Source organism: Hyla sarda, chromosome 10, assembly GCF_029499605.1.
Source record: "Hyla sarda isolate aHylSar1 chromosome 10, aHylSar1.hap1, whole genome shotgun sequence".
In the NCBI taxonomy this organism is placed as follows: Eukaryota; Metazoa; Chordata; class Amphibia; order Anura; family Hylidae; genus Hyla; species Hyla sarda.
In genome coordinates this window covers 31300608-31372696 of record NC_079198.1, presented here as the reverse complement: position 1 = coordinate 31372696, position 72089 = coordinate 31300608, and the positions used below count along the sequence as shown (strand labels likewise).

At 43.8% G+C, this 72089-nt stretch overlaps 1 protein-coding gene across 3 annotated transcripts; it reads right to left on the bottom strand.

The window, feature by feature from the left end:
* Positions 1–16635: 16635 nt before the first annotated feature.
* LOC130293442 (cdc42 effector protein 4-like) lies at positions 16636–53492 on the bottom strand. Of its 3 annotated transcripts, XM_056542108.1 has the most exons (3): positions 53340–53492; positions 52448–52799; positions 16636–18974 (listed from the first exon to the last, which is right to left on the bottom strand). In XM_056542108.1, exon 3 carries the CDS (start codon positions 18959–18961, stop codon positions 18032–18034), a length of 930 nt encoding a protein of 309 aa, XP_056398083.1. In that variant the 5' UTR covers positions 18962–18974; positions 52448–52799; positions 53340–53492; the 3' UTR covers positions 16636–18031. The 3 variants fall into 3 exon arrangements, with proteins under 3 accessions (XP_056398083.1, XP_056398085.1, XP_056398084.1); XM_056542110.1 differs by lacking the exons at positions 52448–52799; positions 53340–53492 and adding an exon at positions 20926–20978; XM_056542109.1 differs by lacking the exons at positions 52448–52799; positions 53340–53492 and adding an exon at positions 19955–20066.
* Positions 53493–72089: the final 18597 nt, after the last annotated feature.

The following is a 72089-nucleotide window of genomic DNA, read 5'->3' as shown; positions in this document are numbered from 1 at the left end:
GGCAGCAGAGACGTTCCGGAGCGATGGGGACACGGCGACAGCGATGGAGCGACATCCAGGGCAGCGGTGACGGGTCCGGAGCAGCGAGGACACATGAGTATTACCTCCTATGCAGTGGTCTTCAATCTGCGGACCTCCAGATGTTGCAAAACTACAACTCCCAGCATGCCCGGACAGCCAACGGCTGTCCGGGCATGCTGGGAGTTGTAGTTTTGGAAAATGTAGAGGTCCGCAGGTTGAAGACCACTATTGGGTTCAAAATCTAAATTTTTTTAGATTTTGCCCCTAAAAATTGGGTGCGTCTTAAACGCCAGTGCGTCCTATAGGGCGAAAAATACGGTAGTTGCCAGCTGTACAAACATTCGGCCAACAGCTATTGAATGTTTATGGGCACCTTTACAGCTGACCAGGACAGATCGAGCAAAAATTCCACAAACTGACCTGTGGTAAAGGGGGCTGGTTTCCTATGACGGACCAGGTCCCCAATCTCTAAATACTGATGTTCGCCTATGTGCTTGATTTTATGCACCTGTTTGCAATGGGCGAGGATGAAACACAAACTCAATATTAGGAGATGGTGCTCAGATATTTTTGAATTTATAAGTACTTTACTAAGACTGGTGTTCTATATGCTTATTCCAAATTAAACTGGAGTAAAATGGGGCAAAGTTTACACCAATCTCTAGCGCATGTTATGGGACAGCACAATTTCAGCAGTCCCACGGTGAGTGGAAAGGCAGTGTGCATGCTGGACCACTGCTCCATTCGCTTGGGGGACATAGGGACCCCTATTTTCTGATCACAGGGGATCCTGGTGATCAGATCCCTACAAATCAGAAACTTATCACCTATCCAGAGTGGTGACCCTCAGTGATTGGCTGAGTGGGCATTTCTTGTCTTCTCAATATCTTAAAGGGGTACTCCAGAGGAAAAATAAGTATTTAAATCAACTGGTGCAAGAAAGTTATACAGATCTGTAAATTGCTTATATTTAAAATCATTAATCCTTCCAGTCCTTATCAGCTGCTGTATACTCCAGAGTGCTCTCTGATGTCACCTCTGTCCGTGTCAGGGACTGTTCAGAGCAGGAGAGGTTTGCTATGGGGATTTGCTCAACTTTCTGGTACCAGTTGATTTTAATTTATTCTTTTTCCTTCGGGGTACCCTTTTAACTTCTGCTGTCCGCTAGTATGTCTAAGCCTCACACAGCTAATTTCATGAACACACTAAATCATGTAGATGAAGTGTATTCTGACTAATATTTTGTTTATTTGTGCAGCTCCTTGGCATTGAGGGCTGCTACCTTCTCTTAAAAGGGGTACTTCAGATCAATTCAAATCAACTGGTGCCATAAAATTTATACAGGATTGTAAATGAGGTCTATTTAAAAATCTTAAGCCTTCCAGTACTTTTCAGCTGCTGTATGGTCTACAGGAAGTTGTGTAGTTTTTTTCAGTCTGAACACAGTGCTCTCTGCTGACACCTCTGTCTATTTTAGAAACAGTCCAGAGCAGGAGAGATTTGCTATTGGAAGTTGCTTCTCCTTTAGACTGTTTCTGACACGGACAGAGGTGGCAGCAGAGAGCACTCAGAGTGATCAGACTGGAAAGAACGACACCACTTACTCTGTAGTATACAGCAGCTGATAAGTACTGGAAGGTTTAAGATTTTCAAATAGAAGTATTTACAAATCTGTATAATTTTATGACACCAGTTGATTTGAATTATATTTTTTTTAATCTCCAGAGTACCCTTTTAACCAGCATACCCAAGTCCTGTTTATTTCTAGTGATTTCTGACAGCTACCCTAACACAAGGCACTACCCATAAAAAAGGCATGGAAGATTTATAATAATATTTCATTTGCATTTTTACATCCTTTATTAAAGAGTCAGGTAAGAGTGACCTTAGGATATAAACATATAACCTGTTATACACCCTATCAAATACTATGAAACATAATACACTGCATTATCTATAGTACAACAAAGCCTCAGCTATGAGAACCACACTACAAAAGAACATCATAAACCCAGCAATGTTCACATCAAAGAGCAGTTTATACTAGGCTTTGTACTTTGCTTTATGAGTAAGTAATGATGAGGTGTGTGGCTTTGTATTACCGAAAACCTCGCAAGGAGGGATGTCAGTTCATTCTGTGTATAGAGGACTGTTATGTGATGTATTGAAAAGGGGTAATCCACCCCAAGACATCATATCCCCTATACAAAAGGATAGGGGATAAGATGTCTGACCGCGGGGGTCCCGGCGCTGGGGACCCCCGCAATCTCCCTGCTTCAACCGGCATTTGTTTAGAGTGTCAGGTGCAGCACCGGAGGCTCACGACATCACGGCCATGCCCCCTCAATGCAAGTCTATGGGAGGGGGCGTGACATCCGTCACGCCCCCTCCCATAGACTTGCATTGAGGGGGCATGGCCATGACATCATGAGTGGGGCGTGGCCGGTAGGCAAGCTCCCTGATAACCTTAGTCAATTGTTTAATACTTTGTAGGTCTGAATCCGTAGTGACTGACATGGTTGCTTGGACTGCGGTCGGGACATTTGAATGGGGCAGTATAGGCCTGACTGTCGCCCCTGAGGGCTCCTGAGCAGGTGCAAGGGGAGTACAAACATCTTTAGACTCAGTCCCAGACTCAATTACTTGAATAGCCAGTCTTTTAAAAGTGGGGAAGGACAGATTGGGGTTCTGAACTGCTAGCATTCTCAACTGGGCTTTGTCCCACTTATTATGAGCCCCATCAATAAACCTGTCCTTTAACACTTTGTTGCCCTGCTTGGGTGTGATACTATCTATTTTTTGAACAGTCTCTAGGGCATTCTCTAGGGCTACGGCATAAGCTCTTAGAGTCCCACCTCGTTTCTGTCACCTCTCATACAATTGGAGAGGTACCTCTGATGGAAAATGTGACTCAAAAACCTGGTACAGCCCTTCAAAGATCTGCTCTACAGTCGCCTTCCCTGGAGGTGGGCCAGGTGTGGACGTCCTCAAGTGCTGGTCCCTGTAGTTGTCCTGTGAGCAGTTGCACCTGTTGATTAGGAGGGAAAGACAAGCAAACTCTGGATCTTCTCCTTGAAATCCCTCAGAGTGAAGGGGTCTTTATTGTAGATAGGGAGGACAGGATTCCCCAAGAACACCGGCGCTGACATCTTGTAGACTTTTTGAGTAAGCCGTCACTTTAGGATGAATGGAGCATGCTGTCACTTTAAGATGATTTGAGTGTGCTGATCGCTTTAAGATGATTTGAGTGTGCCGTACCTTGAGTGCGCTGTCTATTTAAGAAGATTTGGGTGTGTCATCTATTTAAGAAGATCTGGGTGCGATGTCTCTTTAAGATGCTCGGCAATATGCAGCAGCGATTTAAACCTAGATTAAAAGGAACCTCCCTCTTATGCAGCGAGTACCCGTAGACTATGTTGGGCAATACGGGGTTAATGCGAGCTGCCACCGGTGCTGGAGACGGTTGGTTTATGCAGAGTCTGCACTGCAGCGGGTACTTGGTGGTATAAGCGCAGAGCCGGACGCAGCCACCGGAACCTTCAATATGGCTGCGAACGGGAACTTCGTTTGGTCCGGCTGGTAAAGTCTTCCCCCGTGCAACACAGGGCGGATGTTTAGTTCCGGCTCGCACACTCAAGAGGCGTCACTACTGGGGACTGGCGGGGCGAAGCTGCGACAGCTCCCACGCGCGGGAAACACCAGACTCTGTTTAACCCTTTGAGGTACAGACTTTACACACTTTATAACAGCAATTAACAGTCTCTCTTTCACCACCCCCACTACTTTATCAGCGCTCGTTAGTAACTCTTTGCAATAAGGACAGTCCTGTACAATCTTCTGGCATAAACTGCATGCAATTTACTTTGGACACAATTCGTGCTCAGACTAGGGGGGAGGACTTGCGGCTTTATGGCTAAGGCACACACCCGTATCCTGTTTGTGACACCAAAGTTGTGGTGACCAGAAAAATATGAGCAAAGGCCAAGCTCAGGATGTGCAATAAAACTTAACTTTTAATTAATTAATGTTAATAGAGTACTAGAAGACAAGTGATGTATAATGATACGGTCAAGATAAATACTGGTCAGTCCTCGGGCTCTGCAGGGCCCAGCCAGCCCAGTCTGACCTTTCACCTAGGGTGCGCATAAGAATGACACCACAGGGTGAGCAATTTCATATACCACAACGCGTTTCTACCTACTGGTTTATAGCAGGTGTCATCAGGAGGTATCAACAATAATAGCAAATATAAAGACCGACATACTAGGACTTATAGTGTATAGTCCTATGTGAAACTAATATTCTGTTAAGAACCAGACCTCTAATAAAGTAAGTGACACAGTTTTTAGTGATCAAGGAGCCTGCAAAAGAAGAAGCAAATGACTCTCCCTACTAGGTTGCTCTGTTTGAGCCAATTCACAATGTCACATAAAATCATATCCGTGAATCCTGTGGGGGAGAAAGGCTATCCCTGCTAGTCACTAATATGTCACACATGGTCTGTGGCAGATCTCAGCAGAGTTCCCGGTTTCCATGGTTAGCTGGTCTGTAGAGCGTGTAGACGCTTCCCTGTCTATAGCAGGGTATCGGAGGTGTCCGGATCCTCTCGCCTACTGCGTTCTCGCCGCAGTAGTGAATTTGATGCTGGATGCTCCTTATAACCTGGGGAATGCGTGGACCCCAATAATAATTTCTTGCGCTATATTTATATTTTAAAGTTGTGGTGACCCCAAGTTGTGGGGTGACCACAGGGCGTGAAGGGTGTAGGTGGATGGGGCAGATGGTATTAAAGGGGTACTCCAGTGGAAAATAATTTTTTTCGAATCAACTGGTGCCAGAAAGCACCAGGGAGAATGCACAATGGCCCAAGTGTGGGTTTGAGGGAGGTAATTGGTTACACATGATATGGAATTGCACGAAGTTGCTAAAATTTTGGAGTGTGGTGTTTGAAACTATTAAAGTTAGAATAGGGGTGGTATTGCTCTTTGAACCTAATATCACAATTTATGGAGTAGAGATAGTGGGAACTAAGCATACAGATCTTATACTTGGAGTATTAGGAGTGGCAAAGAATTTGATTCTCAGGAAATGGTTGGCCCCAGCGGTTCCATCAAGGAAAGAATGGTTAGGAGGTATAAATAAGGTTAGAACTTATGAGTTGTTGCTGTTTAAGGACAGTGAAAGAAATAAAAAAATTGAGAATAAATGGCTACCCTGGGAGAAAGGAGATAGCGAAAAGGAGAAAAGAGTAAGAGAGGAGTAGGGAAAGGAAGGAAGTTAATGGATTCCGGGCAGGCTGTCTTAAGGGGAGGGAGGTAAAAGGGGGGGGGGGGGGCTTTGGTTTTGATAATGCTGTAAGTAATAATGGATTTTGTATGAATTAAAATTTAAATAAAAAAAAAAATTAAATAAAAAAACTGGTGCCAGAAAGTTAAACAGATTTGTAAATTACTTCTATTTAAAAATCTCAATCCTTCCAGTACTTATCAGCTGCTGTATACTACATAGGAAGTTGGGTTGTTCTTTTCTGTCTGACCACAGTGTTCTCTGCTGCCACCTCTGTCCATGTTAGGAACTGTCCAGAGCAGGAGAGGTTTGCTATGGGGATTTGCTTCTTCTCTGGACAGTTCCTGACATGGACAGAGGTGTCAGCAGAGAGCGCTGTGGTCAGACAGAAAAGAAATTCAAATAGAAAAGAACTTCCTCTGTAGTATACAGCAGCTGATGAGTACTGGAAGGGTTAAGATTTTTAAATAGAAGTAATTTACAAATCTGTTTAATTTAAAAAAAAAAAAAAAAAATTCTACTGGAGTACCCCTTTAACCTCTAGTGTTTGTGACGCCAGAGTGGTTTTTGGGGATCGTAACCACCCAAACAATATCCCTGTTATCCCAAGGTTAGGCAGGGATATTTATAACATATTTGTAACCCCTTCCCACTGCAATCGACAGAGCCATACAAGGGCTTACTTTTGTGGGGGACAAGTTTCAGTTTTTTTGGCACACTTACTTTTACCATATAATGTTGAGTGCAAGAAAAAAAAATTGTGGTATAAAGCTGGAAAAAAATGCACTTGCATTCATACCACTTTGACATAGATGGGATGTTTTGAATTTTATTTGCATGGATTTAAAAGGGGAACTGCTTTGCTAGACATCTCATCCCGTCCAAAAAGATAGGCAATAAGACGTCCGATTGCAGGGGGTCCGACCGCTGGCACCTCCGCGATCTCTGGCCCGGCTCCCTGGCATTATGAACATTTATGTTCAGAACTCCAGCAGTGCTAGACTTCAGAGCGGGCGTGATTCTCATGCTTCTTCATTCAAGTCTATAGGAGAAATGGAGATACAGTGTTCGCGTATCTCTCATAGAGATAGATGGAGGGGGCTTGACAGCCACATATTTGGGCTGTTGTCGCTAGTAATCTGCAGTGCAGGAGATCACGGGAGATAGATGATAAGATGCCTAGGGGCTGAGTACCCCTTTAACCCCTTAAGGACTCAGGGTTTTTCCGTTTTTGCACTTTCGTTTTTCCCTCCTTACATTTTAAAAATCATAACCCTTTCAATTTTCCACCTAAAAATCCATATTATGGCTTATTTTTTGCATCACCAATTCTACTTTGCAGTGACATCAGTCATTTTACCCACAAATTCACGACGAAACGGAAAAAAAATCATCGTGCGACAAAATCGAAGAAAAAATTCCATTTTGTAACTTTTGGGGGCTTCCGTTTCTACACAGTGCATATTTCGGTAAAAATTACACCTTATCATTATTCTGTAGGCCCATACGGTTAAAATGATACCCAACTTATATAGGTTGGATTTTGTCGTAATTCTGGAAAAAATTATAACTACATGCAGGAAAATTTATACGTTTAAAAATGTCATCTTCTGACCCCTATAACTTTTTTATTTTTACACGTACAGGGCGGTATTCATTTTTTGCGCCATGATCTGAAGTTTTTATCGGTATGATTTTTGTTTTGATAGAACTTTTTGATCACTTTTTATTCATTTTGTAATGGTATAAAAAGTGACCAAAATACGCTTTTTTGGACTTTGGAATTTTTTTGCGCGTACGTCATTGACTGTGCGGTTTAATTAACAATATATTTTTATAGTTAGGACAGTTACGCACGCGGCGATACCACATATGTTTATTTTTTTTTATTTACACTGTTTTATTTTTTTTTTATGGGAAAAGGGGGGTGATTCAAACTTTTATTAGGGAAGGGGTTATATTACCTTTATTAACACTTTTTTAAACTTTTTTTTGCAGTGTTATAGGTCCCATTGGGACCTATAACACTGCACACACTGATCTCCTATGCTGATCACTGGCGTGTATTAACATGCCTGTGATCAGCGTTATCGGCGCTTGACTGCTCCTGCCTGGATCTCAGGCACGGAGCAGTCATTCGTCGATCAGACACCGAGGAGGCAGGTAGGCAGGTAAGGGCCCTCCCAGTGTCCTGCAAGCTGTTCGGGACGCCGCGATTTCACCGCGGTGGTCCCAAACAGCCCGACTGACTAGCAGGGATACTTTCGCTTTAGAAGCGGCGTTCAGCTTTGACCGCCGCTTCTAAAGGGTTAATACAGCACATCGCCGCGATCAGCTATGTGTGGTATTAGCCGCGGGTCCCGGCTGTTGATGAGCGCCGGGACCGACGCGATGTGATGCGGGGGCGCAGGATGTAAATATATGTCCTGCGTCGTTAAAGGGTTAAAAAGCTGCAGAACAGAGGTACCAAGTGCATTGACTTCCTGGAGGAATATGTAGAATAGTGTGGAAGATACAGCTTCCTAGCTGAGAGTATGTCTCCTTAGTAAGACCTTGTATCACTATGCAACTCAAGCTGTAATCTGTATTTTCAATAATATAATATAATATATATATATATATATATATATATATATATATATATATATATAATTTATTTATTTTCCAGCAAGCATTGCCCAAATGCTGTTGGATGCCCTTTAGTTGAACGCAGGAAATGGCTATAGTATAAATTTCTCATCAAACCAAGACCTTCTGGGTGGAGTCAATAGTAACTCATGTCATTGATAGCCCAGTGTTGGTGAAATTGACCCCAATTAATCTAGATGACTATTCCTTACATGGTCACAGAATGGACTCACATTACTGTCTGATGGAGCGATTCAACTTTAAGTCAGGAATGCATGACCCACATTCTAATCTGGTCAGGGAGGCCGGGTCAACGATATTTCCACTCACTATTGATTATGGAACCTGCCTCCTATTGAATAGCAATGGAAAGAATGTTATCTGGGGGTATAGAAAAGTCTCTATGCTACTGATCTGAACAATATATATGATATTTTATTAGATTGTATAGTAAATCTAAGCAAAATGTTCTATAGAATAAAAAAAAAAAAGCAAATCATTCCTACAACATGGCACAAAGAAATAGACAATGGCCCTGAGATACTATTGTCTGCGCCAGAATTTGCACCAGAATGTGCGCAAAATTTAAAAAAACCCGACTAACTTTCCATTTTACTTTGAAAACCCAAACGGGGCGTGGTCTCTGGAAAGGGGGCGTGTCCAACATTTTCACAAAAACCAAAACATATTTACTAAAGGTTTCTACAGAAAATGTGGAGGATTTGAGCTGAGGAAAACCCGAAAGATCAGAACATGTGTAAAAACAGCAAAATGTAGGGAAAAGTGCTAAAGGTAGGGAAACCTTAGTAAATACAGTGGAAAAAAAATAGCTGGGAATTAAAACCCACAAAGCAAAGAGCACTGCACTCTTAGTAAATCAGGGCCATTGTCTTTAATTTCTGTATCTGTATAAGCATATAGGATTTAGGTAACTGGTATAAAAAGTATCAGCCACACACAGTCGGATAGGCATTGCCAGGGGCGGTTTTAGACTAAGTGTGGCCCTGGGCAAAATCAAAAATGGGGCCCATGGGTCACATGACCAAAGATTACCATGCTGAATTGTGCGGCATCTCAGCTGAAGGCCATAACACAAATGCATGATAGGGTCCAAATCAAAGCTATGTAGAGGGAGATTTATGAAAACTTGTGTAGAGGATCAGTGGTAGAGTTGCCCATAGCAACCAATCAGAGGCCTTTTTAAAAATGAGAGCAGTGATCAGCTCGTCTCGTAGACTACAGTATACCAGTGATCAGCTGGTAGGCTGCAGTATACCAGTGATCAGCTCGTAGGCTGCAGTATACCAGTGATCAGCTCGTAGGCCGCAGTATACCCGTGATCAGCTCATAGGCTGCAGTATGCCAGTGATCAGCTCGTAGGCTGCAGTATACCAGTGATCAGCTCGTAGGCCGCAGTATACCAGTGATCAGCTCATAGGCTGCAGTATACTAGTGATCAGCTCGTAGGCTGCAGTATACCAGTGATCAGCTCGAAGGCTGCAATATACCAGTGATCAGCTCGTAGGCCACAGTATACCAGTGATCAGCTCGTAGGCCGCAGTATACTAGTAATCAGCTCGTCTCGTAGGCCGCAGTATACCAGTGATCAGCTCGTAGGCCGCAGAATACCAGTGATCAGCTCGTAGGCCGCAGTATACCAGTGATCAGCTCGTAGGCCGCAGTATACCAGTGATCAGCTCGTAGGCTGTGCTGATGGTTATTGACTTATTTTTATGCGACAGTTGCGCTTTAACCATTAAAATAAATCAGACCCTAAACACTCTTTTATTGTGGCCATGTTAGAACAGCTCTCACCTGATCAGAAGCAGTCCCAGCACATAGGACTATTAAATCCAGTGACCACAGGGGGAGTCTTCTCTGATTGTATATGTTCTCTTCTCCATCCAGCCAAGGCAATTATGATGATGTTTCCTGATGACTGAAGACTATGCCAAGACATCTGTGGCCCCTTCTGCAGTCTCCCCAAAACTCTATAGTAACACAACCCCCATCCTTTACACTGCCATCCTGCTTCGCTAATGCTGTGCTTGCTGCTGCCCCATTACCATGTCTACAGCATACCTAGGGGACAGTGTAAAAATCTAATCGGTAGGATCCAACCACTGGAACCCCTGGGTGATTGGAGCAACATCACATGATCCCATGTCACTCCATTCATTCTCTATGGGGTCCCAATTCATGTGAGTGCAGCGACCAGCAATGTTTATAAGTCCCATAGAGAACAAATGGAGCTGCAGGTGATCATGTGCTGCTGCTCCATTCATTTGGGGGACAAGGGACCTCTCTTCTCATGATCGGTGGTGGTCCCAGGGGTCAGGTCTCACTGATCAGATATTCTGTGTATTGGTGATGACCTTTGGTGTACAGACCCCAGACTGGACCAAGAGACTCTCCCCCCCTCCGCACATTGCTCCCCATGGCCCCCTGTCATATGTACTTTTCTGTATGACCCCATCTCTCACATATACTGCTCAGTATGACCCCTATCTCACATATACTGTTCTGTATGACCCCTATCTCACATATATACTGCTCCATAAGTCCCCCTATTTCACATATACTGTTCTGTATGACCCCGTATTTCACATAGATACTGCTCCCTATGACCTTCTATCACATAGATACTGCTCCCTATGACCTTCTATCACATAGATACTGCTCCCTATGACCTTCTATCACATAGATACTGCTCCCTATGACCCCCTATCACATATATACTGCTCCCTGTGACCCCCTATCACATAGATACTGCTCCCTATGACCTATCACATAGATACTGCTCCCTATGACCTTCTATCACATAGATACTGCTCCCTATGACCTTCTATCACATAGATACTGCTCCCTATGACCTTCTATCACATAGATACTGCTCCCTATGACCTTCTATCACATAGATACTGCTCCCTATGACCTTCTATCACATAGATACTGCTCCCTATGACCTATCACATAGATACTGCTCCCTATGACCTATCACATATATACTGCTCCCTATGACCCCCTATCACATATACTGCTCCCTTTGGCCCCCTTCTCCCATTATACACTGCTTCCTATGCTCCCCATACACTGCTAACTATACCCCATATATTTCTAACTTTACCCCTATATACAGTTTATATGCCCCTCATCACATGTACTGGTCTCCCCATCAGTGGCGTTGCTAGGGTTGGTGCCGCCCGGTGCGGTAGAAAATGGTGTCACCCCCATACCTCCCCCCTCCCCCCCACCCGCTCAGTAAGTTTTTAGCCGGTTGTGACAGACACCACTGTTGTAGCGCATTGTGAGAAATCCCAGTATAATAATCAGATATACCAGTTGCCACAGAATAGGAAAGTGTTAAAGAAGTTTTCACCATTTAAATATACAGCTCCCAGAATTACTTAAAGGGGTACTCCACTGGAAAACATTTACTTTTATATCAACTGGTGCCAGAAAGTTAAACAGATTTTTAGATTACTTCTATTTAAAATCTTAATCCTTACAGTACTTATAAGCTGTTGTATTCTCCACAGGAAGTTGTGTAGTTCTTTCCAGTCTGTCCACTGCTCTGTCTGTCCATGTTAGGAACTGTCCAGAGCAGGATAGGTTTGCAATGGGGATTTGCTCCTACTATGGACAGTTCTTGAAATGGACAGAGGTGTCAGCACAGAGCACTGTGGTCAGACAGAAAATAAATAAAAAAAAGAAAAGAACTTCATGTGAATCATTTATACAGCAGCTAATAAGTACTGGAAGGATTAAGATTTTTAAGTAGAAGTAATTTATAAATCTGTTTAACTTTGTAGCACCAGTTGATTAAAAAAAATGTTTTCCAGTAGAGTACCCCTTTGAGCAGTGGTGAGGTTATGCTGGGAGTTGTAGTTTCACTCATCATAACTGTAGAACTGACAAGCGACTACAGCTCTGATAGGACATAGAGAGGAGAATGTACAATGATATCAGTGATTACAGGCGACGTCTTCTCTATAGTGAGGAGAATGTACAATCATATCAGTGACTACAGGTGACGTCTTCTCTATAGTAAGGAGAATACACAATGATATCAGTGACTACAGGTGACGTCTTCTCTATAGTCTTCCTTTATCTAATTCAGATGGTACATACCGCCTGGTCCAGCTAAAACTTCTGTCTGTAGAATGTGACGCCCAGACGTCGCCTCACTATGTCAGCGCATTCTCATCCTCTATATGAAAACGAGTATTATAAACCTGGCAGACACTGTATCCTCTAAATATAATACTACTATACACTAGTAGTATTATATTTAGCCGTTGGCTGTCCGGGCATGCCAGGAGTTGTAGTTTTGCAACATCTGGAGGTCCGCAGGTTGAAGACCACTGGTAAAGGAGGTAATACTCATGTGTCCCCACCGCTCCGGACCCATTACCGCTGCCCTGGATGTCACCCTCCATCGCTGTCACCGCGTCCCTGGGGTGTCCCCGTCGGCCCGTTGGCTGTCCGGGCATGCCAGGAGTTGTAGTTTTGCAACATCTGAAGGTCCGCAGGTTGAAGACCACTGGTATAGGAGGTAGTACTCACGTGTCCCCACCGCACCGGACCCATCACCACTGCCCTGGATGTCGCCCTTCATCACTGTCGCCGTGTCCCCGTCGCTCCGGAACGTCTCTGCTGCCCGGTATCCTCGCTCTCCGTCGCCGCCATCACATTGCTACACACGCTGCTCCTATTGGATGACGGGGCGGCGTGCGCGATGAAATGATGACGACGAAGGAGAGCGCCGGCCATGCAGGGGATCCCGGCACGGAGCAGACACCGAGGAGGCAGGTAAGGTCCCTCCCGATGCAGCCGGGTTAGTGTCACTTACGCCCTGAAGGGTTAATACAGGGCATCACCACGGTCGGTGATTTTCTGTATAAGATGGGTCCCGGCTGTTGGTGGCCGCAGGGACCGCCGCGATAGGGGTGTATTCACCGTATAAGATGCACCAACTTTTCCCCCCCAGTTTTGGGGAACAAAAAGTGCGTCTTATACGGTGAAAAATACGGTATATACACATACACAGACAGACATATATGTATTTGTGGGGTTGACAGAGGAACATTGCGTTAACCCTCTACTCTTTCTGCTGCCACCACACTGAGGAGAAGCATTAAAGGGGTATTCCAGGCCAAAACTTTTTTTTTTATATATCAACTGGCTCCGGAAAGTTAAACAGATTTGTAAATTAACAGAAGCAAAGATATGATATTCGGCACTGCTATAATTGGCTCTGCCGGACAATCAGGACTGACGCTAGTTCGGAGAAATATTAATAGAGATGTGGTGGTGCACTGATACTTGGCAAAGGTTCATATCTTCAGATGCAATGAAGGAGTAGAAATGATTGGCAACTCACCATTCTTCTCTTTAAAATAGGTTTCTTTATTCACTCATACTCACAGCATGAAATGCAGTCGGGGGGAGGGATCGGTGCAGGGGGGGGGGGTAGGAGTAGTTGGGGACAGAATCTGTTTCACTCGTTACACGAGCTTCATCCGGCCATGACTACCTAGAACTCTGTGCTGCTTCTTCTACAGGTGAGCGGCCAATCACGACTGTTCTGGACCGCCCATCTGTTCTGACGTACCTGGCGATGCCTCATAGAGTATCGCCATTGGCTATATGTCGCCATTTTGTGAGTACGTCAGTAGAAGTTAGCATAAACAAAATAGATACTTGCTAACAAATGTGTATAAAGTGATACATTTAAAAACAAGGTGCATAATCTACCTTCTCGTTAAGGCCAAGTGGACCTGCTGCGGCAGTATGTATGATCCAGTATGTTTCTCTTTGTAACAAATACTGGTCGATGTTAATCCCTTGCCTGGGTTGAACTCTTTCAATCCCGGCAAATTTTAAAATTGTCAGTTTTTCCGCTGTGGGTTTCTATCATATGGGTAACAAGTCTAGGTGCTCCTTTAAGTGTGCGGAAGGAATATAGGTGTTCCCTAATCCTTGCGCACAATTGTCTTATAGTCTTCCCTATATAATAAAATCCACAGGGACAGAAAATGACGTAAACCACATACTTTGTTCTACATGTGATAAGTTCTGATACTGTATGAGTTATTGCCCCGATCCTCATAGTTTTAAATTCAGAGTTATATTTGCAGAAGTTACATGTCCTGCATGCGAAATTACCTTTCGGAGTCAATCTTTCAAGCCATGTACCTTCTGCATTTTTTGTTTTCTCCTGTTTCTTTAGGATGTTTCCTATTGTTTTATTTTTTCTGTAAGAAATTAGGGTTTTCTTCATTGCTATGTCCTTCAATTCTGCATCACTTTCTAGTATATGCCAATTACGCCCGATAGCCTGTTCTATGGTTCTGTTTAGGGGGGGTATTCTGGAACGTGAATGTAAAACGCCTCTGATCAGGTAAAATACATTCTTTTAAATTTTAGTTTTTTAGTAAACTGACTGTTTCGGTGGCTTTTTTTTCTACCTTCTTGTATTAATTTAAGTGGATATTGTTTTTCTCTTAGTCTCTGTTGTAGATCATCTGCCTGTTCGTTAAATGTACTCTCCAATGCATTATTCCTTTTTAGGTGAATAAATTGCTGGATGCAAATCGCTGGATGCAAACTGTAATAATGAAGAAGGGTGTTCCTCGCCATCTTTTTTCTATAGTTAATTTTACGTCAAGAAATTCAATTGTAAGACCGCCGAATTGGGAAGTGAAAGCTAAACTCATAGTATTCATATCGTTCAGATATTTCACAAAGTTTTCAAATTGTAATTCGGTTCCTGCCCAGGCTATTAGTATATCGTCGACATATCGGGCATAACATTTTAAATGCCGATATAAGGATTTGTCGACGAATACACGTATTGCCTCTCAAACTCTGCCAGAAAAAGATTGTCGTATGTACAGGACACCGGGGTACCCATCGGGGTCCCGGTGTCCTGTCTATACCACCGATCTCCAAATGTAAATGTACTATTCGTCAATACAAAAGATAACGCTTCGGTGATGAATCCTATGAATTCTTCAGATTTATTAGACCTTTTTAACCCTTCTTTGACAGCCTGTACACCCGTATCGTGCGGGATACGGGTGTATAGGCTGACCACATCAATTGAGCATAACCTCCAATTCTGTTCCCAATTTAAATCCTCCATCATCTGTAAAAGATGTAATGTATCTTTAATGTATGCCGGTATTACCTTGAGCATGGGATTAAGGAGCCATTCTAAATAGTGTGATAAATGCTCCGTGACAGATCCCACCCCTGACACGATGGGTCGTCCCGGGGGTGGGATCTGCCCCTTATGTACTTTAGGCAGGTGGTACCAAGTTGCTGGTCTGGGTGTTTCGGGTATAAGACGCTCAGCATTCTTTTTTGACAGGGTGCCCTTCTCTACAGCTGTATGGAGAAATGATGTTAGTTTAGACAGGATTTTATTGGTGGGATCGGTTTTCAATGGAGTGTAAGTGGCGGTGTCTTGAAGTTGCCTTTCGGCTTCGGCTAAATACATAGACTTATACATTACGACTACCGCCAGTATTAGAACTTATCACATGTAGAAAAAAGTATGTGGTTTACGTCATTTTCTGTCCCTGTGGGTTTTATTATATAGGGAAGACTATAAGACAATTGTGCGCAAGGATTAAGGAACACCTATATTCCTTCCGCACACTTAAAGGAGCACCTAGACTTGTAGCCAATATGATCGAAACCCACAGCGGAAAAACTGACAATTTAAAATTTGCCGGGATTGAAAGAGTTTAACCCAGGCCAGGGATTAACATCGACCAGCATTTGTTACAAAGAGAAACATACTGGATCATACATACTGCCGCAGCAGGTCCACTTGGCCTTAATGAGAAGGTAGATTATGCACCTTGTTTTTAAATGTATCACTTTATACACATTTTTTAGCAAGTATCTATTTTGTTTATGCTAACTTCTACTGACGTACTCACAAAATGGCGACATATAGCCAATGGCGATACTCTATGCGGCATCGCCAGGTACGTCAGAACAGATGGGCGGTCCAGAACAGTCGCGATTGGCCGCTCTTCTGTATAAGAAGCAGCACAGAGTTCCAGGTAGTCATGGCCGGATGAAGCTCGTGTAACGAGTGAAACAGATTCTGTCACCAACTACTCCTAACCCCCCCCCCCCCCTGCACCGATCCCTACCCCCGACTGCATTTCATGCTGTGAGTATGAGTGAATAAAGAAACCTATTTTAAAGAGAAGAATGGTGAGTTGCCAATCATTTCTACTTCTTCATTGCATCTGAAGATTTGTAAATTACTTCAATTAAAAAATCTTAATCCTTCCAACAGTTATTAGCTTCTGAAGTTTTCTGTCTAACTCCTCAATGATGATGTCACGTCCCGGGAGCTGTGCATGATGGGAGAATATCCCCATAGGAACTGCACAGCTCCTGGGACGTGAGTCATCAGAGAGCAGTTAGACAGAAAAAAACAACTTAACTTCAGAAGCTAATAACTATTGGAAGGATTAAGATTTTTTTAATAGAAGTAATTTACAAATCTGTTTAACTTTCCGGAGCCAGTTGATATATAAAAAAAAAGTTTTGGCCTGGAATATCCCTTTAAGTGAAAAACCTTTCCTTTACTTTGGCATCCGCCATTGAAGATGAATACTCAAAAAATAAATAAAAAATAAAAAAAATGACATTAAAATTGAAACTGCTGCAAACTATTTTATTGCAGAAAAAATATTTATAAAAAATTATATCATATGAAATACATTTTGTGAAGCTTTTTTTTTTGTACTATACACAGGCTGAAAAAAGATGCATAAAATAAAGAAACCAAAATTGCGGCTTATTTAGACATAGTGTTAAGGCGGGCTGTGGAAGGTAAATTTCACCAGATTTCTGTTGACATTAGAAAAAAAAATGACATTTATTTTAGAGTGAGAGAGTGCAAATTATGTGAAACACCTGTAGTGTGCAAAATAATCTTGACCATGGCACATTTATACCACTAAATTCCTAGAGACATCTGCAAGCTGTCAGTTCACTATTGTGTTAAGTTTCTCCCCTCCCCCCATTTAAAGTTAAGTCATATGCATTAACACAGGAGATAAAGCTCTATTGTACTGAAAGGAAAATACTTTGTAGTCAATTCCTGTGGAACAGAAAGAGAAAAATATAAATCAAAAAAAAAAATCTGTTTGTTTGACCCCAATGGGACACGCAGCCACCGAGAAAAACATAGCACAAATAGATGAAAAATTATCTGCGAGATATTAGTTTACAGCCCTTTCTCTTTATGTGAAAAAATATTTTGGCAGCATGTTTATAGAAAGCGGAGCAAATAAGAAACATGCGGAATAACAGGCAAAAGGCATTTTCTTCAGTCTTTTAGTGTTGCATGTACTTAAAAGATCAATATTTTTTTTTCCCATTCTTAAAAATAGTATTTCCATGGTCAAAAATGTATAGATAAGGGTATATGAACAAAAAAAAAAAAAAAATAGATAAGATACACAAGTACGTAAGCTACAAGAGTGCAAATACGTAACCCAGTTGCTTTTCTTTACATTTTGGGTATGTAGCACGACACCAGTAGAACCAGCTAATGTGTTGGACACCAGTGCAACATTAAGGTCTACCCTTTCTACCTCTGCGTACAGTTTTTTACCTGGTGCCAGGACCATTCTAAATATACCCATCTTCAACCGTATTAAGGCTATAAATTACCCTTTAATATAACAAGGACATAGACCAATGGATAATTCCACTTCCTTTGAGCAGTCATAGCTGAAAACATATACAAAGTCCTTTTTTAATAACTCCCCCCTCCAGAGTGTCCAACTAAAATTAAGTCACATGCTCTTGAAGTCCAAGGTACAATTCCTAGATTCTTAGAAGTATAGGAACAAGTCAAATGTATAACATTGCCACTGTAAAAAGTATATCCATTTTTGAATAGTTTAATAACCTAAAAAAGTATTTTCTTTCCTTTCATTCTTCTTCGAGAAAGCCCACCATATAATGTTTATACCATTTATTGACCCATTAACCGTTTGAAGGTCATGAAACATGTACGTGAGAATACCAGAAAGTTTATTTACTGTATTTTTTATTCCTATACTCCAATCTCATCATCAAGGTCATCATCAAATGTGTAGCCTTGACCTTCTTCATCATCATCATCATCATCATCATCATCATCATCATCGTCATCCTCCTCTTCCTCTATCTGTGCACGGTGACTGATGTGTAGACTATCATCTTGTTGTGCTGGACTATCTGCGATACCTTCATAGACAGAACGCTTTTCTTCTTCGCTGTCTTCTTCATACACTGATCTGTTTCCTTCTGGATGGTCTGGGGTGGTAACAGGGACATTTTCGAAATCAGCATTTGTCATTGGCAGTGTGCTGGATAGACTATAATGGTTTCCGATTGGCTCTGTAAGTGAGGAGGATTGTGTGTATTTATCACCGCCTGTGGCATGGACAGAAACAAATTTATAATCATAATCTGTCTGGTCATCTGGACTGTTCCATTCAGAGGTCGGAGGATCTTTATTCATTACACCTAATACATCATCCATAATAGATGGGCCCAAATCAAGATGGAAGGATAACATGGATTCTGCATGTTTCAAGCCACAGTCCCCAGATGAAATCCAGTCAAACTGATCCGAATTTCCACCTGTGTTGCGGGTATTCCACAAGCGATCTTCTTTAGTGGATACATTATTGACAGGGCTTGAAGAGACACTTCCTGCCCCAGAACCAATTCCCGAGGACTGCGAGAGCTGGCTTAATGAATCTGCCATTTTGTTTTCTTCATGGTCTCCTGCCATTTTCACAAGACCATTTTTCTTTGGCACTTCCACTGGTGGGGCTGGGGCAGGACCATGGTTACTGAGAAAAGAGGTATCCCCAAACACATCACCTCCTCTTCCAACATGCATGGTGTGTCTAAAATCCCCCAGTGGGGCACTGATCATCTCCCGATCAATGCGTGTTCGCTTTTTTGAGTTGCTGGACTGCTTGAGGATAGGCATCTTGAGATGAAATCTAAGAATAAAAAACAAAAACAAAAAAAAAGTCACATTGTTATTTTAGGTTAAGTAAAGTCACATTTTATAAGCACTATCAGGTAGTTTCCAAGAATTCTAAAACAGATAAAAGCAACACAAAATACCCCATCCCATACTGGAGAGAAGAACTTCCTGTTCTTACTTAGAAATGTTGGTCTGAATTGAATCCTTTCACTTCCATCCATTTTCCCTCATCTACAGTCAGTGTAATCTGAAAAGTTGTGTATAGGTGGGTGCCCTCTTTAGACACTTGTGTAATTCTAGAGAAGTTAATACCAATGCAACACAATCTGGTAACTTTTTTTTTTTTTTTAAACATGGGAGCCTATACATGATGAATGTGCCGACAGGTGGCTTCTGATCCATCAGACACATCCATCACATTTAGTTTGACATGGAGGACTATGGGAAATGAATAGTAAATGGAGGTCAGACTGATTGCATTTGTCAAAGCACCTGTCAAACCCATTATATATATATTTTTTTATTACATGTATGACCTTGTGCCATACATCTCGGATATGAAGAGTCCATCAATATAAAAGAACAAACAAGAACAAAAAAACACATATACATATGCTGTGAAAGTGTCCACATACGTGAATTCTGACCGTAGAAGAGGTTACAGATCATGTAGAAAGTACATAAAAGTCTTAAGACTTTTGTTAAGTTAAGAATATTTGGAAGACATTATTATGTAATTGACATTAAATCTGAGGATCCAAAGAACAATTTTGATTGAGTCTTTTACTGTTTTTGCTGTAGATTTGAGGTAAAGTTTTTTCTTTTGTTTCTTGAACAAAACATCTGACCTAAACATTTTGCACATCGTGAAGCCCCAACCTTATAAATTTAGATCACCATGTTTTCCGATCTAAAGACCCTGAGGAGCCCCCAGATCATGATTAATCAATTAATCATGAGCCATTCAGTTGCATTATTCTTGGCCTTACATACCTTATTTACACAGGGTGATGTGTGGCCAATAAAGATGATTTTATGGGCTGCAAATTCATAGGGCCTAAAGCTGCTCCATCACCAGAACAAGCTAAGAGAATGCCCAAGCGTCATCGGACAGACTGTTATGAAATACAGTTGTTGTGAAATCTGTGTTTAGATCATATAGGTCACAAGTACTTTCCTCACTACATTCCAGCTTTACCAAGAAAGGCAAGAACAGGTTTGTTACTCGCCATATCGGACTTGTTTCTGTTATATAACATGTGTACAGTTTCACGACAGCACACACCATCCAACTGCTAAGAACGCAACACGCACAGAAACTCCGATCCTGCCAGCTGTAAAGGCTTCAAAGCGCAGCCTCGGGCCGTACCCTTGTAATCAACTTATTTTACCCTGACAAATTACATGTCTGCTAATAGCACGATCCAGGCCAAGTGTGTCAACCAGCAAGGTAACAGAAGGGCAGGCAAATCATTAAAATAGTGCTTTAGTCCCCAGTGTTTAGGATGTGTTAGGTGTCACCATGACTAAGGTGTCTCAAAACTGATACCTGATCAAAGAAATTGGGTGTGCAAGGGTCTTCTGAGGGCAAGAACAGAGCTGCATGTTGCTCTATCAGTGTTGTCAAAACTTATGATACTGCCAGCAGATGTGAACATCGCCTTTCTCTGTAGTATCTTCTATGGTCTTCAAAAAAATGTTGTGTTGGGTTGTCAAAGGAACCAAACAGATAAAAAGGCATAAAGCCCTGAAGTCAGATACAACTAGAAATGTTATACCTGTCTACTATTTTTTAAAGATTTTTTTCTGTGTGTCTAGGCATGATATTGCATGGCAGGCCACTAAAAAGTCATACTAGAAGCTGTAGTGGTCTAAATGGCAACTAATATGTTCACTGTTTTGTTCACTTTGGATGCCACTACATCTGTTCTAATTTCACACTCTTGGATCCTTCATCTACCCACCATATAAAGTGACTGTAATGGAGCCATGACATCATAAACAGAGGAAGTCTATAGGAGGCTCAAATTGGAGGGTTATAAACAGAGGTCTAGGTAGAAGTGGGCTGTGTTTGTCTATCACCATAGTACACATACCTCATTTGTTAAAAAGGTTTTCGGCACTTTTTGGTTTTCAGCAGGAATGGTAAAGTTTTATTTTTATTTTTTTTAATGGGATTACTTATGGCGGTTTCTAACATGAAGGCTCTACTTCAGAACTTAAAGGGGTACTCCGCCCCTAGACATCTTATCCCCCATCCTTTGGGGACATCCGGATGACTAACGATGCGGGGCGGAGGCTCGTGACATCACAGTCACACCCTGCTCGTGACATCACGGCTATGCCCCCTCAATGCAAGTCTATGGGAGGGGGTGTCACGCCCCCTCCCATAGATGTGGCAATGACATCACAAGCGTGGCGCGGCCATGACGTCATGAACCTCTGGCGCTGCTCCTAACACCCTATATGAACGCCGGGTACAGCAGGGAGATTGCGGGGCCCCCAGCGGTGGGCTCCTGCGATCAGACCTCTTATCCCCTATCCTTTGGATAGGGGATAAGATGCCTAAGGGTGGAGTACCCCTTTAACAGGTCCCAAAAAATCCTGATTTTGACATTTTCTTGAAAATCTGGAAAATTGTTGTTAAACTTATGAACCTTCTAATGTCCTAAAAAAGTAGAAGAATGTTTAACAAGTGATGCCAACATAAAGTAGACCTATTGTAAATGTGATACCATAACTAATTTATGGGGCATGAATTCTAAGCAGAGAAATTTTAATCTAGGAAATGGCAATTAAGTATTACAAAAAAAAAAATAAAAAAAATAAACCAGCCCTGAAACCAGTTTTTCATTACTGTAATACAATGTGTTTCATGAAAAAAAAAAAAAAAAACTGTCTCAATCACTTAAGTCAATCTCATTCGTAAGTGCCTTACAAAGTTACGAACATCAGATGTGAAAAGGAGGGCTTTAGGGCAAGGGGTTAAAAAGGAATGGATAATTCCTTAATATATAAAAAGCTAAAATTGACAACAGAAAATAAGTAGAATTTTTTAGATTTCTAAAATTTTCTTTTGAAGCATATTGTAAATTCAGTGGTCACCTCCAAAAACTGTACAGCATGCCGCCATATGCAGGCAGCTTCCAATGTGCAGAACAGACATAGCACATAGCTCATTTATCACCGCCACCGCCACAGCTGTAACTTCCTAAAGTGAATCACCAGCATATTTACTGAATATCTGATGTGACATGCATGCTTAACTATGTGCAGCCTGTAAGGCACTCTATAGGAATGAAGGAGAGGTCTCAGAGGTGACAGCAGAAATACAAGAAAAGGACATGAAAGGAAGAGCTGTTACGTGTGAACCTCTGAATGAGAGCGCTCACAGGACTAAGAAAAAGATTTCTTATTTCCTCTCAACTATGAGCAAAGAAAAGAACATTAAAAATATTCATGTCAGATTTCATCTACCTATATACCTGGTACTACAGTTCAGTCTCACTGGCTTTAAGGTTGACAAACTGGTAAATCAAGCATTCCTGATTTTTTATAATTTTTTTTGTATGAAAAAGGTCTATAAATTGATTTTTTTTTCCAATTTACTTACATTATTGGAACCCCCCATTTTTTAACTACCGTATGTCTCAAGATAATGGCCCTGATTTACTATTGTAAAACCTGACCTGTTTTGTCGGGTTGTGCACTAGATCCTGGCGCATTGCACCGGAAATTTTGTCTGCGCCAGAAGTGAAATAAACTTGCCCAGCTCTCCATTTTACTGAGAAAACCGGAAAGAGGGGCGTGGCCATTGGGAAAAGCAGGCGTGGTCACCTAAAAGGGGGCATATCCCTGACATTTTAAAAATATTTACTAAAGGTTTCCACAGAAAATGTGGAGGATTTGAGCTGAGGAAAACCAGAGCATATGTAAAAAAGGCAAAAACGGAGGGAAAAGTGCAAAATGTAGGGAAACCTTAGTAAATAGAATGGAAAAATATTTGTTGGGAAAAAAAAAAACCACAAAGAAAACTACACTCCACTCTTTGTAAATGAGGGCCATTGTGTTAATTTCTTCTCCACTTGCGCTCGCCTGCAGCAAGATGTCTTCCAGACAAAATTCATCAAGTTTGCATGACAGTCAATACATTTTCTGACTTCAACCCCAACATCATATCCACCCCCCACCCTGTGTAATGACGTCCCACATGCTGCTCCCAGCACTCATTGCGGGCAGCGTAACAGTATGTTGGCAGAACAGAACCAGTCTTAGATAGTAACATACTGGGCATGCACTGCTAGTCTTACCAGATAAATGCCCAGTATGAATTGTTCACAGCACCTGTGCCAATAGATGTAAGAGTACTCAAACTTTGGATCTATACATTGAGAAATTGTCAAACAGGCCAATATTGCCCCCTTTTTGTGTCCACAAGGGGTGGTTAAATGGTATCACTACTTTCTTAAAATTGCTGTAAAAATGGCGCTTGTGCGATTATGCAAAAAGCAATAAAATTGTGCCATTTTTACAGCAATTTCAGAAAATAGTGGTAAAATTGCAGCGGTACTGCCAATTGAATGCCATGTTTGAACACATCCTTCGTTGGCTGTTTGCTTTGTTTTGACTTGTTCGCTTAAGAAAAAAAAACACACAAAAAAAAAAAAAATAATTAAAAAAAAAAAAACTTTCATTGGCCGCACATCTTCCTGTGAAATAGGGCATGTGGGGCAGAAGATTGATAGAAGTAGAGAAGCAGAGGGCAAAAGAGATGATCCAGCGGTCCTACCAACAGGATTGTCTAGCTTGGTAACAGGCTCATTATAGGAGTGACCAGCTACAAGATTGGCATCCACTGTGCACCAGCAGACATAATAGGGCCCTAATTCGGCTCTATAGTAAGTGACAAAAAGCTGTTTTACACGGAAGGGGAAACTGCAGACTAGACAGTCTTAAAACATGCCAGATCTATCAGTCTCAGCCACTCGACGATAAACCTGATGCAATTGAAATCTGTCCATCAGAGTTTGTGCTGTCCTAGAATTTGACAGTTTAGGGAAATTTGGGCCAATGTGTTACCCCACTATTTACACTAATTTACCATCCCAAGCGGAATGTCAGGTATTAGAATGTTTTCAATCATAATAATACAACGTATATCAGACAGCTCCTTGTCTGCGCCATTTACTCTGTAGGGTTACAATAAACCCCCCACCCCAAAACTAAATATTTAACAGATTCTGGCCGTCTGACACTTGAATAGGGAACAAAGCCCCTTCTGTCTGGCTTTGGCACATGAATTACAACTTCTGATGAGACCAGAATCCCCTTTTTCCTCTTCTCAGAAATGAGAAACTGCACTGTGCAGCCTCTGTGGCCAGAATGCTCTCTCCTTTGTAACACATTTATATCATGAGAAGCTGTTAACCCAACACTTTCCTTGAATATATATTATATTATATTATAAAATGTATTTACATATACATACAAAGCAGCACATCACACCACCTCCAGTTACGAAGTCTCAAAAACTGGTTGGGTTTTATGCCAAGCCAGAATTCTCCCAAGAAGGGAAGAAGACCAACCTGCAGACAGCCGTTTCGGGGTGTTTGCCCCTCGTCAGTACAGAGCAGGGTGATCTCCATTCTTTTACACACACGCACACAGGGATCAGGCAGGTGAATTTCAGAACCACCTTCAGCTGCATCCCTGCCTGGGCCATACACCATCCCTGCCTGGGCCATTTCAATGAGGTGAGGGAAAACAGCTATAGGCTCCAGGCGGCTCCTTTTCCCACTGTATCCAGTTGGACTAAAAAGTGCAGCAGACAATGGTTTACAGTACATTTCAAAAACCGGATACGGTGGAAAAAAATGGGCCAACCAGAGTCTATAGTCGACTCCAGTCACTTCACTCACCTCCCCAATCCAGTCCTCAATGCCCACCAACAGTCCAGGATTTGATTTTTTTCCTGTTCTATGTCAATGGAGAAACAAAAAATAAATAAATAAATGAATGTTTGTGGGCATTGAGGACTGGGTTAGTGACCATAATAACATTTCCTATGGCCATACTGTACACCTACAACCCTTAGAATTTAGTGTGCCCAAACACAGACGGAAGTTGATGAAATTTGCCGATTTCAAATCACTTTGTCTACTAACATGATTAAAAAAAAAATAAAAAATTAAATAAATTCAAAAGTTCTCAATAGCTAAACATATTCCTTACCCTCACAACAAGCTCAGCGAGGTTTGGAAGCCACATGAAGAATGACTGGCCGCAGATGTGCACTGTGGCTCAACTAAATCGGGGGACATTTGACCTCCGAATTTCATATAGTTAAATCGTGGTCCACCATGTTTCTGAATGCCATGACCAACATCTCCTCTAATAATAGTAGTTATTGAGTTCCTACCATTATAAAAGTAAATATCGCCTCCAGTTATGATCTAATACATTTCGATTTCCATCAATGTAAATTAAACCTAACCTGCCTTCTGGTAATACAATGCCTTACTATTCCCTTTAGGTGCTGCATTAATCACCCGAGCTGTGTCAACCAAGGCTGAAAAGACGTCGTGGAATCCTATTTCAAAGTCCTTATGGGAAAGGACTATTTATTTTAGAAGAATGTTTAAGCATTCTGCCAAGTAGTAACCCTCTAGAAGTCCGTAGCTTTGCAAGGGGCTTCAAATACCCTAAAGGGTCTTTTCATATGTACAGTATCCTGCACATATTTGATGCTGTGTTCAATCATTTAGTTTACATTGAAATCAGCATTAAATATGCACAGAATACTATGGGGGAGATTTATCAAAACATGTCCCGAGGAAAAGTTGCCGAGTTGCCCATAGCAACCAATCAGATCGCTTCTTTCATTTTGTAGAGGCCTTGTTAAAAGGAAAGAAGCGATCTGATTGGTTGCCATGGGCAACTGGGCAACTTTTCCTCTGCATAGATATGGATAAATCTCCCTCCAAATGTGTAAAAAGATCCTAAAGAAGCACTCCACTTAAAAGACAAAGCTTAGTAAAAATGATTCTAATGTTATCCACACGTTTTTGGAAGTTCTCAGAAACAGTCACGAGGGCAGACATTTTATGGACTTCCTGCCGGTGACATCATTGAGAATACTGTAAATAAACCACAGTCCAAACTGAGCTCACTTCATAGAGGGTACAATAGATTGTATTGTACTGTATTCCACAGAAGAACAGACATGCAAAACAGTACTTCTGGTGAATAGGAGGCTGACAGTAATAGCGACCATGGCCCCACGGGAGGGGTGAATACAATGAAAGATTATAAAATTGATTGCTGATGCCAGGATGATTTAGAGGCCGGCAATCCTTTGTAGACCATTCTCCTATCAATGGTTAGCACATCTCCCAATGTTTTCAATGGTCAAAGGACAGACGAGGAAGATCTGACCCAAGTTGACCTATGGTCCCAAGTAACGCACCCGAGTACCTGAAACCCATGAAGTTCAACAGGTGCCAGAAAATTATACAGATTTGTAAATTACTTCTGTAAATCTTAAACCTTCCAGTACTTATCAGCTGCTCTATGCTCCAGAGGACATTGTAAGTTTTTTTCCAGTCTGACCACAGTGCTCTCTGCTGCCACCACTGTGTGTCAGGAACTATCCAGAGCAGAAGAAAATCCCCATAGCAAACCTATTCTGCTCAGGACAGTTCCTGACACAGACAGAGGTGGCAGCTGAGAGCACTCTAGTCAGACTGGAAAAAACTACACAACTTCCTCTGGAGCATACAGCAGCTGATAAGTACTGGAAGGTTCAAGATTTCTTAAACAGAAGTAATTTACTCATCTGTATAAAAAATTTTCCTCTCCAGAGTACCTATTGAAGGCCCCTATGTACAGGCTGATTATTAGCTAAATGATCATATATTTTACCGCTCTCTAAATGGGGGATGTGCAGTAGAAAAATACGGAATTGATGGGCCTCAGGAGCGATCCAACAATCGTTTGTGTGGCTTGATCTGCATTGATGGATCTGAAGGTCTATCAAATGAGTGCTGAGTAGTCAGACTGCTGAGACACAATTAGCTCCTAGCAGGCTATAACTACCCCTCCCCCTTACTACAATAAATACTTAAATAATAACTGACACAACAACAATTTAACTTTTCCGTGGGTGGGGATCGGCCACAGCTTTATTTATAAAATTACTTATATAAATAACAATTTAACTGTAACAAAGACACCGATTGGCTTCTTACCAACCCGAGAGGTGCTGCCACACCGTCCTGTGTGGAGGTCTACCCCGGGTTGACCCCGCTTTCACCGTCTTCTTACCGCCAAGCTGTGACTTACAATAAACAAAGATACAAAAAGGGAGGGAGGGAGGGCAAAACTCCGGGTCCTGGGCAGATTGAGGGGGGAAGGGAGGCACCACAGCTATAAATACCCAGGGGAGGGCCTCTGAAAGCCCGGGAAACTATTGAACCCCTGATTGGTGCACTCCTTCCCCCCACCCATGGGACATACCACTATAGCCACTGGCAAGTTTTACAGGCGGGGGAGGGGGCTAAAAACCTTGCCTGTATATTTCTTAACCTCTTACTGCTCACCAGTCAGGGGGCAAGCTAGTTATGCACAGCTTGCCCCTCCATTGCCAGAGTAGTTCACTTGGAAAATTACTTTCAAAAAACATATGAAACAGCACCACTATTTTTGAAAAAATAAGGTTACTACACACTATATTATATTATATATATATAAGGCATACATTCCTTGATGTACGGTGTAGTGAAATGTAGTGCCCAAACTTAGAAAATACCCTTTGTCCGTTTGGTCTGATCTTCTCAGTATGAGGCTTATTCATGAACACTTTAAAGAGCCAGATGGAGTGAGAGAGGAAGGAAGCGAGGGTAGGAGTCAGTCAGGTCCTTATTACAGATTTCCTTCCAGCCCCAGGTGACCCAACAGCTGATTTTCAGAGCAGACAGGCTTCATATGCAGAACACTGCAGGAAATATCTTCACTCGTACAGTACACACTGGCCTATGAGCAAATTGTTGGCTAGCACCTTACTAGTTCTTGACAGCCACTTAGACCATTATGCGATATCAATTAGTCATCCTTTGTTTTAGACAGTCTAAGGCTTCTTTCACACTGCCGTTAGGACAGGACACTGCATGTGCTGCCTTTTTCTCCTGCTACAAAATAATGGCGCCCGACAGACCCCATTATAGAAAATGGGACCCATGGGGACCCGTTATTGCCTGTTGTGCCCCATTCCGATAATGGGCGTTAAAGGCTGGAAAAAAAAATGTTTATGGACAGGACACAACGGCAGTGTGAAAGTAGCCTTAAAATGCTGGATGGGACATAAAACTTTCTGTGGCATTGTTCCCAATTGCTATTCGGAGTTCCATTAGAACGACAGGAGTTTAGAACACGATGGAAGACAACGTCAATGTGAACCTAGCCTTACTGGAAAAAAATAAAAACAAAAACCCAAAAAATAAAAAATAACAAAAACCCAAATAATACCATCAAGGAATAGCTTGACAATTAAAAGGGTCAATTGAAACAGGCTGGTCCCTTACTTCCAGGGGAGGGGAAATTCTTCATACCAGACCCATCTACAGAACAAACAGTGCAGTGATAATGTTTGGCACATGGCTTGCCAGTGTCTGCCACGCTTCATGGGCTTCATCAGCGGGTTATGTGATGTTTTTAAATGTGACCAGAGTAAATCAGTACAAGTGGATAGCTTCAAAGGGGCGCTAATCTGCCTGTGTAATGCCAAATTAAGAAATGCACATGGGCCAAACGGATGAGATTACTGTAGAAATCCATAGGGCTTCTTGCAGAGAAATGTTTAACGCTCAATATATTAGATAGAGATATATATCTATATATCTCAATAGTTGAAGAGTTTAGATTTCATGGTTGGAATTTGGCAGTATTATCTTGTAGCACAATCTGTTTGAGCCAACGACATGGACTTTGTACGTAGTATTGTCTATAGTGTGTATGTGTCCAGGAAATAGTGTCTTGTTAATTTTTATATGTATAGTGAAACACTGAAAATTTATGGAAGAACCATAAAACATGTACAAACTTTACAACCCCTATTACAATAAACATTCATTTACTTAGTTTTGGCTGGAGATTTTTAATTCTTAAACCCGTCACACTACATCTTCTATACAACAGTCCCTGTTTCCAAAAGGTCCGTTATAGACTATGGATTCAGACCATGTAGGTCAACACACTTTGCTCAATTTACCATTATCAGTAGCATCTGTCAAAAAAAAAAAAAAAAGTGTCCCATGTTTCTTGAGGATGAGAGACACAATGACATTTTGTGCATATTATTATGAAGAATAATAATATAATGCATTTTGGCCCTTAACTATGGTTAATAAAATGGAAATGTAAGAAATAAAATAAAAAATAAAAAACTTTAAATGTGTTGCAAATTTTTACCTTTATCTTTCCAATGTGGGGCTTTGGTTAGAGCTGGTGACATGCCCAGGAATACATAAGGTACTGTATACTTTAGGAACTAGGTGGATTTTTTTGTAATCTGCCATAAAAAGTTTCCCATGTAGGAGACATGGGAAACTTTTTATGGCAAATTACAAAAAAAATCCACCTAGTTCCTAAAGTATACAGTACCTTATGTATTCCTGGGCATGTCACCAGCTCTAACCAAAGCCCCACATTGGAAAGATAAAGGTAAAAATTTGCAACACATTTAAAGTTTTTTTTTAATTTTATTTAATTTTTTTTTTATTTCTTACATTTCCATTTTGTTAACCATTTAGTTAAGGGCCAAAATGCATGCAAGGGACAGGGGACTTGTGGTAAAAGTAGGCAAAGGCACTAAGGAGTAGTGCCTTTGCCTACTTTTACCACAAGTCCCCTGTCCCTTCTTGTTCCATTGTTTATTGCTATTTAACCCCTTCACATTTCATTTTCAGCTGATTGTTGTAAAAAAAATAAAAAGGTAAATAAAAAAGGTGTATTCTCATGCCATCAAGTGATCGCATATCACTAATATATGACAATTTATGATTGGTGGGGGTCCGACTGGTGGGGGGACATTGGGAGAATAAAATAGACAAGCTAGTGCAGTTAAAAAGCAATGTCAAAATGGCGGCGATTGAATAAAAGCAGAGCAATGCATACAGCTCTAGCCATTTTGTTAGGGTATATGCACACTACGTAAATAGGGAATATTTTATTAGGGAATTAAAAAGTCCATCCCCCATAAATGCTTCTAGCTCACATACCACTTTTTTTTGCACAAATTTCATAGGTCATGTTAGAACTTAAATTTTCCTTCAGGGTCAAGGATTTTCAATGGTTTTTCAGAGTTTTTTTTATGGCCTTTCTAGAATAAAACTGGGCATTCCCATTTAGTCATTTCTGACACAACCACAGGAAATCCCACCTAAGAGAAGATTGGGGTCCCTGTTACAGTTCAGTCACCCACGGCAGCCGGCTACTTATTATCTCTCTATCCTTATACATTTTTCCAAGTTGATTTGTCCTGCGACAAAAACTTTAGAAGTTATTCTGGTTCCTCAGCTGTCACGTCTTGGACAACAGATGAAGCATGCTCTTATCTCAGTCTATTAACGGTCATTTACTGGAGTATTGACATTTTGGACATTCCTATCTTGTAAAGTCTTGCAACATAGGTTTTACAAGTTGCATTTGATATAAAAAGGACTGAACTGATCCCTTTGAAATTATTATTGACTTTATTGGATATCATAGAATTGCAGCTCCCCTTAAAGGGGTACTCCACCCCTAGACATCTTATCCCCTATCCAAAGGTTAGGGGATAAGATGTTTGATCGCAGGGTTCCTGGTGCTGGGGACCCCCGCAATATAGCATGCGGCACCCCCGTTTCTGCTCTGGAAGCGCTGGAGTGTCTGGGTCCCGACCATTGGAATAGAAGTCCGTGGCGTCACGACTCCGCTCTCGTGTGACGTCACGCCCCCTCTCATAGACTTGCATTGAGGGGAGGGGGCGTGATGTCACACGGGGACGGGGCGGAGTCGTGATGTCACGGACTTCCGTTCCAATGGTTCGGGACCCAGACACTCCAGCGCTTCCGGAGCAGAAACAGGTGGGTGCCGCATGCTATATTGCGGGGGTCTCCAGGGGCGGGACCCCCGCGATCAGACATATTATCCCCTATCCTTTGGATAGGTGATAAGATGTCTAGGGGTAGAGTACCCCTTTAAAAACAATAAAATAGGCCACTGATCGATCCTGTGGTTTTTGCAAGGGAAGATTGTAAAAATAAAAGTTTCCATTCTAACCAAATACTGAGGAATAATTCCTGGCCACGTTATTGCTGTCTCTAATGCTGTCTCTTATGCCACGTCCCTCCAGCCTAGACAACAACAAAAAAATGTACTAAACAAAGCAACAGCAAGCAAGTGAAATCAGGTGAAGCCGACACCAGAACCGGTCGAGCAGCTTTACCATTCTTGCTGTGACTAATCTCTGACTTCTACTTTATATCTAAACCTTCTCAATAAAACTGAGTAAGGCTGAGGAATGGGGAGGTGCAGGGAAGGGGTGGTGGCATTTAAGGGTTGGTCAGTGCGTCATAATGTCATATTCCTTGCTGGAGGCTTTGTCTTGGACATCAGTGGAGATGACGTGATGTTCTTTCTCTCATATTTTTCATGCCTTTTAATGAGTGAGCTATTGTTTGTACAATTTATTAAAATTGTGCCTACCACATCCTATAATAAAGAAGCACTCCTGGAAATGTGCTTTTCTTTTTCTGCTTTAATAGTGCAGCATGGGCTATTATTAAAGACTAATGTAGGGGTTCTTGTGCTTACCTGTTTTAGCTAATCTGGCAGGCATGGCTTTGACTCTATACTGGATGCAATTCAGTCACTGAAATGATTTCCTAATACATTTTTTCTGGACTAATGGCTCTGGAGAAAGAGGGTGTGGAGTTTGATTACTGCACCTGGTCAGCTAATTAGGCTGTTGGTGTTTACCTTGCTGAACTCAGACACATTAGTGGGTTGAGGCCAGTTCACATGATGCTCAATCTTGATGCATTTTAAAAAAAATTTTTTTTAAAGAAATATTACAGTAAGGTGGGAGTAACGGCCTATATTCACACTTGAGGTGTTTTATGAAGATTTGATGTCTTTAAGCTGTGTTTGCACGTTGGATTTTTACTGCACATTGCTCCATTTCGGCTGTTAGGACTTTAAAAATGGTGTAATTTTTATTGCAATTTTGGACAGTGATTGGCATAATAATGGCACGAAGAAACCAATGTGTAAAAACAGCCGCCTCAGAAGAAGTATATAACTACTATATATCCTTAAACCATAGAGATAGCAGCAGCATACAGAGAAAGCTGAGTGTGTGGGGGGGGGGGGGGGGGGGGGGAGGGGTCTGAGAGCTTGCAAGACAGATCTAATAGATGACAATGTCATCTTTTAGTTCACAAGAAGTCAGCTGACCCAGGACTGACCACTTTGTGGGACACATTAAGCACTGTGATTTTCTGTAGCATACTGGATACTGGTGATCACATGGCCCAATTACAGTAATGAAATGCAGCGGTTTTGCAAAAAAAATAAATAAATAAATAAAAAGGTGGCATTTTTGGGGGGAAAGTTTCTTCACCCTCACAAGCCTAGCCATATATCTTGCTGTTGCCCCCATGGAATCCACTAGCATCCAGGGCACATCAAAATATGATTTAATATTGCATTATGTTCACATTAGAGTCACTGGTCAACCATGAATCCTCCAAAAACAGCTTGAGATGTAGCCTGAAACTCTCTTAGGCTGGGTTCACACTACGTTTTCTCCCATACGGGAGCGCATACGGCAGGGGGAGCTAAAACCTCGTGCTCCCGTATGCCTTTGTATGCGCTCCCATATGTCATTCATTTCAATGAGCCGGCCGGAGTGAAACGTTCAGTCCGGTCGGCTCATTTTTGGGCCGTATGCGCTTTTACAACCGGACCTCAAACCGTGGTTGACCACAGTTTTAGGTCCGGTTGTAAAAGCGCATACGGCCCAAAAATGAGCCGACCGGACCGAACGTTTCACTCCGGCCGGCTCATTGAAATGAATGACATACGGGAGTGCATACGAAGGCATACGGGAGCACGATGTTTTAGCTCCCCCCTGCCGTATGCGCTCCCGTATGGGAGAAAATGTAGTGTGAACCCAGCCTAAATACTATTGGCCTTATACCCTCACAGATCAGCCACTGATGGACTTTGGAAGTAATGTGCCATCTGCGTCGTAATTTAAATAACCCCCAATAATTCCAAATGCCCTTACTTTACGTAACATTTGCATATACTGTTGTGGGTTGTAGCATATTGAAGACACAAGAGCCCCCCTATCATTGCTTGTGGGGTCATATAGCTTGCCAAGTATTCATGCAATACAATGTCACAAACCAATTTGGCCGTCTGAAAAGTAAAAGGCATCTAAATAATTCAATAGCTATTTTAAATCATTCGTGTCCTGTACTTCGGAGGTAAGCTGATCAGTTTCCCTCCCGCTTCCTCAAATTACTCCTGTCAGGTGTCAGTGCCCTCTGAGGAAGCCACAGAATGTTCTATACAGCTAAAAGGACAAAACATGACACTCACAGGCCAAAATCTACTTTGCTTCCAGCAATACTTAAAAATGTCAGAGGTGGATGTGATAAAAGAACAAAAATCCTCAGCTTGCCAGGAGTTTACACTTAGGATCCACTTTGTGCCTAAAGAAAAGGATTATCTTCTGATAACCCGTCTGAAGTGCAAGTGGTTCACAAGTTATCACCTCTGCTAAAAGATGCAGCGTGAACTAATATCCTAAAAACTAGACGGTGTCGACCATGAAAAGAATAGACACCGGATTAGGAACAGGCATGACAAAAACTGGGGGCTAAAAAAAATGTTGAACTAAAATCCCTGCCAGACATGTAAGATATAGTTTATTTGTGGCCTAAAACAGAATAAAGTATGAACATTAAAGTGGTACTCCAGTAAAAAAAAAATATATCAACTGGAGCCAGAAAGTTATACAGATTTTTATATTATTTCTATATAAAAATCTTAATCCTTCCATTACTTATCAGTTGCTGTATGCTCCAGAGGAAGTTGTGGAGTCTAACCACAGTGCTCTATGTTGCCACCTCTCTCTGTGTCAGGAACTGTGCAGAGCAGGAGCGAATAGCCCCTCATAGCAAACCTCTTCTGCTAATGGTAAAAAAATTGCTGATTCCTAATAATATACACATACACACACAACTACATTCATCTGTAATGCTGGGGATGAAAACTGGTCAGTCAACATATATATTGACCTTAAAAGAAGTACTCTGGGATATGAAAACTTATCCCCTATCCTAAGTATAAGGGATACGTTTCAGATCGCATGGGGGTCTGACCGCTGGGGCCCCCCCCGCGATCTGCCAAACAGGGCTCCCGACTCTTTGCCGAAATAGCGAGTGTCGACCACTGCATGACGCAGCGGCCGACATGCCCCCTCAATACATCTCTATGGCAGAACCGGAGACCGTTGCATGTGGAGCTCTGGCTCTCCCAAAGAGATCTATTGAGGGGGGGGGGGGGGGGTGTCGGCCTCCGCATCATGCGGTGGTCAGACACGCCCCCTTGCCGTTGACTGCCGGGGCCCCATATGTGAGATAGCGGGGGACCCCAGTGGTTGGACCCCCACGATTTAAAAATCCTTAGGATAGGGGATGAGTTTTCATATCCTGGAGTACCCCTCTAGGAAGGAAGCTGTCAGTTTCATGCTGCCTGAACTATCGACAGCACGATATAGGGATTGGCTACTTTATTACACAGACTATGATTCATACTTCACAAACCAACTGGGAACAAGGCTTGAGTCAATGGGACGGTCCCAGATAGTATTTCCCCACTCTACTGAGCTTGACGCATAACCAATCTGTGTGTAGGGAATGGCAGGGCTGGGGACTGCTCCAATGACCCAAAGTCCTGTTCCTGGATGATTTTTTTGAAACTCTGCACCATTTTAGAGTGAATCATAGATGGTTGTAATATAGGAGCCTGACAGGTTTCCTTTAAGACTCATTGCTGAAACAAGTATAGTCATCAGAAGTAATGCAGGTATTAGCGTTGCTCAGCTAAGTTTATGTTGTGGATAAGAAAAGATATGTTCTCCTAAGCATCTCCAGGGATTAGCGGTAATTACACACCAGATAACAGGCTTCTGCAGAAAGTTCTAGTATGTTCAAAGCTAAGCACATGCAAGACGACTGTCAGTAACCATATCGAAAACAGATCTAACAGGAATGGGAGTCAGGGAAAACTAAAAGGAAAATATCAAATTTTTTAGGAATCCAGTAATTAAAATTGGGTAAAGTAAGCCAGTTATTCTAGAATCATGTAATGAGAAATTACGTCTATTTTGTACTGTGGAAAATACATTGAAAATCGTTCAAAATGATGATGCAACTAGTGGTGCTGTTCTAAGGGGCAGTCAGTTGCTAGACATGAATGGAGGGTGAGTGGCATGACATAACCATAGCCGCCCAAACCCAGCGTTCGGAAGATTATGTCTGCAAGGAGATCGTGCGGGGTTCCAGCAGCTGGACCCCCGCAATCAGACATCTTATGCCCTATACTTTGGATAGTGGATAAGATGTCTAGCAATGGAGTATCCCTTTAAGCAAAAACCTATAAGAAAGTTTAAAGGGGTTTGTTCACAAAGTTATCCCTATTCTTAGGATAGGGTATAAGTATCTGATTACAGGGGGTCTGACCGTCTGACTGCTGGGACCCCAACAATCTCCAGAACAAAAAACAGAGTCTTCCCTGAGAACAGGGACTGAGTTTTCTCTGAGTGGTCTCACTTGAGAATAGAGTAGCAGGTCACCCATGTGAACCAACTCTATTCATTCTCTATGAGAACTGACGAAGATAGCCAAGAACAGCATTCGGCTATCTTCGGTGGCCAAAATTGCATTGAAAAGTGGTTATAGGGTGGTCTTTCCAAAGAAAAATGCCACGTATCATGGACTGAAAATTTGTCACAAAATCTGGTCGGGTAAGGGGGTAGTCTTCTTAAAGAGGTGGTATTTTAGAAAGTTTCACCATTTATAAAAAAAAAAAAAAAAAAAATTTTATAAATAAATAGCACATCCTTTAGATCCCCACTTAGCCAAAGTTTAGACAATATATTGTGGTGTCCCGGTACCGTATCTTGTATGGCAGTCCCCAAAGTCAGAGTTACTACGCCTCTTCCTTCTCTAATTTTATAATGTTTATGTATACAGATTTAATAATTGGTATATTTAATATAATGCATACTAGTATACTTACCTTTGTAGCGTCACAGAACCTTCGGTTATGTGACTATGTTAATTCCTCTATAGTATGTTGGAGGACCTTTGGAGGTCCTTGGGTCACATGATTACCCATAACCCTTTGTAAAGATGATTGACAGAAGTATTGGACCAATCAGCTTAAGGCCAGCCCCTGCCCATATAAGGGAGCTGTAGCCAATGATCGCTCTCTTGGGTTGCTGCTCTCGTGGATGCCGGACTATCAGGACAGATCTGCGCAACTTACAAAAACACTCTAGGCCTGAAGCCTGCCGGCCTCAGCCTCAATCAAACCGTGAGTCCTAAACTTAATCCCTGATAAAGCTAGCGTGACTACTGGACCGCAATTAAATCCCCTAAATTCAGCGGAACAGCACTTATCAGTCTAGAGACTCTAGAACGCTTAAGGTCCCAACCACTGTCAATCTCTTAGAGACTTTGCCTGTATAGAGACTGTTCCGGTTATGAAGCTTGCATAAAATCTTCAGTAAAAGTTCCGACTGTTTTCCGCAAACTCTCCGGTTGTGGACATTCAATTATTCCATACCTCCCTATTGCTCTTGGGAAGGGTGGTGGTAGGACAAGCATTACAGAGGAGCCCCCACCATGGCATCACGAATAGAAAGGGTTAAACACCCTTTAATTACCGCACAGCTACACCCCATGGCTATCACAATATATATATATATATATATATATATATATATATATATATATATATATATATATATATATATATATATATTATATATATATATACACATACTTAGAAAAGAGGTAAACAGTGCCATGGGTTGTGTCTTGTATTGCCGCTTAGCTTATTGAAACATAAGTACTGTATTCATCTGTATTAAGGACACAGTAGTCAATTCATGTGATTCACAAAATAGTTTCATTTAAAAGCATTGGAGCTTTTTAGTTATTTAATAGTTAGAGAACAATAAGTTCTCAATTGCTGTAGGAAATCGTGATCAGAGCTGTGAGACGGGGGGGGGATCTCAAAAGATCAGGGAGCCTGAGCTTTGACCCCTCGTAGTCATACCACACCACCAGTCTGCAGAGCCTCGGGGGTTCCCACAGAATGGCAGCATCTCCATTCATGATTATATTACAGAACGGATGCCTATATCATCTGAGAAGCATGGAGAAGAGCCAGAAGATACATTGCTGGCTACATTTACACCAGCGTTTGTATTGCAGCATAGATCCTACTTTTGTCTCCTCTCTGCGAATTACTTTTTTTGTGAACCCATCATCTCTATCATTGACCCCTATCATAGAGCTCTTAAATATAACTTCTAAAGTCATACCCAGAGAAAATCTAAGCAGTCCATCAACTGGGAACTACATACCGTATATACTCGAGTATAAGATGATCCGAATATAAGCCGAGGCCCCTAATTTTACCCCAAAAACCCCGGAAAAGTTATTGACTCGTCTATAAGCCTAGGGTGGGAAATACATCATCCCCCCCCCATGTAATCATCCAGAACCCTGTCATCATCCAGAACCCTGTCATCATCGCCCCGGTCATCATCACCGCCTGTCAATCCCTTCATCAGTGGTCTTCAACCTGCGGACCTCCAGAGGTTGCAAAACTACAGCTCCCAGCATGCTGGGTGTTGTAGTTTTGAAACCTCTGGAGGTCCCCAGTTGAAGACCACTGCGGCCTTCGTCATCATCCAGCCCCCCCCCCTTTTTGTTTTATATTCACCTCCCCTTGGTTGGAAGTTAGGGAGAGCTGGTCCAGGCCATCTATGCTGCAGGGACCGTCCGGTGGGGATGGCTAGTCGTTGCATGCTGTCCATTTTCACCAGGGGGGGCCCTCTTCTCCGCGCTTCGGGCCCGGAGTAGTGACATTGCCTTGACGACGACGCACATGGACGTTGCGCATGAACGTCCCTGTGCGTCGTCGTCAAGGCAACGTCACTACTCCGGGGCCGGGCCCGAAGCGCGGAGAAGAGCCCCCCCCCCCCCCCCCCCGGTGAAAATGGAGAGCACGCAATGACTAACCATCCTCACCGGACGGTCCCTGCAGCATAGATGGCCTGGACCAGCTCACCCTAACTTCCCGCCGTGGGGAGGAGAGTACAAAACAAAAGGGGGGGGGCTGGATGATGACGAAGGCCGCAGTGGTCTTCAACCTGCGGACCTCCAGAGGTTTCAAAACTACAACACCCAGCATGCACGGACAGCCGATGATGAAGGGATTGACAGGTGGAGAGTTCACTCGAGTATAAGCCGAGGGGGGCGTAAAACTCTGCTTATACTCGAGTATATATGGTAGTTCATGGTGAGATCTCAGCAAGCCTTGGAAAAATAGGTATTCAGTGCTATTGATAAACAAACCATTCAGTTTCTATACTACTAACTGCAGTCACTTGAGAATCAACAGTTCCTGCCGTTAGAACTGTAGCCCCACAGGACAAAGTCCAGAAGTCAGAAAAACTAAGTCATTTTGCATACATATGGATTAAGTACTTAAAAGGGTACTCCAGTGGAATTTTTTTTTTCTTTTTTAAATCAACAGGTGTCAGAAAGTTAAACAGATTTGTGAATTATGAAGAACAACAGAGAAGGTAGAACTGGCACTACAACAGTAAAATCCCAAACCGTCCCGAAACAACAATGGCAGGGTGTGATGTTAGCAATATAGCAGCACTGGTGTGGAGTGCAATGAAGCCTATGAATAGCAAACAGTTCCACAATGCAAATACCAGAGAAAAGAATAGGCTGCACTCACCACAATATTTGTTCTGTGCTTTATTCCAACGGAATCATGGGGTACATACAGCGGGTGCATTTGTGATGAGCGACATGTTTCACACTTCCTTAGTGCATCCTCTGGCTCATTGAGCCAGAGGATGCACTAAGGAAGCGTGAAACATGTCGCTCATCACGAATGCACCCACTGTATGTACCCCATGATTCTGTTGGAATGAAGCACAGAATATTGTGGTGAGTGCAGCCTATTCTTTTCTCCAGCATTTGATTTGTGAATAACTTCTATATAGACATCTTAAACCTTCCAATACTTAGCTGCTGTATGCTCCACAGGCAGTTGTGCGGTGGCCAAGTACAGGAGTTGCACCTATGTACCCTTGCTGCCCTGTCAGGCAGACTATTCAGTGACCCCTGGGCCCCCCCCCCCCTTTACCTATGTTCCCTAAACAGTACTAACGTACATACACTGCTCAAAAAAATAAAGGGAACACAACACAATGTAACTCCAAGTCAATCACGCTTCTGTGAAATCCCACTGTCCACTCAGGAAGCAACAGTGATTGACAATCAATTTCACATGCTGTTGTGCAAATGGAACAGACAACAGCTGGACATTATAGGCAATTAGCAAGACACCCCTAATAAAGGAGTGGTTCTGCAGGGGGTGACCACAGACCACTTCTCCGTTCCCATGCTTCCTGGCTGATGTTTTGGTCCCTTTTGAATGCTGGCGGTGCTTTCACTCTAGTGGTAGCATGAGAGAGTCTACAACCCATACAAGTGGCTCAGGTAGTGCAGCTCCTCCAGGATGGCACATCAATGTGAGCTGTGGCAAGAAGGTTTGCTGTCTGTCAGTGTAGTGTCCAAAGCATGGAGGCGCGACCAGAAGACAGGCCAGTACATCATGAGACGTGGAGGAGGCTGTAGGAGAAAAAGAACCCAGCAGCAGGACTGCTACCTCTGCCTTTGTGCAAGAGCGAGCAGCAGGAGCACTTCCAGTGCCCTGCAAAACTACCTCCAGAAGTCCACTCAAACGGTCAGAAACAGACTCCATGAGGATGGTATGAGGGCCCGACATCCACAGGTGGGGTTGTGCTTACAGCCCAACACCGTGCAGGACATTTGGCATTTGCCAAAGAACACCAAGATTGGCAAATTCGCCACTGGTGCCCTGTGCTATTCACAGATGAAAGCAGGTTCACACTGAGCACGTGACAGAGTCTGAAGATGCCATGGAGAACATTCTGCTGCCTGCAACATCCTACAACATGACTGGTTTGGCGGTGGGTCAGTAATGGTGTGGGGTGGTATTTCTTTGGGGGCTGCACAGCCCTTGATGTGCTTGCCAGAGGTAGCCTAACCTCCATTAGGTACCGAGATGAGATCCTCAGACCCCTTCTTAGACCCTATGCTGGTGCGGTTGGCCCTGGGTTCCTCCTAATGCAAGTCAATGCTAGACCTCATGTGGCTGGAGTGTGTCAGCAGTTCCTGCAAGATGAAGGCATTGATGCTATGGACTGGCCCGCCTGTTCCCCAGACCTGAATCCGCTTGAGCACATCTGGGACATCACATCTCGCTCCATCCACCAATGCCACGTTGCACCATAGACTGTCCAGGAGTGGGCTTTAGTCCAGGTCTGGGAGGACATCCCTCAGGAGACCATCCTCCACCTCATCGGGAGCATGCCCAGGCATTGTAAGGAGGTCATACGGGCACGTGGAGGCCACACACACACACACACACACTACTGATCCTCCTTTTGACTTGTTTTGAGGACATTACATCAAAAGTTGGATCAGCCTGTAGTGTGGTTTTCCATTTTGATTTTGAGTGTGGCTCCATATCCAGACCTCCATGATTAATTTGATTTCCATTGATAATTTTTGTGTGATTTTGTTGTCTGCACATTCAACTATGTAAAAACTAAAATATTTCATACGATTAGTTCATTTATTCAGATCTAGGATGTTTTATCTTAGTGTTCCCTTTATTTTTTGAGCAGTGTATATTGTTATACACCTTTAAGTAATGTTGCAACAAAGGAAGTTACCAGTGACCATGTGACCTACAGGGTGACCTATGGGACCCCTCCAGAGGCTCCCCCATATAAACCCTGGGTGGAGCTAGTTCAGTCTCTTGAGTACTGAATACAGTGAGGTCAAGTCCAGAGAGAGGGTGGTCTAGTGTCCTGAGGAGGCATAAAGCCTACCACGCATCCACAAGTCTACTGCCCCACAGGTGAACATCAAAACCTGGTAAGCTACAAACAGGGTGAAGTCTGTCTAGTCAGTCCCAGTCAAGACAGTCAAGATGCATCTGTGTCAAGTCAGCTTGGCCCTGCAGCAAATTGTCCAAATCCACTACTAGTCCCAGCAAGCCCTGAGGTCACTGGTCCCCTCCCTGGGCCAAGTCAAGCTGTTAAGACTGTTACACCTGTCTGACTCAGTAAAGCTGCCGTTGTTCCATAACTTGGCGTCAGTCATTATTGACCCCCATGCCTAGCCTAGGATCTATCGGTATACCTTCGGGTGGTGAAGAGGTTAAACCATAGGGTAATAACATCTGCCCTCATCACACCCTCTCCACAGTTGTATTTCTTTCTGGAGTTCTTTTCAGTCTGACCACAAGTGCTCTCTGCTGACACCTCTGTCCATGCCAGCAACTGTCCAGAGCAGGAGAGATTTACTATGGGGATTTGCTCCTGCTCTGGACAGTTCCTGACATGGACAGAGGTGTCAGCAGAGAGCCTGGTGGTCAGACTGAAAAGAACTCCAGAAAGAAGTACAACTTCCCATGGAGCATACAACAGCTGATTAGTACTGGAAGGATTAAGGTTTGTATATAGAAGTAATTTACAAATCTGTTCAACTTTCTGTCACCAGTTCATTTAAATAATAGTTTTCCACTGCAGTACCCCTTTAAAGCTGAGACATACAGAGGCTCCTTATAGGTAACAGGTGTGCTATTATGGCCCTACTGGTCTCCATTAGGTGATAGAATTGTCACGAAGGGAGGACCTTCTTTTATGAACCAGAACCCAGATCCAAGAAGCCTGGCCACAACTTTCACCAGTAGCAAAATCAGCCAAGGTGCCAAGACCAGCACCCGTGGCGTTCAGCTGCTTGCGGCAGCAGCTCCTAATTAAAACTAATTATTTAATCACTTCCATATAAAAGCTACAGATGATCCCCCCACCCCCCATATGGTAATCCTCCCTGTGCTCAGCCAGTTCCCATGGAAGGGGATCTGAGACCATTTGATTACTATAAGTGGCAGAATAATGACGATAAACAATCGCTTCTTTCTCATGTTCTGGTGCACATGAAATGTATCTGGCCAGATGGCAGAAATTTCCCTATGACAGTTCAGAAAAACATCCAACTGCTTTCATGTTCCATACAATGTGTCTTCTCGGGACTCTTAGGCAGCACATCCTGGGAGCAATAACTCACAACAGATATGTTTACATGCTACACACTGACAGCAAGCTTAACTAGGGGAACAGTTTATAAGGATAGAAAACATGGCAGGAATACACCTATAACTAACACGCATGACTGGAAATGATAGCTTCAATCCCAGCTAGAACATGTACAGAGGACTGGGAAAGAATCCATAGCATTTAGCTCGAACAAGCTTCCCACGCATGTCTAATTTCCATGTCACATAAATGCATATACAGGTTTGTACATATGGGTGTTTCTACAGCGTCTAAAGGCTCAGTAAGTTATGACCAAGCAATCATAGTCAATATGTGACCTGCACCAACCAAAGGAACTTAGACTATGGGTCACTTCTCTTCTTCGAGTCAATGAGCCTTTCTTCTTGTGTTGGTTCACATAGCTACTCGCCCCTAAATCTCCGATAGGAGGGCCTGGTCCTTGCTCTTCTTCCTTTGCAGCCATTGTAAGAAAGAAAGGCATCATGACCCTCACTTCCCCCTTTTATTTCCAAACATTGCATTGCTTGTGGGTTTACTCCGCCAATGAAGAAGAGTGAACGGGTTCAGTGGAAGTCAAGCCCCCCCTCACCTCTGGACTCATAGCAGCTGTTCATGCCTAATTTTATTTGTTCAATTAGGGCATATAAGACCTATAGAGAGTGGTCTGGTCTCCCACTCAGGATGAGCCTCTACAAAATAGACCTGGCCTTTCTATTTACTACTGGTTGTCTTTTCAGCTTAATGACACAATGAAGGGTAATGGCCCCTCTACAGCTCCACCAGGAAACAACCAATTACTGTTGGAGAGAATGGTCAGGCATGTTGGATTTCCCCCTCTTCCCATTCAGATAACATCTATATAAAAAGCATGACCATTTGAAAAAGAAAAATGTCAGAAATTTTTCTTCTCAAAGGCACATAAAAACTTAGTGGTTATAGTCACTTTAAGGCCAAGTTTCCACTTGTTTTTTTTTCTTGCAGTTTTTGAGCCAAAGTCAGAAGTGGGTCCATACGGGAGGAGAAGTTTAAGTTCTTTTTTTTATATGTCCTATTCCTTTTGAATACACTTCTGGCTTTGGCTCAAAAACTACAGTGGCAGTTTTCCAAAAACGTGGAAACTTAGCCTAATGGTACAATGTCAGATAAATATTCTTGAACGTTGCAAACACCAACTTTCTACAGGAGATCAGCAATGAATGTGTCCGAAACCCTGTGCCCAAACCAGCAATGAAGATATAGGTCTCTGGGAGGCTTGCCCCTGCCTCAGGCAACCTTGTCTCCCTCTTACATCCCCGCTGGACCGACAAATCCAGTCAATCCAGGCATTGAGCCTTACCACAGTTCCTCTTCTTGACCTCTCTTTTACTCTGTCACACTCCCAAGGCTTGCCCTTCAATGGCTGGTTTAGGCCTTGGCCTATATTTTCTCTTATAGTAGGTTATTTTTTTGCTAAACAGTGTTTTTTTGAATGCCGCTTCATCTCAGCACCACATTGGCCACCATTAGGCTAGAACAGGGCTTCAAGTACAACGGCCCGTGCAGACTGACACCTACCCCTCCTACAGCATGGCATCTAGAGCCTGTATTTCTGGTATTCGTGTACACAGGAGATGAAGATGCTGTTGATACAATAGTTCACCAGCTTTTACTTAACATAATAGACTGGTGCCTCGGGTGCAACAATGGTAAATACAACTTAACAGAACATAACACATCTTAAAGCCATTACACAAAACACCATCTATCCTACCTTACAAGTGTGGTGTCCCGGTACCGTATTGCATACCGTACCTTGTATGGTGGTCCCCAAAGTCAGAGTTACTACGTTCAGGTAGGGTCCCCCAGGTGGGACAGCTCCTAGTCGCCTCCTCCTTCTCTAATTTCATGATGCTATTATGTGTATACATTAGTCTACTTACCTGGTTAGCATCGCAGGACCTTCGGTCATGTGACCATGTTAATTCCTCTATGGTATGTTGGAGGACCTTTTGAGGTCCTTGGGTCACATGGTTATCCACAACTCTCTGTACGGAAGATTGACAGTTGTTATGGACCAGTGGGCTTAAGTCCAGCCCCTGCCCATATAAGGGAGCTGTAGCCAAATTATCGCTCTCTTGGGTTGCTGCTCTCGTGGATGCCGGACTAGCAGGACGGATCTGCACAACTTTCAAAGACAAGCTAGGCCAGAAGCCTACCGGCCTCAGCATAACCTAAACTGAGTTAAAATCTCAATCCCCGCTAAAGCTAGCATGATTACTGGACCGAATCTAAACCCCTAAATCCAGTGGATCACCGCAACAATTATCTTCCTAAGCTCAATAGACTCACGAGGTCCCAATGACTTGTCAAGCTCTAATAGACTCTGTTCTATGGACTGTTCCTGTTCATAATTGTCTAAAATCTTCAGTAAAAGTTCTGACAAGTTTCTGCAAATCTCCCTATCGCTCTTGGGAAGGGTGGCAGTAGGACAAGCATACAGAGAATAGCCCTCACCCTGGCATCACAAAAAGAAAGGGTTAAGCAAGCACCCTTAGAAACCGCACAGCTACACTCCCATATACCCTACTCCCCCAGGCTATCACTCAAGTCTTTGCTATGTCTATAGTAATTGGGTTAATATAATTAAAATCTATGCCATCTTGGGGGAGAAAGAATTTCTGTATTAAAATCGTAACTAGCTATGCTATCTTTTAACCACTTATCTCCGGAATAAAGCATAAAATTGTTCAAATAAAATCCAAATTTCCCTTTACGTGATATTGGGGGAGGGGGAAGGGTACAGCCAGGATCGCTGTAGACGTGAGATTATTGTTGATTCCTGATAAAGTAATTATCTATATCTATGACTAGGATGTGATAACTTTCATGTTACAGAAAGGACGAGTTTAGAATAATTGGCCTGAAATCAAAATAAGTAGGATCCAGGAAATTATTTCCTCTCAGTGAGTTGTGCAATAATGGTGCAAAGGTTAAGCAGCGAGATATCTTGTGAATAATACTAAAGCAAATGCTTACACTAAGATTAGGACCCTTCATTTATGGAGTAGTAAGTACATAGTCAGGGTACCATTTATATTCCACTTAACCAACAAAAAAAAACTTGTACAACCAATATAGGTCAAACATTCATCCAGTCACATAAGACAAGTCCTTCGATTGTCCCATTCTGTTATAACTGTTTTGGACATGTTGGGTGCCAACCTATAGAACCACTGTTATGGCTACCCTCAGATTGGTCAGTCAACCTTCCTACCATAGTGTATAGCAGATCTGTCTAGTTATACCACAACAGTTGTAAATGTATCATCACATAACTATAAGGCAGCTATGCTATTTCGCACTTGGATTTCTTAGAAATGGCTGGAGGGGCTTGTGTGCACTACCATATTTAATATAATGTGATAGCCTGGGAGAGTAGGGTATATGGGGATGTAGCTGTGCGGTGACTAAAGGGTGTCTGGTTAACCCTTTCTATTTGTGACGCCAGGGTGGGGGCTCCTCTGTAATGCTTGTCCTACCGCCACCCTTCCCAAGAGCGATAGGGAGGTATAGAATAATTGAATGTCCACAACCGGAGAGTTTGCTGAAAACAGTCGGAAGTTTACTGAAGATTTTATGCAAGCTTCATGCACAGTCTCTTAGGGATTGACAGTGGTTGGGACCTTAAGCGTTTTAGAGTCCGTAGACTGATATGCGCTGTTCCACTGGATTTAGGGGATTTAGTTGCGGTCCAGTCGTCAGACTAGCTTTAGCGGGGATTAGTTTAGAACTCACAGCTTAGTTTAGGCTGAGGCCGGTGGGTTTCTGGCCTAGTGTGTCTTTGAAAGTTGCGCAGATCCGTCCTGCTAGTCCGGCATCCACCAGAGCAGCAACCCAAGAGCGACAATTGGCTACAGCTCCCTTATATGGGCAGGGGCTGGACTAGTGCTAATTGGTCCAATACTTCTGTCAATCACCTTTACATAGAATAATGGGTAAACAGGTGACCCAAGGACCTCCAAAGGTCCTCTAACATGCCATAGAGGAATTAACAGTCACATGACTGAAGGTCCTGCGACGCTAACAAAGTAAGTACTATACATTATATTAAATATACACATTATTGAATATATACACATAAACATTATAACATTAGAAATGAAGAGAGGCGACTAGGGGCTGTCCCACCTGGGGGGAACCCTACCTGAACATAGTAACTGACTTTGGGGACCACCACACAAGGTACTGTATGCAATACGGTACCGGGACACCACAATAATATAACACCCGTAGAGGTCTACGCAGCATTTATGTACTTCCATATGAATTAATCTATTGAATGCCATATTATGAAGTCATTAGGCATGTAGGAAAGCCTAGCTGTAACACAGTGCCATAAGGAGGAAGCACATGGATTGTCTACTGGAGGGTGCCTCCAGCTATTGCAAAACTACAACACCCAGCATGCCCGGACAAGCCTTTGGTCTACAGCTTTGCTCGTGTATGAGGCCTGAATGGAATATTTAACAACCTGACACAAGCAGACGACTCAATAGCTTTCAGACACCCTCCATTATTGGACTCCGAATCATTGATGCTAGCACCTGCCGAGCTTACACTGAAAACACGTCCTTTAGAAAGCTGACACAGCACCCGGCACTGCTTTATTGTGTGCTGTTGTGAATACATATGCTTATTCACCGAGCTGCTGAATAAATGAACAATCTTCATTTCAAAAGGAGTCAATGCATAGGAATCTAAGGCAGCAGTCATACAATGACATCTCAAGGGCAGGAGTCTAAGCTTTTCAGGGAAATAAATCCAGCTTTGTGCTTTAAACTTCATAATCTGGATGCAAAGTGTCTGCTTGATGACCATCTCCATGGATAGGACATGTCTATGGTCTATACTAGAGATGAGCGAACTTACAGTAAATTCGATTCGTCACGAACTTCTCGGCTCGGCAGTTGATGACTTATCCTGCGTAAATTAGTTCAGCTTTCAGGGGCTACGGTGGGCTGGAAAAGGTGGATACAGTCCTAGGAAAGAGTCTCCTAGGACTGTATCCACCTTTTCCAGCCCACCGGAGCACCTGAAAGCTGAACTAATTTATGCAGGATAAGTCATCAACTGCCGAGCCGAGAAGTTCGTGACGAATCGAATTTACTGTAAGTTCGCTCATCTCTAGTCTATACCAGTGGCCTCCAACCTGCGGACCTCCAGATGTTGCAAAACTACAACTCCCAGCATGCCCGGACAGCCGTTGGCTGTCCGGGCATGCTGGGAGTTGTAGTTTTGCAACATCTGGAGGTCCGCAGGTTGGAGAAAACTGGTCTATACAGTGTCTGTGTGCTATCTATTTCTATGCAATTCCTATGGTTCGGCTTAAAAGGACTTTCCAGAATTAGGAAAGCACTGCTTCTTTCTTGCAAAAATAGCACCACTCATGTCCTCAGGGTGTGTCTGGTATTGCAGCCTAGCTCTATTGAAGTGAATTGGACTGAACGATTCATCAAAACCTGTCCAGTGGAAAAGTTGCTGAGTTACCCATAGCAACCAATCAGATCACTTCTCATTTTTCAGAGGCCTTTTCAAAAATGAAAGACGCGATCTGATTGGTTGCTATGGGCAACTCAGCAACTTTTCCTCTGAACAGGTTTTGATAAATCTCCGCCAAATTGTGGACAAGAGTGTTGTTTTGGCAAAACCCCTTTTGATTCTGGACAACCCCTTTAAAGGGGTGCTCCATTCCCTTGCTTTTGGAGCTCCGCTCCCCAGCGTCCAGAAGTTATTGTTCCAAACGATGTGTGTGGGGGCTTCCGTGTTCAGGGCCGCCCCTCGTGACATCACGCCCCCTTCCCATAGACTTTCGTTGAGGGGGAGGGCGTGACGTCACGAGGGCGGCCCTGAACACGGAAGACCCCCACACACATCGTTCGGAACAATAACTTCCGGACGCTGGGGAGCGGAGCTCCAAAAGCAAGGGAACGGAGTACCCCTTTAACTTTGCATGAATAGTCATAACATTTGTGGTTGAAGGAGTCCTATGGACTAGAGCCACCCATGCACATTAGATGGCGGTTGGCCGACAGCTAATCCTCTGACTCCCCCATACACATGCATCAGCCAAGCATGCAGAGCCCCTGCCAAATACCTCCGGCAGCGGTTTATTTCCATTGGAAACATAGGATTGGGTATTTTCAAATGCAACATGTCTGATGTTGGGACACCCCCCTAAACATTTGCCTGTCCTGCTTAACTTAGTAGGCTGGGACCCTTAAAGGTGTACTCCACTGGAAAACATTTTAAGTCAACTGGTGCCAGAAAGTTAAAACAGATTTTTAAATGACTTCTATATAAAAAAAAAAAAAAAAAATTATAATAATAATCCCAATCCTTCCAGTACTTATCACCTGCTGTATAATAAACAGGAAGTTCTTTTCTTTTTGAATTTCTTTTCTGTCTGACCACAGTGCTCTCTGCTGACACCTCTGTCCATGTCAGGAACTGTCCAGAGCAGGAGCAAATCTCCATAGCAAACCTTGACAGAGGTGTCAGCAGAGAGCACTGTGGTCAGACAGAAAAGAAATTCAAAAATAAATAAACTTCCTGTGTATTATACAGCAGGAGATAAGTACTGGAAGGATTGGGATTTTTTTTATAGAAGTAATTTACAAATCTGTTTAACTTTCTGGCACCAGTTGATTTTAAAGAGAATGTTTTCCAGTGGAGTACCCCTTTAAAGGGGATCTGCAGCCATAGATACTCATAAGTGTCTGAAAGTGGGGGTCCGAACACCGGGACCCCCGCTATCTCCTGTACGGCACCCTGGCTATGCCGCAGCTCTCCCGTGCAGAAGGCGTGTTGGCTGCAGCATGACGCAGCGACCGACACCCCCCCCCCTCTATGTATCTCTATGAGAGAGGCGGAGATGCAGCGTTCGTGCATTCCCACCTCTCCCATAGAGATGTATGAAGGTGGAGTGGGTCGGGCCCCCTGCAATCAGACACTTATCCCCTATCCTGCAGATGCTGCAGTGCTCCTTTAAAGGGGTAGTCCAGTGGTGAACAACTTATCCCCTATCCTAAGGATAGGGGATAAGTTTGAGATCGCGGGGGGTCCGACCGCTGGGGCCCCCTGCGATCTCTCTGTATGGGGGCCAGGCTCTCCGGCCAGATAGCGGGTGTCGACCTCCGCACGAAGCGGCGGCCGACACGCCCCCTCAATACAACTCCATGGCAGAGCCGAAGCGCTGCCTTCGGCAATCTCCGGCTCTGCCATAGAGATTGAGGGGGCGTGTCGGCCGCCGCTTCGTGCGGAGGTCGACACCCGCTATCTGGCCGGAGAGCCTGGCCCCCATACAGAGAGATCGCAGGGGGCCCCAGCGGTCGGACCCCCCGCGATCTCAAACTTATCCCCTATCCTTAGGATAGGGGATACGTTTTTCACCACTGGACTACCCCTTTAAGCTTTCTATTTTAAAGAGATCTGCAATGTCTGATAAGCCAAATGCAAATGCCTCTGTGCAAATAACAAAAGCAAGAGGCAGACGATATGAATGCAAATGCTGGTTTTTCCATGGCTGAAGCGAACAAGTCATGGTTATCTTCTACATACCATCAGAAAATCACATTGAGAAGCTCCCAGCATGAATCGAATCCTCCGGACACTAGTCACAACTTGGCTAAGTAGCAATTCACATATTCTGGCCACTTACTAATTATAATGGTGTCGCCATTCTCACGCATACAATGATAATTGTCAGTGACCTAACTGGAAAAGATGGCGGCAAAAATAAATAAAAAAAATGGAAACTTTAGGAAAATCACTCAAATTATTGTTTTTTACTGTGTCATTTTAGTGAAAAATGCTGGTCAGATTGTGACTAATTGTCCGGTGTATGGCCGCTTTAGGGGCAATAAACCCCCTAGAGTCACATGTTGTACAAGCCATTGATGCTCATTGCATTACAGGCTTTTTACAGCCCCACTCAACATCAGCAATTCCCAGCACCACGCGTCAGCACTCACTTCCTGCGTTAATGATCTCCCAGTCTGACTCCCTACGAGGGGCCCCACCAGACTCCAGAACTCAGGAAGCCCCCCTGGCTGCAGGCACTGAGTGGCCTTTAGGGTTCAACAATTAGCTTGGGTTTTTCATGGGACTTTTTATAGTAAAGCCTATAAATGATATCTGGAAGGCCCAAAAGTCCCTCAATGTTTTATTAAATAGAGGTCATATCCAAAACTTCTGTTTCCCCAACCAAGGTGCCTCCAGCTGTTGCAAAACTACAACACCCAGCATGCCCGGACAGCCGAAGGCTGTCCGGGCATGCTGGGAGTTGTAGTTTTGCAACAGCTGGAGGCACCCTGGTTGTGTAACACTGCCCTAAGCCAATGATTCCCAAGCTGTGTCTCTCCAGCTGTTGCAAAACTACAACTCCAAGCCTTCGGCTGCCAGGGCATGCTGGAAGTTGTAGTTTTGCAACAGCTGGAGGCACCCTGGTTGTGTAACACTGCCCTAAGCCAATGATTCCCAAGCTGTGTCTCTCCAGCTGTTGCAAAACTACAACTCCAAGCCTTCGGCTGCCAGGGCATGCTGGAAGTTGTAGTTTTGCAACAGCTGGAGGCACCCTGGTTGGGAAACACTGCCCTAAGCCAATGATTCCCAAGCTGTGTCTCTCCAGCTGTTGCAAAACTACAACTCCAAGCCTTCGGCTGCCAGGGCATGCTAGAAGTTGTAGTTTTGCAACAGCTGGAGGCACCCTGGTTGGGTAACACTGCCCTAAGCCAATGATTCCCAAGCTGTGTCTCTCCAGCTGTTGCAAAACTACAACTCCAAGTCTTCGGCTGCCAGGGCATGCTGGAAGTTGTAGTTTTGCAACAGCTGTAAAGACACAGCTTGGTTATTAAAGAGTTAAAAGGAACATTAGATTGTTCTCTCTAGGACAATAACCCCCAAGTTGTGATCTCCAGCTGCTGCAAAACTACAGCTCTCAGCATGCCCTTGCAGCAGTCAGCTAAAAAGAAGTCATACCCAAACTGCTGTTCCCTAAGCCAGTGATCCTCAAATGGTGGCTCTCCGGCTATTGCGAAACTACAACTCCCAGCATGCTGGGAGTTGTAGTTTTGCAACAGCTGGAGGCACCCTGGTTGGGAAACACTGCCCTAGACCAATGACTCCCAAGCTGTGGCTCTCCAGCTGTTGCAGAACTACAACTCCCTGCATGCTAGTTTTTTGTAACAAGCTGGAGAAAGGCAGCTTGGGTATCACTGCTCTGGAAAGTAAAGAGTTAAAGAAAGATTAGGATATGGAAATTAAAGAGTTAAAGGAACATTATAATATCGAGTCCTTTCTGAAGCCAGGACTCCAAAAACTAGCTCGGCTTCAACAGGGAGCTTGGGTTCCTTTACATGGGACTTCTTATTAAGTAAAGCCTACGAATGACATCTGCAAGCACAAAAATGAGCCCAAAAGTCCCCCAATGCTTGTCTAAACACAGAGGTCATACCCAAACTGCAGTTCCCTAAGTCACAGATCCCCAATCTGTGGCTTTCCAGCAGTTTCTAGCATGCTGGTAGTTGTAGTTTGTTTTGCAATAAGGGTGGTGGTGGGGGGGTTAAATCACTGATTTGGAAAGTAAAAAGTTAAAGAAACATTACAATATGGAAGGGAAAGAGTTAAAAGGGACAGTCTCATGAGGATTCCACCCTGAATCTCACCGCAAGACTTTCATTTTTTTTTTAACACTATCATTACCAGAGAGCACGAGTTTCTATGGACTGTTAGCTATACAAGTGTTTCCCAACCAGGGTGCCTCCAGCTGTTGCAAAACTAAAAACTCCCAGCATGCCCGGACAGCCGTTGGCTGTCCGGGCATGCTGGGAGTTGTAGTTTTGCAACAACTGGAAGCACTGAGCTATACTACCTGTAGGTTCCCTGTACTTGCATTGCAACATTTCAAGGAAGTGTCTAGAAAGCCAACTCACCTTCACTAATGCAGCTGAATGTTACAATGTTGCTGAATGATAGTTTCTTTTCCCTTTAATCTTAAATCCCCCGATCCTTTTTTTTTTTGTTTTGTAATCCAAGGATAAAACAAGCAGATCACTAAAAGGTGGGGGGGGATTCCAATTCTGTCCACTCCAATGAGGCTTTTTCAGATAACAAGAGCTTATCCCCAAGCCTTGCCTTGTGTCCTTTTCAGAGGGTGTTGTATATCAACCAACAGAGGCACCTACTATATCCCTTTTTTTTTCTCTTTCCCCCCCCCCCTACTTCTTCCTGATCTTGGCTATAGCACTTCTGGGCGGGGGCTTCAGAGATAACTCTTTACGTCTCCTAGAAGAAAGAGATAAAACAATGCCACCTCAGAAATGGGATTAACAGATACAATCAACTAAATAACAAACAAAAAGTAAATAAATTAAATCAATAAGATATAGTTGTCTACATACGGTAAATACTAAACAGAAAAAAAAATGTATATATATATATATATATATATATATATATATATATATATATATATATATATATATATATATATAGTAAATTTGATTAGCCGTATTAGTCCAGTGATGCAGAATATATATATATATATATATATATATATATATATATATATATATATACACACAAACACTAAGTTTTAATTAAATAAAAAAAGGCTATAAAATATAGAAAAAAATTAAACGTGAAAATAAACTCTAAACACATAAAAACAGAATATAACTACAAGGACAAATATTAACATAGAAAGCGTTCGCTTCCCAATACGACTATAAAAATAAACAATAAATAAAAAAAACATAGATAAGCAACAAGCGGTGTATTAGCCTAAATTGAACCGTGTATGTGAATAGTCACCTGGACACTTACCTGACATTCAGTAGGGATCAGGGTCCATTCTGCAGGCACATTTGCCACTAGTTGTGTATCCCAGCCTAGGATTGTGTCACCCTGGACGTATAGACGGATAATGCAATCCACATCCAGCTCAGAATGAGCTAAACTCCCCATTCTCCTCCCCTTCCTGTACAAAGCCTGGGAAAGAGTTAAATGGGCGGGATGACGTCACACCTCCCAAAAGTTACCCAACTTTTCTGCTGCTTGCTGGCAGCAATGTCTGCAGAACGTTGAGGAGAGAAGACCCCCTTTAAACAATTGACTGTTTGTCACCCTAGGAGAGGGTTGGGGAGGGGGACACTGATGTGCAAGGACAAAAATGTGTGTAAATTCAGATTGTAACACAGTTGAGGAAATGATAGAAATTCCTCCATGTCTTGCTCGACCCCTGCCCTCTAGACCATTGTTGGAATTTCCTGAAACAGTTTTTTGGTGTAATTTCTTCCAGATTGAGGGATCTGCATTGTGATTCATGCCTTGAGGTTGTGTACAAGGAGCCAAGAAGGTTCCTTCAGAAAAGTCAGTCCAGAAACTGCAAACAAAACAGGAATGAAGCAAATGGGGTTTGGCTTGTGTGTGTGTGTGTGTGTGTTATTGGCTTGTGTGTGTGTGTGTGTGTGTGTGTTGTATTGGCTTGTGTGTGTGTTGTATTGACTGTGTGTGTGTGTGTTGTATTGGCTTGTGTGTGTGCTTGTGTGTGTGTGTTGTATTGGCTTGTGTGTGTGTGTGTGTGTTGTATTGGCTTGTGTGTGTGTGTTGTATTGGCTTGTGTGTGTGCTTGTGTGTGTGTTTTGTATTGGCTTGTGTGTGTGTGTTGTATTGGCTTGTGTGTGTGTGTGTGTGTGTTGTATTGGCTTGTGTGTGTGTGTTGTATTGGCTTGTGTGTGTGTTGTATTGGCTTGTGTGTGTGTGTGTTGTATTGGCTTGTGTGTGTGTGTGTGTAGTATTGGCTTGTGTGTGTGTTGTATTGGCTTGTGTGTGTGTGTGTGTTATTGGCTTGTGTGTGTGTTATTGGCTTGTGTGTGTGTGTGTGTGTGTGTGTGTGTGTTGGCTTGTGTGTGTGTGTGTGTTATTGGCTTGTGTGTGTGTGTTGTATTGGCTTGTGTGTGTGTTGTATTGGCTTGTGTGTGTGTGTGTGTGTGTTATTGGCTTGTGTGTGTGTGTGTGTGTGTGTGTTATTGGCTTGTGTGTGTGTGTGTTATTGGCTTGTGTGTGTGTGTGTGTGTTGTGTTGTATTGGCTTGTGTTGTGTGTTATTGGCTTATGTGTCATCTCATGCACTGACTGGCTGCAGATCATCACAGGGTTAGATCAGTAATGCTCAGCATTTGGTAATCCCGGTGCTTGTCAAGTGTATAAATAAGGGTTTTCCAAAATTAGATAAATACTATACCCTATACCAGTGGTCTTCAAACTGTGGGCCTCCAGCTGTTGCAAAACTACAACTCCCAGCATGCCCGGACAGCCGTTGGCTGTCCGGGCATGCTGGGAGTTGTAGTTTTGCAACAGCTGGAGGTCCACAGTTTGGAGACCGCTGCCATATACTGGGTGCACGTATGCCATATGACAAAAGTGCATCAGTTGTTTAGGATCCGGCAAGATGCGTTCCCGTCCGGCGCATTTCATCATCCAAGTCGAGATGCCGGATGAATGTTAACTGTCCCCTTCAGATGAATGATATCAGTTCTGCAGCTTTAAATCTGCAGCTTTAAATCCTGGGCATCAAATATGCGCAGGATACTGTATGTGTGAATACACCCTAAGGGGTTAAAGATAGTTGTCGCCCTCGATACGGCACCATGCCTTACCACAAAGCTTAAGTAATCAAGAGATAATATCTATTTGCCCCCCCCTCCTAAACATTAACCACCTGGGGTACTCCAGTGAATGTTTTTTTTTTTTTTTTTTTAAAGTGAAACAGATTTGTAAATTGCTTCTATTAAAAAAATCTTAATCCTTCCATTACTTATTAGCTGCTGAATACTACAGTGGAAATTTTCCGTTTGAAACAGAGAGCTCTCTGCTGACATCTCTGTCCATTTTAGGAACTGTCCAGAGTAGGAGAAAATCCTCATAGCAAACATATGCTGCTCTGGACAGTTCCTAAAATGGACAGAGATGTCAGCAGAGAGCACTGTGCTCATGATGTCAGCAGAGAGCTCTGTGTTTCAAAAAGAAAATAATTTCTGCAGTAGTATTCAGCAGCTAATAAGTACTGGAAGGATTAAGATTTTTTTTTTTTATAGAAATAATTTACAAATCTGTTTAACTTTCTGGCACCAGTTCATTTAAAAAAAAAATAAAATAAAATAAAGTTTTCCACCGGACTACCCCTTTAAGGACAAAACCCATTTTTGCCTTAAAGGGGTACTCCGCCGCACACATCTTATCCCCTATCCAAAGGATAGGGGATAAGATGTTAGATCGCTGGGGTCCTCCATTCAAGTCTATGGGAGGGGGCGTGACGGCTAGTACAGAGCCTTAACGCCACCTCCCATAGACTTGAATGCGGATAAGATGTGTGTGGAGGAGTACCCCTTTAACCTCTTAAGGACCCATGACGTATGCGTACGTCATTAGTCCCGGTCCTGCGATATAACGCGGGGTCACACGGTGACCCCGCATCATATCGCTGCGGGCCCGGCGTCATAGTGAAGCCGGGACCCGCCTCTAATAGCGCGCGGCACTGATCGCTGTGCCGCGCGCTATTAACCCTTTAGCCGCGCGGCTAAAAACGAAAGTAAAACGTGCCGGTTAGCTCAGGGAGCTGTTCGGGATCGCCGCGGTATAATCGCGGCATCCCGAACAGCTGTAGCACAGGAGGAGGTCTTCTTACCTTCTCCTGTGCTGTCCGATCGCCGAATGAATGCTTCAAGCCTGAGATCCAGGCTTGAGCAATCAATCGCCGAAAACACTGATTGATCCATTCCTATAGAGATGGATCAATCAGTGTAAAAGATCAGTTAATGCAATGTTATAGCCCCCCCTATAGGAGCTATAATATTGCATAAGAAAAGTGTAAAAAAAATCATTAACCCTTTCAATTATCCCTTCCCCTAATAAAAGTTTGAATCACCCGGCATTTCCAAAAATAAAAAAAACATTATGTAAATAATAATAAAAATAAACATATGTGGTATCGCCGCGTGCGGAAATGTCCGAATTATAAAAATATACCGCTTTTTAAACCGCTCGTTCAATGGCGTACGCGCAAAAAAATTCCAAAGTCCAAAATAGCGTATTTTTGATCACTTTTTATACCACAAAAAAGTGAATAAAAAGTGATCAAAAAGTCTGATCAGAACAAAAATGGTACCGCTAAAAACTTCAGATGACGGCGCAAAAAATGAGTCCTCAAAGCGCCCTGAAAACAGAAAAATAAAAAAGTTATAGGGGTCAAAAGATTACCATTTTAAACGTATAAATTTTCCTGCATGTATTCATGATTTTTTTCGGAAGTGATACAAATTCAAACCTATATAAATTAGGTATCATTTTAACCGTATGGACCTACAGAATAAAGATAAGGTATCATTTTTGACAGAAAATGTACTGCGTAAAAACAGAAGCCCACAAAACTTACAAAATAGTGTTTTTTCATCAATTTTGTCGCACATTGATTTTTTTTCCCGTTTCACCGTAGATTTTTGGGTAAAATGACTAATGTCATTACAAAGTAGAATTAGTGACGCAAAAATTAAGCCATTATATATAATTTTAGGTGAAAATTTTTAAGAGTTATGATTTTTTTAAAGTTAAGGAGGAAAAATTGAAAATGAAAAAACGGAAAAACCCGGGTCCTTAAGGGGTTAAGGACCAGCTGCTTTAATAAAAAATAAAATAAAATTAAAATAATTTTGTGGGCTTCCGTTTCTACGCAGTACACTTTTCAGTAAAAATGACACCTTATCTTTATTCTGTAGGTCCACACGGTTACAAGGATACCCAAAATGTAGGTTTTATTTTATTTTACTACTTTAAAAAAAAAAAATCCTAACTACATGCACCAAAATTAATATGTTAAAAATTGTCATCTTCTGACCCCTATCATTTTTAGATATATGGGGGGCTATAGGAGGACTCATTTTTTGTTTTGTGAGCTGTAGTTTTTATCGGTACCATTTTTATTATGATAGGACTTTTTGATAGCTTTTTATACATTTTATTATGGTATATAAAGTGACCAAAAATGCCCTATTTTGGACTTTGGTATTTTTTCACTAATTTTAACTTATATTTTAATAGTTTGATTTACGCACTTGGCGATACCACATATATTTATTTTTGATGACATTATTTTATTAAAAAAATGGCAAAAGGGGGGATTCAAACTTTAATTGTACTTAATTTTTTAGTCCCCCATAGGGGGCTATACCATGCAATCTTTTGATTGCATACACTGTTCAATGGCTTTGGCTCAGCATTGAACAGTGTTATTGGTCCTCTGTTGCACCCGACTGCGGAGGCTGGAGACAGCAGAGGATCACCGATTAGCTGATCGCGATTTCATCGTGATGGTCTTGATCAGCTCTACTGTTGGGATCGTTTTACTTTAATTTTAGATGCCGCAATCAACTTTGATTTCGGCGTCTAAAGGGTTAATGCCGGGCAAAGACTCCATCGTTGATGCCTGGCATTAACCCTGGGTCCTGGCTGCTGATACCAGTTGGGACCCACAGGGTTTGAAGCACGCTCATTCCTCAGCATGCTTTAAACACCGGTAACAGTACCAGGGCGTACAGGTACGCCCCTGGTCTTTAAGTACTAGGAGGCAAGGGCACGCCCATATGCCCTTTGTCCTTAAGGTAGGGTCACACGTGTTGTATATTTGCTGCTGTGTATTTTCCTACCCATTGACATCAACGGGTATGAAAATATGCAGCAGCAAAATACGGCATGTGTGACCCTACCCTAAAGAAAAGTTGGCCAAACCAACTAATTTATGGGAGTCTCCTGACTCCCCCTTGTCAGATGATGTTGGAGAAGAGAAGGATCAGGTACATAGAAGTTTAATGCACAATCCTTGCCCCCAGAGGAGTCTGTCTGGCAGAGGCTTTTTCTCCTCTCCCTTCTGAAAACACATCAATGCTCAGCCGTATGGGACAATAGCTGTTGGCCAAGAGGCATAGTTGTATGGCCATCTTAAAGGGGTACTCCGCTGGAAAATATTTTTCTTTAAATCAACAGGTGGCAGAAAGTTAAACGGATTTGTAAATTACTTTTATTTAAAAATCTTAATCCTTCTAATACTTATCAGCTGCTGTATACTACAGAGGAAGTTCTTTTCTTTTTGAATTTCCTTTCTCTCTGACCACAGTGCTCTCTGCTGACCCCTCTGTCCATTTAAGGAACTGTCCAGAGTTGGAGAAAATCCCCATAGCAAACCTATCCTGCTCCGGATAGTTCCTGGCATGGACAGAGGTGTCAGCAGAGAGCACTTGTGGTCAGACAGAAAGGAAATCCAAAAAGAAAATAACTTCTTGTGGAGCAAATAGCGGCTGATAAGTACTGGAAGGATTACAATTTTTAAATAGAAGTAATTTACAAATCTGTTACATTTTCTGGCACCAGTTTATTTAAAGAAAAATGTTTTCCAGTGGAGTACCCCTTTAACCCCTTAACGACGCAGGACGTATATTTACGTCCTGCGCCGGCTCCCGCGATATGAAGCGGGATCGCGCCGTGATCCCGCATCATATCGCGTCGGTCCCGACGCTCATCAATGGCCGGGACCCGTGGCTAATACCGCACATCGCCGATCGCGGCGGTGTGCGGTATTAACCCTTTAGAAGCGGCGGTCAAAGCTGACCGCCGCTTCTAAAGTGAAAGTGAAAGTGACCCGGCTGCTCAGTCGGGCTGTTCGGGACCGCCGCGGTGAAAAAAGTCATACCGCGGTGAAAAAAGTCTGATCAAAACAAAAATCATACCGATAAAAACTTCAGATCACGGCGCAAAAAATGAGTCCCCATACCGCCCTGTACGTGGAAAAATAAAAAGTTATAGGGGTCAGAAGATGACATTTTTAAACGTATAAATTTTCCTGCATGTAGTTATGATTTTTTCCAGAAGTGCGACAAAATCAAACCTATATAAGTAGGGTATCATTTTAACCATATGGACCTACAGAATAATGATAAGGTATAATTTTTACCAAAATATCCACTGTGTAGAAACGGAAGCCCCCAAAAGTTACAAAATGGCGTTTTTTCTTCGATTTTGTCGCACAATGATTTTTTTTCCGTTTCGCCGTGCATTTTTGGGTAAAATGACTAATGTCACTGCAAAGTAGAATTGGCGAGGCAAAAAATAACCCATAATATGGATTTTCAGGTGGAAAATTGAAAGGGTTATGATTTTTAAAAGGTAAGGAGGAAAAAACGAAAGTGCAAAAACGGAAAAACCCTGAGTCCTTAAGGGGTTAAGGGTGTATTCACATGCACAATATCAACAGTATCCAGTATATTTGCTGCAGATTTTATGCTGTTTTCACTCATTTAGTTTACATTGAAACTGTAGCTTCCAATCCTGCACATCAAGTATGCTCAGGATACTGTAGGTGTGAACAGGCCCTAAAATCTTTTTCAGACTTTTCAGTCAACATCAAACTGTAAGGGGTATCGTTAGAGATATAGGGGGAGATTTATCAAAACCTGTCCAGTGGAAAAGTTGTTGAGTTGCCCATAGCAACCAATCAGATCGCTTCTTTCATTTTTGAAAAGGCCTCTGGACAGGTTTTGATTAATCTCCCCCATATTCCTTATACATCTCCATGTATAGCTGGGAGCTGTAGTTTTCCAACAGCTGGAGGCACGCTGGTTGAAAAACACTGCTGTAGAATGTAGAGTCACAGTTTGGAAAATGGTACAATGAGTTGCCCATAGCATTTGACAGCAGAACAACTGAAACATACATCATTGTTTTTCAACCAGTGTGCCTCCAGCTGTTGCAAAACTACAACTCCCAGCATGCCCGGACAGCCGTTGGCTGTCCGGTCATGCTGGGAGTTGTAGTTTTGCAACAGCTGGAGGCACCCTGGTTGGGAAACACTGTGTGATAGCCTGGGGGATGTAGGGTATGGGGAGTGTAGCTGTGCGGTAATTAAAGGGTGCTTGTTAACCCTTGCTATTCGTGACACCAGGGTGAGGGCTCCTCAGTAATGCTTGTCCTACCGCCACCCTTCCCAAGAGCGATAGGGAGGTAGAGAACAAAAGAATGTCCACAATCGGAGAGTTTTCTGAAACAGGTATAACTTTTACTGATGGTTTTCTGTAAGCTTCAATAATGGAACAGTCTCTATGCATACAACTGCTTTCTTTGGAGATTGACAAAGGTTGGGACTTTAGCAAGTTAGAGTCTTTCAGTATTATGCGCTGTTCCACTGTATTTAGGGGATTAGTTGCGGTCCAGTAGTCACGCTAGCTTTAGCGGGGGTAGATTAGAACTCACGGTTTTAGTTCTGCTGAGGCTGGTAGGTTTTCAGGCCTAGTGTGTCTTTGAAAGTTGCGCAGATCCGACCTGCTTGTCCGGCATCCACGAGAGCAGCAACCCAAGAGAGCTATAATTATAATATAATTATATGGGCAGGAGCTGGACTAGTGCTAATTGGTCCAATACTGATGTCAATCACATTACAAAGATTTGTGGGTAACACGTGACCCAAGGACCTCCTAAGGTCCTCCAACATGCCATAAAGGAGATTATCATGGTCACATGACCGAAGGTCCTGCGACGCTAAACAAGGTGAGTACTATACATTATCCTAGATATATACTATTATGAAATGTATACGTGTATTAACATTACACAATTAGACTTAAGAAGAGGCGACTAGGGGCTGTCCCACCTGAGGGACCCTACCTGAGCGTACTTACTAGAGATGAGCGAACTTACAGTAAATTCGATTCGTCACAAACTTCTCGGCTCGGCAGTTGTTGACTTTTCCTGCATAAATTAGTTCAGCTTTCAGGTGCTCCGGTGCGCTGGAAGAGGTGGATACAGTCCTAGGAGACTCTTTCCTAGGAATGTATTCACCTTTTCCAGCCCACCGGAGCACCTGAAGCTGAACTAATTTATGCAGGATAAGTCATCAACTGCCGAGCTGAGAAGTTCGTGACGAATCAAATTAACTGTAAGTTCGCTCATCTCTAGTACTTACTCTGACTTTGGGGACCTCTACACTAGGTATGGTATGTAATACGGTACCGGGACACCACAACTGCTCTACAGTTGAGTCTCAGGACACTGATATTGTCGATCTCTGATGGACAGGATGGCGGCCTAGTGATTTTATAAGTATTGTGTATCCTTACACAAGATAAAAGGTTTCATTCCCATAGGCCAGTGTTCCCCAACCAGGGTGCCTCCATATGTTGTAAAACTACAACTCCCAGCATGCCCGGACAGCTGTGGCTGTCCGGGCATGCTGGGAGTTGTAGTTTTGCAGCAGCTGGAGGCACCCTGGTTGGGAAACATTGCCAAAGGCAATGTAAAATTATAGAGAGAGTTTGTTTTTATTAGCTTGTATAAAAAAAAAAAAAATCAGGAAATAAATCTGGGAGGAAGTAAAAATACTGAACACGACGCATGGAATTTTACTAAGGCAGGTGAAATATGGCCATGACACTGACAGATTTACTAGGGAGCTGGCTTCAGATTCCAGTGGTAAATTCTTACGTCCTTGGGTTTGCAGCATTGCCTGAAGTCAATAGGATAAGGCTTCACCTGTCTGACAAAAAACTGAAATTTCCCAGTGACCCAGCGCTTCTTGAGAATCTCCACGGTGTCTTATTACTTGTTGAATTACACCATTTGTATAAGCGGATAGTTCACATAGAAATAAGTGTGTCACATAATAATAATAAAACTTTATTTATATAGCGCACACTGATTCTGCAGCGCTGTACACTCAAATATCTGATCAAGTTCTGTATAATGGATAGTGTTGCGCGTGAATATTCTCAATTCGAATATTTTTCGGGAATTACGCATATTCGCAAATATGGTGAATGTAGCACTATATATTCCCAATTACGAATATTCGTAATTCCCCCCCCCCCCCCCCCACAGAACACATCAAAGTGATCTCATCCCTCCCTGCTTCCAGCTTGTGGTCTATACTATTTACTGTATTAGACTGGAGAGTGAATTTTCACAAATAAGAGAATATTCTAAATATCGCAAATTTGAATCTATGGCATATGCCGCTCATCACTAATAATGGCCATAACTATGGTTGGAGCAGCCTTATCAATGAGGGTCCAGAGGCAGAGGGGCTACTCTGGTGCAGGAACACTATGTGGCTTCCTTGTGCTGTAAACCTGATATACAGATTTCAGGACTGGCTGACTAATGTGTATGGGGACCTTCCTTAATGTCCCCCAACAGATGATGTCTGTGGGGAGAGAGACTGAGTGTTCAATTTTAACTGCGCTATCTGGCACCGGCTTACCTCCCTTCTTACCAGTCAAAACACATAAACACTTGGCCAACCTGATCATTCACGTGTATGGACAGGCAGAATAGGAGAGAGAGCTGTTGACAGCTACTGAAGGTATATGGCTACCTTAAAGGGGTACTCCACTACTTTAAAACATATTCCTTATCCTGTGGATAGAGCATAAGTGTCTGATCACATGGGGTCCGAATTATGGGACCCCTCATGATCTCCAGAAAGGGGCCCTGGCATAGGCTCTATGCATTCTCTATGGTGGTGCTGGAGATACTCGGGTAGAGAATGCATAGAGCGTGTGCCGACATGCTGCTCCATGCACAGGGAGAGTTGGGGCCCTGTTCTGGAAATCACGGGGGTTCCAGAGGTCAGACCTCCCCCCCCCCCCCCCCCCCCCGTCAGACACATCCACTATCCTGCGGATTGTGGATAACTTTTATCATGCCATGAGTTTAGAAAAATCTATTTTTTATTCCCTTTATTTTAGAATCACTATTTCATTTCATAGCCCAGATGAAGCTTCTGACTGCCGAGTCGCCCAGCTTGTGATTTCATGTAAGAAGTGCTGTTTTCATTAAAATTTATAAATGCACAATACCACCATTCACTTGCTCAATAGCTGCTGTGCACATACTTCACAGTTTATAATTTTGTTTAATGGAGCTGCTTTTTTCCATTGAAAATAACAAGTATGTCATAAAATATAGTCTCCCAGTCACCATCGCAGGGATCCATTGATAATGCATGTGTGGTGTCCCGGTACTGGACATGGTCCTGTACCTTGTGTCATAAGTCCCCATAGTCAGAGTTCCTTCGTGCTGTTAGGATTCTCTAAGTGGGATAACCCTTAGTCACCTCATCAAAATGTAATTTATTGTATATATTTAATATGTTTTATAATATAACGGTTAGTTACAGGACCTTAGGTCATGTGTTCTGTAGTAGATGTGTTATGCTAAAGTTAAGGACCTTTCAGGTCATGTGATTTAGTCATGTGATGTACCACAATCCTTTGTGATAGGACTGACAGGTTTGGGGAACCAATAAGCTTTGAGCCTGCCCCTTCAGATATAAGGGCGCTGTTAACCAATGATCGCTCTCTTTCCCCCGGGATATGACAGTGAGCGGAGCTCTGTGCAAATCTACAAGACTAATTAGGCCTGAAGCCTATCTCTTCAACTTCTTGATAACCGTGAGTCTACCTAACTCCAATTCAGCGAATTCTACGTGACTACTGAATCTAAATCAAACCCCTAAATTCAGTGGAACAGCGTAAAGCAAGCCTCAAAGCTTATTCCCTACAAAGTCCCAACCAATCTGTGAGGAGCCAAAAGTCCGGTCCTCTTGTAAAGACTGTTTGCTGATTGCATCCTGCATAAAATCTGCAGTAAAGTTATTTCCAGTTTGCTACAATTCCGGTTGTGGACAATCCTTTATTCCTCCCTATTGTTCCTGGGACGGGTGGCGGTAGGATATATATATATGCAGAGGAACCCGCACCCTGGCGTCACAACCGTTAAGGGTTAATGCTACACCCTTTCAACACTGCACAGCTACACCCTATTCACCCTACCCCCCCCCCCCCCAAACTACCACATAGCTTTTTGGCATCTTACTAACAGGATACGAGTGTGTGCTTACGAGTGTATTTAAACACTACTCCCCCATAAAGAACTGTGTTTAATTTACTGTGAGAAGACTTTGCACGCGAATATATGTGCACACACAAGTGAACAGGACTTTGCTTATGTGACTGCGTGTAAGAAGTGCGCACGAAAAGTAAGGGGGGAGGCGAAAATGTATTTGCTGCGAAAATGTGTAAAGTACGTAACAAAGCCATGCTACGATCCTCTGGGCCATTCAGTACTGCAGGGGTTAATCTTCTCACAGCAAAGCACGCAAAGAAAGCCCGCGCTGCTTCACGACCCGCCCCTGGTCATTGCTATCAAGTTCAAGTGTCATAGCCAAAAGGGAACTTAAAGCCGTTGCCGTTGTTTGCCGGGGGACCGGAAGTCGGGGCTGCACCGATGACGTCCTTCTGGTCGGCAGCCATTTTGGAAAATCCAGATATAAAAGAAGCACTGCACAGCGACCTCTTCAGTCTGCAAGAGGAAGAGGAGAGTACAGACATGGTGGAGAGCAGCGTTCCACATGGAGAGAGTCCAAAGATGGCGCCGGAGCAGCGGAAAGTTGTTGCGGCCGCAGCACAACTATTCCAGGATTTGGCCGACTGCCTGCAGTGGTTGTCGCTCAGCACTGAGGGGACCTGCGATCTACCTCCATTGCCTGATGAGGACGACGACTGGCTGGCCACCCCCAAAGGGGAATCTCCAGGGACATCCAGAGCGGCATCACCAGTGAGACTGTCCCCTCACCATCGGACATGGGGGTCCTGGGCCGAGATCCCAATAGAGGAATCAACTGTGAGTACTCCGGCGGAAGCCACCTTTTCCTCCTCTTCCAGTCCAGAGCCAGAGATCCCCTTGTCCCAAGTCACCCTGCTGCAGCACACCAAGGTTCATCTTAAAGGGCCAGAGTACCAAAGTGTCAAGCTGCATTTAAAGGGCCAGTGCACTCAAGCTTCCTTTAAAGGGCCAGCGCACCCAACCAAGTCTGAAAATGTGCCTACGCCTACTCCTTGCCTGGAGGTTTGGCCTACCCATCAGGCACCGACGAACGTGCCTCGGCCCACTTCTACCAAGGAGGTGGGGCCGGATCAATTTGCATCAGCGATTGCACCAATCTCCTCAACAGCAGCGGCTATTAATTTTATGGTCAATGTGAATCCCACTATGTCTCAATCCACCCTTACAAATGTCGCATGGGACACGACCATCAACCCTGTCAAGGGGTCCTCATCTCGTCCTGAATCTCAAATTGATAAGAGTTCCCTCAGGAGAGGGGGGCATGTCAGAAAGGGATTCATGTAAAAATCTGCCTTAATGTTTTGGGTTCAATTTTGTCTTTCACAGACTGTTGCAATGTTCAAGAAAGTGCCTGGCAGCACTATGCCATGACAGTTCCAGTTCTGTAATGCAACCACCAAGCTGGTCTTTAGGAGATTCGTAAGTGTGTGCCCGGCTAAGTGGTAGTAGCAGTGTTTAGTGGACTCCTAGCACAGGTGGACTGCTGATCCTTGTGTGTCTGTTAATGTGTATATAACTCTAAAGTAATATATTGTTTCCCTTTGTAGCTAATTTGCACTTCTGCCAGGTGAATGCACCTGTAAATTCTAAGTTCTTCAATAAATGTGTGTCATAAGGTTTAACCAATGTAAATGGTTCTGGTGCAGGAATCTCAAACTCTGTACCCCTGCATACACCAAATTTTAAGGGTATTATAGTAGCTGTGTTAAGGTGGCTCTCCCGGCTCCACTGGGAGTAACACTCGTGTCACCCCTCGCTAACACCTTATAGGGAAATCTACCCCTCAGATACCAAGACTGACTTCCTAAAAGTTTCATGTACACATAGTGCATATCATAACCTCTTCTCATTTTAGTACACAAAACAAATATCTCAAACTTGACACAAAAGCTTTAGGGACTGTAACATGTCATTACTCAGTTCCATACCACTGTTTGTACACTAATTTGTTCTCTGTTCTTTCATACGTGTTCAGGATGCTCTTCCTGGCCAGAAGGCGCTCCTATATGCCTAAGTTAATGTTACGCCGAGCGCTCCGGGTCCCCGCTCCTCCCCGGAGCGCTCGCTACACTCTCCTCACTGCAGCGCTCCGGTCAGATCCACTGACCCGGGGCGCTGCGATACCGCCTCCAGCCAGGATGCGATTCGCGATGCGGGTGGCGCCCGCTCGCGATGCGCACCCCGGCTCCCGTACCTGACTCGCTCTCCGTCGGTCCTGTCCCGGCGCGCGCGGCCCCGCTCCCTAGGGCGCGCGCGCGCCGGGTCTTTGCGATTTAAAGGGCCACTGCGCCGTTGATTGGCGCAGTGGTTCCAATCAGTATCTTCACCTGTGCACTTCCCTATTTATACCTCACTTCCCCTGCACTCCCTTGCCGGATCTTGTTGCCATTGTGCCAGTGAAAGCGTTTCCTTGTGTGTTCCTAGCCTGTGTTCCAGACCTCCTGCCGTTGCCCCTGACTACGATCCTTGCTGCCTGCCCCGACCTTCTGCTACGTCCGACCTTGCTTCTGTCTACTCCCTTGTACCGCGCCTATCTTCAGCAGTCAGAGAGGTTGAGCCGTTGCTAGTGGATACGACCTGGTCACTACCGCCGCAGCAAGACCATCCCGCTTTGCGGCGGGCTCTGGTGAAAACCAGTAGTGACTTAGAACCGATCCACTAGCACGGTCCACGCCAATCCCTCTCTGGCACAGAGGATCCACTACCTGCCAGCCGGCATCGTGACAGTAGATCCGGCCATGGATCCCGCTGAAGTTCCTCTGCCAGTTGTCGCTGACCTCACCACGGTGGTCGCCCAGCAGTCACAACAGATAGCGCAACAAGGCCAACAGCTGTCTCAACTGACCGTGATGCTACAGCAGCTACTACCACAGCTTCAGCAATCATCTCCTCCGCCAGCTCCTGCACCTCCTCCGCAGCGAGTGGCCGCTTCTGGTCTACGACTATCCTTGCCGGATAAATTTGATGGGGACTCCAAGTTTTGCCGTGGCTTTCTTTCCCAGTGTTCCCTGCACTTGGAGATGATGTCGGACCAGTTTCCTACTGAAAGGTCTAAGGTGGCTTTCGTAGTCAGCCTTCTGTCTGGAAAAGCTCTATCATGGGCCACACCGCTCTGGGACCGCAATGACCCCGTCACTGCCTCTATACACTCCTTCTTCTCGGAAATTCGAAGTGTCTTTGAGGAACCTGCCCGAGCCTCTTCTGCTGAGACTGCCCTGTTGAACCTGGTCCAGGGTAATTCTTCCGTTGGCGAGTACGCCGTACAATTCCGTACTCTTGCTTCAGAATTATCCTGGAATAATGAGGCCCTCTGCGCGACCTTTAAAAAAGGCCTATCGAGCAACATTAAGGATGTTCTGGCCGCACGAGAAATTCCTGCTAATCTACATGAACTCATTCATCTAGCCACTCGCATTGACATGCGTTTTTCCGAAAGGCGTCAGGAGCTCCGCCAGGATATGGACTTTGTTCACACGAGGCGTTTTTTCTCCCCGGCTCCTCTCTCCTCTGGTCCCCTGCAATCCGCTCCTGTGCCTCCCGCCGTGGAGGCTATGCAGGTCGACCGGTCTCGCCTGACACCTCAAGAGAGGACACGACGCCGCATGGAGAATCTCTGCCTGTACTGTGCCAGTACTGAACACTTCCTGAGGGATTGTCCTATCCGTCCTCCCCGCCTGGAAAGACGTACGCTGACTCCGCACAAAGGTGAGACAGTCTTTGATGTCTACTCTGCTTCTCCACGTCTTACTGTGCCTGTGCGGATATCTGCCTCTGCCTTCTCCTTCTCTACTATGGCCTTCTTGGATTCCGGATCTGCAGGAAACTTTATTTTGGCCTCTCTCGTCAACAGGTTCAACATCCCGGTGACCAGTCTCGCCAGACCCCTCTACATCAATTGTGTAAACAATGAAAGATTGGACTGTACCATACGTTTCCGCACGGAGCCCCTTCTAATGTGCATCGGACCTCATCACGAGAAGATTGAATTGTTGGTCCTCCCCAATTGCACTTCCGAAATTCTCCTTGGACTACCCTGGCTTCAACTTCATTCCCCAATCCTGGATTGGTCCACTGGGGAGATCAAGAGTTGGGGGCCCTCTTGTTTCAAGGACTGCCTAAAACCGGTTCCCAGTACCCCTTGCCGTGACTCTGTGGTTCCTCCTGTAACCGGTCTCCCTAAGGTCTATATGGACTTTGCGGATGTTTTTTGCAAAAAACAAGCTGAGACTCTACCTCCTCACAGGCCTTATGATTGTCCTATTGACCTCCTTCCGGGCACTACTCCACCCCGGGGCAGAATTTATCCTCTGTCCGCCCCTGAGACTCTTGCCATGTCTGAATACATCCAGGAAAATTTAAAAAAGGGCTTTATCCGTAAATCCTCCTCTCCTGCCGGAGCCGGATTCTTCTTTGTGTCCAAAAAAGATGGCTCTCTACGTCCTTGCATCGACTACCGCGGTCTTAATAAAATCACGGTAAAGAACCGCTACCCCCTACCCCTCATCTCTGAACTCTTTGATCGCCTCCAAGGTGCCCACATCTTTACCAAACTGGACTTAAGAGGTGCTTATAATCTCATCCGCATCAGAGAGGGGGATGAATGGAAAACGGCATTTAACACTGGAGATGGACACTTTGAGTACCTGGTCATGCCCTTTGGCCTGTGTAACGCCCCTGCCGTCTTCCAAGACTTTGTTAATGAAATTTTTCGTGATCTCTTATACTCCTGTGTTGTTGTATATCTGGACGATATCCTGATTTTTTCTGCCAATCTAGAAGAACACCGCCAGCATGTCCGCATGGTTCTTCAAAGACTTCGTGACAATCAACTTTATGCTAAGATAGAGAAATGTCTGTTTGAATGCCAATCTCTTCCTTTCCTAGGATACTTGGTCTCTGGCCAGGGACTACAAATGGATCCAGACAAACTCTCTGCCGTCTTAGATTGGCCACGCCCCTCCGGACTCCGTGCTATCCAACGTTTTTTGGGGTTCGCCAATTATTACAGGCAATTTATTCCACATTTTTCTACCGTTGTGGCTCCTATCGTGGCTTTAACCAAAAAAAATGCCGATCCCAAGTCTTGGCCTCCTCAAGCGGAAGACTCCTTTAAACGGCTCAAGGCTGCCTTTTCTTCGGCTCCCGTGCTCTCCAGACCTGACCCATCTAAACCCTTCCTATTGGAGGTTGATGCCTCCTCTGTAGGAGCTGGAGCGGTCCTTCTACAAAAAAATTCTTCCGGGCATGCTGTTACTTGTGGTTTTTTTTCTAGGACCTTCTCTCCGGTGGAGAGGAACTACTCCATCGGGGATCGAGAGCTTCTAGCCATTAAATTAGCACTTGAGGAATGGAGGCATCTGCTGGAAGGATCAAGATTTCCAGTTATTATTTACACCGATCACAAGAACCTCTCCTACCTCCAGTCTGCCCAACGGCTGAATCCTCGCCAGGCCAGGTGGTCTCTGTTCTTTGCCCGATTTAATTTCGAAATTCACTTTCGGCCTGCCGATAAGAACATTAGGGCCGATGCTCTCTCTCGTTCCTCGGATGCTTCGGAAGTTGAACTCTCTCCGCAACACATCATTCCTCCTGACTGCCTGATTTCCTCTTCTCCAGCCTCCATCAGGCAAACTCCTCCAGGAAAGACCTTCGTCTCTCCACGCCAACGCCTCGGAATCCTCAAATGGGGTCACTCCTCCCATCTCGCAGGTCATGCAGGCATCAAGAAATCTGTGCAACTCATCTCTCGCTTCTATTGGTGGCCGACTCTGGAGACGGATGTCGTGGACTTTGTACGAGCCTGCACTGTCTGTGCCCGCGATAAGACTCCTCGCCAGAAGCCCGCTGGTTTTCTTCATCCTCTGCCTGTCCCCGAACAGCCTTGGTCTCTGATTGGTATGGATTTTATTACTGACTTACCCCCATCCCGTGGCAACACTGTTATTTGGGTGGTCGTTGATTGATTCTCCAAAATGGCACATTTCATCCCTCTTCCTGGTCTTCCTTCAGCGCCTCAGTTGGCTAAACAATTTTTTGTACACATTTTTCGTCTTCACGGGTTGCCCACACAAATCGTCTCGGATAGAGGCGTCCAATTCGTGTCAAAATTCTGGAGGGCTCTCTGTAAACAACTCAAGATTAAATTAAACTTTTCTTCTGCATATCATCCTCAATCCAATGGACAAGTAGAAAGAATTAACCAGGTCTTGGGTGATTATTTACGACATTTTGTTTCCTCCCGCCAGGATGATTGGGCAGATCTTCTACCATGGGCCGAATTCTCGTATAACTTCAGAGTCTCTGAATCTTCCTCCAAATCCCCATTTTTCGTGGTGTACGGCCGTCACCCTCTTCCCCCCCTCCCTACCCCCTTGCCCTCTGGTCTGCCCGCTGTGGATGAAATTTCTCGTGATCTTTCCATCATATGGAGAGAGACCCAAAATTCTCTCTTACAGGCTTCATCACGCATGAAGAAATTTGCGGATAAGAAAAGAAGAGCTCCTCCCATTTTTTCTCCTGGAGACAAGGTATGGCTCTCCGCTAAATATGTCCGCTTCCATGTCCCTAGCTACAAGTTGGGACCACGCTATCTTGGTCCTTTCAAAATTTTGTGCCAGATTAATCCTGTCTCTTACAAACTTCTTCTTCCTCCTTCTCTTCGTATTCCTAATGCCTTTCACGTTTCTCTTCTTAAACCACTCATCATCAACCGTTTCTCTCCCAAACTTGTTTCCCCCACTCCTGTTTCCGGCTCCTCGGACATCTTCTCCGTCAAAGAGATTCTGGCATCCAAGAAGGTCAGAGGGAAAACCTTTTTTTTAGTGGATTGGGAGGGTTGTGGTCCAGAAGAGAGATCCTGGGAACCTGAGGACAATATTCTAGACAAAAGTCTGATCCTCAGGTTCTCAGGCTCTAAGAAGAGGGGGAGACCCAAGGGGGGGGGTACTGTTACGCCGAGCGCTCCGGGTCCCCGCTCCTCCCCGGAGCGCTCGCTACACTCTCCTCACTGCAGCGCTCCGGTCAGATCCACTGACCCGGGGCGCTGCGATACCGCCTCCAGCCAGGATGCGATTCGCGATGCGGGTGGCGCCCGCTCGCGATGCGCACCCCGGCTCCCGTACCTGACTCGCTCTCCGTCGGTCCTGTCCCGGCGCGCGCGGCCCCGCTCCCTAGGGCGCGCGCGCGCCGGGTCTTTGCGATTTAAAGGGCCACTGCGCCGTTGATTGGCGCAGTGGTTCCAATCAGTATCTTCACCTGTGCACTTCCCTATTTATACCTCACTTCCCCTGCACTCCCTTGCCGGATCTTGTTGCCATTGTGCCAGTGAAAGCGTTTCCTTGTGTGTTCCTAGCCTGTGTTCCAGACCTCCTGCCGTTGCCCCTGACTACGATCCTTGCTGCCTGCCCCGACCTTCTGCTACGTCCGACCTTGCTTCTGTCTACTCCCTTGTACCGCGCCTATCTTCAGCAGTCAGAGAGGTTGAGCCGTTGCTAGTGGATACGACCTGGTCACTACCGCCGCAGCAAGACCATCCCGCTTTGCGGCGGGCTCTGGTGAAAACCAGTAGTGACTTAGAACCGATCCACTAGCACGGTCCACGCCAATCCCTCTCTGGCACAGAGGATCCACT

Coding starts and splice junctions, on each gene's coding strand:
- LOC130293442 (XM_056542108.1), bottom strand. CDS start 18,961: ATGCCTATCCTCAAGCAGTCCAGCAACTCAAAAAAGCGAACACGCATT.